This window comes from Erythranthe guttata, chromosome 9 (genome assembly GCF_056151865.1).
Source record: "Erythranthe guttata isolate IM_541 chromosome 9, IM_541, whole genome shotgun sequence".
NCBI lineage: Eukaryota > Viridiplantae > Streptophyta > Magnoliopsida > Lamiales > Phrymaceae > Erythranthe > Erythranthe guttata.
The window spans coordinates 12,809,573-12,881,661 of record NC_142541.1 but is presented as its reverse complement, the minus strand read 5'-3'; the positions used below and the strand labels follow the sequence as shown (position 1 = coordinate 12,881,661).

Below are 72,089 nucleotides of genomic sequence, written 5' to 3'. Positions count from 1 at the left end.
CGAACCCACAGGGAATATTTAATTATCTAAACCTAGACGCTAAATTCTACCAATTATTATCAAGCCCACCCTACACAGTCGAATTTCGAGAGAATTAACTAAATTAAACTAAATTAAAAAGCAAATTAAAAAGACAAGAACACGAAAGCAATAAAAACGAAGGTTTAATCAGAGTAAACAAGCCTAGGATTTTATTCTTCCCCCTATGTGATTATTATTCCCCCAATTTCTTCGATTATGCAAGCAATTAACCCGGATTATTAACCTGAGATGCTAAAATAATCATAACCCGCTTCCGCGTGTATTACAATTCTAATACTCTAGATTCAATTACTATATTCCTATGCAATTAATTCTAGAACATAGCATTAAGCACAAATCTCAATAATGGCTACCTAAGAGATTAACTATATTCCTATGTTAATACCACAAAGACTCTTCTACCACAATTCTAATTATTAATCCGATCTTCCGATTCATGCGATTAACAATAACATAAAAGCACATAAGTTGATCAAGTTCATGCACTTAATAAAACAAGTAGAAGAAATAATCCGGAATTAAAACTTGCATAAAATCACAGAAAAGGGTTCATAAATCCCACATAGGGTTCCAAATAAAATCATAGAAATAAAGACTTAGCTACTCGTAATTCTTATGATAAATAAAATAAAATAAATAAATTAAATAAAAACTATGCTTGAATCTCCGTTGATCTTCTTTGCTCTTGAATTTGCGTAAAAAGATGGCTCCTCAATTGTGTGCTTACCTTGGTCTTATATATGGTGAAGAACTTGGGGAAGAAGGCAGTTTCCTTGTGCAATTAAAATCCCTTTACTGCGCAACTTCGGAGTCTCGGACGGGGGTCCCACAATTTGCACTAAAACTGGGACGGGGTCCGAGCCTTAAATCTTCAGAATTTTAATATTTTCACTTTTGACCCATATTTTCGCCAAAATTGCAGTTTTGACCCCATACTTTTCCAATTCTTCAATTTGTACCTAAAATACAATAAATCAACTTTTTAAGCACCAATTATCGTTAAAACACACCAAAAGCTCAAATAAAAAGATACAATAAAGTGTAAAAATATACACTTAACACTCATGAGCTCGAGCTCGAGTACGAGCTTTTTTCGAGCAAGCTTCGAAAGCTCGCGAGCCGGCTCGTCTCATTTACACCCCTAGGCTTGTTAGGCATTTGTTTAGGGTGTTCATGCGATAATACCGAACCTTATCGGAATTTCGGTACTTACAAAATTTGTACAGTTTATTGAATAGAACTATTCGGTTCGGTACGGTTTTTTCGGTTTGGAACCGATAAAATCGAAAATATATTTTAATACTTTAAAAAATAAAAATAAAAATACATATTAAATTTATTACAAATTTGACAGTCAACTTTCAATAGTCGACCCTAAAGACAAAAAATTGATTATCAATATAGCTCATTCATAAATAATGGAAAACATTATTGATCTAAAAGTATTTTATAATTAGTTATAACCTTACAGAACTTAAAATAAAAGAAGAAAAAAATATTTTATTAAATATTTCGGTGTACGATACGGTACATCAGGCATCAATATCGTATGCCGTACCGAATACCGAACTTGTAAAAATCTTTACCGGCCAGATTTTTTTTTCTTACAGCTCTTCCAAAGAAGCCAAGGAAATCATCATCCTTGCCCTAAATTTCACACCTTCAATCAAGTGCTTCAATTCCATATCTTGACCGGCATGCATATTGTCCGTCATGTTCTTAAGCAACATTTCCACGTACGTATTCTCCGAATGAATATTTTCAAGGCACGAAGCCGAAACAGCTGGCGCACTACTACTCGAACCGCCGCCCTTATTTTTCTGCTGACATGGCATAGTACTCTCTGGATAAGTGTCGGTGGTGTCCTTATATATCGGATCGGAATTGCAATTCCCAATCGACTCTCCACGGTTCATAAGCTTCGCATCGTACGCAGTTCTCTTGCATTTGTCCGACACTACTTCCCATGCTTCTTGCAGAATCTTGAAAGCTCCTTCGGCGCCAACTAACTTGTTTTTGTCCGGGTGGAGAGAGAGGGCCATTCTTTTGTACCGACTTTTCAAGAATTGTTCGTCGACAAAAGGGCCCGCGCCGAAGATTCCGTAGTAGTCGATTTGTCCGTTTATTTTCGTCTCGTATGTGAGATAGATGTAAATGGTCATGAGCAATTGAGACAAGCCGTCTAGGTCGGGGAACAGTTCTCGAGCTAAGAAAGCGTAGTTCTTGGCTTCTGTAATGTTCATTTCCGATAACTTTTTCTCGGCGATTCTTTTTGCCACGATAGCTTGGTTTATGTAAGAGTACTCCATTCTCAGACAATGTACCTAGTAGTCACACAAAAATGAATATGTAAATAAGAATTACAAGAGATAACATAAGATCTTGTTCATTGGAAAAAAATGCAAAATTAGGGCATCCTTCAACAAAAGTAGTTCAAAAAATACATTAAAAAGTACTAAAATAGGGTAAATTACGGCCGGCTCCCTCAGGAAACCCTTCGTTGAAATAATATTGATGCTGCTCAAATGATAATTGGGCAACCCAAGAGTCCTTGAGCCCACAAAGATAGAGAATGCCGTGAGTCACTGCCACGTGTCCGAGGTAGTCGAAGGGAATGCTCCGCTCGTTAACCTACAAAACAATTGAAACACTAGATGACACGCCGGGTTTGGCCCGGCGATTATCCTCCGACGCTCAAGTCAGAAGATGTATTAATATAAGCAAATAATAGTAATTAATTGCCAAATTAGAGTCTACCTTCTTATGTGAAATGACGCATGTATTTATAGGTGGATGAATAGGTAGGACTTTTGTAAAAATCCGATGTGGGACAATGTGTTGTCATTTGTAAAGGTGAAAAGGTAATCTAATTGAGTTTTGGCACACAATTAGATTAATTAGACAATTTGGGCCTAATCTTAATTGGGTTAATGGGCCTAATTATGATTAGACACATCATTAAGCCCCCCACTTCCAAGTTGGGTCATGGGTTTGTGAGCCCTAGTTGGAAGTAATATATAAGGCCTCCCACGCACTTGTAGAGTTTTTTATTTTTTATTCCTGAGGTTTCTTCTTTCTGAATTGTGCTAGCGAGATTTAAGAATAATCGGCGAACTTCCAAAGGTATAAATATTTTTTTTGCAAATCCTCCCTTTTTTATTCGAGTCCTTGTGTCGTTGGTTTTACCCGTATTTTGTTGTTTGGAGCCTCGAAATTGCGTTTCATAAAGGCGTAGGAATTTAATGTCGGGTCTAAGGTTGTTGGACGAGTCTAGCGACGAACTATGTGGAGTTCATTCGGAATCCGATAATTTTGAAGATGGGAATTCGAAAAATCTTGATAGCCGGGTTGAAAGAGGTCGAAATTTGGAGTCCGGGAGTACCAATTTTGTGAAATTCGGAGTTGCGAGCGAGAAGTTATGTGCGAAACAGTGTAATGGTTCGTTGTTCGAGAAAAATTCCAATACTGACGGCTATGGCATCGAATTCCGTGCCAGAAATGAGGGGTGGACGTCAGCCCTGGGAGGCGTGACGTCACCGGGCGTCGAAATCCGTGCAGCTGGGCGGCCGGGCGGGTCAACTCGGGCGGATCGAGCGAGTCGGGTGGGTGAGTTGACTCGGGCAGGCGGGTCGGGCCGGTCGGGCTGGGCAACTCGGTCGGGTGAGTCGACTCAGTTGAGTGTGTCAACTCGGTCAGGGGAATCGGGCGAGTCAACTCGGGTGACTGGGTTAACTCGGGCGGAAGTGGAGTGTGACGTAAGCGTGACATCACACGGGGCGGGACCAGGGACTGCTGCGCGCGTGGCGCGCGTGGAGCGCGTGGGCGGGGACCGCCTGGAGCGCGTGAGGCGCGTGGGGCGCGTGAGGCGCGTGGGAACAGATGCTGGGAGCTGTTCCGCGCGTGGGGGCGCGTTCGTGCCGTTTCCGGCGCGTGTGGAGCGCGTGCAGGGCCGTTCGGAGTCCGTTTTTTCCGCTGAACCCCGTGTTTCAGCTCCCAACTCAGATGTGGGCCCGGAGTTTCGTTCCGTGGAGTTAGAATGTAGCGATCCTGAGACTTGGGCGTGGTCTCGACGGATTAATGTGTTTGGGACGAACTTTTCTCAAAAAAATTCCGTGGTTCGTGGGTCGAAGAGAAGACGTGAATTTGAGGTGGACGAGAGCGTGCTGACCGATGAGGAGGAAGAATTAACCAATTTTTCCGGCGGTAGTGTATCTGAGGAATATTCAGGAATATGTTCCGAATTAAATTTCGACTCCTCCTTTAGAGTTGGTCAACTGCCCGAGATTCTGGACTATCTACGTGTCGAGCATGCTATTGAGATATTGGTTCCGTGTAAAGGGGAGAGATGTTATGCCCCTCCTGATGGCTACTTTACGGTATTCCTTGCATCTTTTTCTGTTGGATTTACTTTGCCACCTCATCCGGTTCTTGTTCAAATTTGTCGAGATGTGAAGGTGAGCCTCAGTCAATTAACGCCGAACGCATTTCTTTACTTCAAAGGGTTTTGTCATCGCGCTGAGTCCGAGGGTTTTCCAATTTCGGTGAATTTATTTCACTCCATGTTTCTTGTGAAGCCGCTGAGGGACAAAGCTCCTAATTTTCATTTTCATCCTCGGTCGAAATGCAAGTTTTTGAAGAAAAATGAGAATAAATGGGGGAGTTGGAATGAGTGGTTCCTATACGTGCGGAATGATTGGGAAGTTCCTTCTGTATGGGGTGAAGTGCGTCCCGTTGAGTGGAGTAATGAACACTCTAGACTCAAAATGGATTGTATCGGGATGGGTTTTTTCGATTATTTCTTCGACCCTTTGACTTTATTTTCTAAGGGTAGAGGAGTTGTGCTGTATTGATTGCTCCGTCCTCTTTCTTTATAGTTTTCTTGAAACTAATATTTTTGTATTTGTTGTTTTCGTGTTCTGCAGGTGAGACGATGAGCTATAATGATTTCAAACGTCGTTGCATGAACAATGGTTCCTCGAAGCCTGTGTCTCGAAACACACCTCCGGTCTCAAAGCCTATGGCGAGGGAGTCGGGAAGAGGCACTGCTGAGGATCGAAGCAGTGGGAAAAAACCAGTCCATGGGGTGGGATCGTCACGTGGTCCGGAGGTGGCTGTGAAGAAGAGCGCTGGAGTCCCAGATCCCAAATCCGCCGACAAAGGTCGTCTTGCTATGGTGAGTGAGTCTCCACTGCCTTTGAGCGAGCTCAAGTCCCCCTCCGCGTCCGGGGATACTCGCGTCGCCCCTATCGTCGTGCGTGAAAAAAGGCCTCGCACCTTAGGAGTTGAGGAGTTGATGTTACCGCCCGTTAATGCATGGAAAGGGAATTTTGTTGCTGGTGTTGATAGGACGCAAAATGGTGGTTCGGTGTTTGACGTTCTTGATAGCGCCTTGGCCATGGAGAAGGTAATGGGTTTCCCGACGGAGTTTGATTCGACTCGTCTTGCCGGGAAACCTCTAGACGAGATGATCGAAGGGTTGGCGTCCTCCTTTGCTCGGGTTAGTATCGGATTTATCATGCACCTCTATATTCGATTTATTAGTACTATTAATAATAATAACTCCTGCCCCTTTTATTTATTTATTTATTTATTTTTTAGACTATGACTTTCGTGCCCTTGATTATCGATCGCGGGAGGGGCTTGGAGGCTGAGCATGCCAAGATGCAAGCAGAGAAGTTGAACGTTAATTCGTTGTATGCGGGTGTTCAGGGTGTCAATGCCTCCCTTCGCTCAGAGATTGAAGGTTTGAAGAAGTCTCTGGATGAAGAAAAAGGCAAGCTGAGTGCCTTGGAGAAGAAATGTCAGAGCTTGGTGACACGTGCGGATGATGAAAAATCGGCTCGTCTGAAGGCCGAAGCTAGGGTTAAGGATCTGAGCCTATCTTTGAAGAATGAGAAGACCGACGCGCTTTCTTTCATGGAAGCCCATAAGGGGTCGAATGACGTCTTGAAAACGCCTTTGGGTTTGATGGTGGTTGACAAGTTCTTAGGGAGCGAATCTTATATCGAGCTGCGGGATAGTTATGCTAGTGGGTTTTTTGCGGAGATCGTGCGGGATATCCGCAGTCAAGTTCGTGCTACAAAGCTTGTCCCAGAGGCTATCCTACGGGAGATAGAGCCGAGCGTTTTGGAACTTGAGTCAGAAATTGGGGCGGAGAAAATTGGCGCCCTGGTTGAGGGCGATGAGTTTGATGAGATGCCCGAGTCTGCTGGAGCTGAGAATGCTAGCGTTAACCCGACTGCCTAGTAGTGTAGTCGTTTATCAGTTTCTACTCGCTTGAGAGTAGTAGTATTTTCCTTTATGACTTATTTCTAAGACTTTAGTCTTTTCTATGTTTTTTTTATTTGCACGTTTTTGCTTTATGAATGGAATTTTACTTTTGTTTTATTTCCATTTCGCAATTTTCGTGCTTTTTTGATACTTAGTGGATGATCAGTCCCCTAAGTTTTTATGTAGGGGCTCCGCATTTTTGCCTTCTTTTCTTAATTTAGGGCTGCGGAGTCCTTGAGAATTTGATTTCTCTATCAACTTGTGCTTTGGGGAGTGAGATAACAAAGTTCGAGTTGGCCAGACCCTTGTGATCCTTGTTATCTTCCCCTTTAGCAAGGACTTGTTTTTTTTTTTTTTTTTTTTTTTTTTTTTTGGGAGTCGGGTGGTCACCCCTTCGATTGAAGCACTTCATAGCAATAATAATAAAAATACTAATGAATTTCAATAGAATAAACAAAAATTAATTGTCATGACACAAAGGAAAACGGTCGCAGATTAGAGTGGGCGGTATGCCTCAAGCGAAAATGTTTTATTTAGCTTCACGTGGCAAACGATATGCTGCCAACTTATTACATAATTTAAAAGCGTTGCGGCGAGCGGTATGCTCCCGACTTATTCCCTAGCTTAAGCGTTACAGCGAGCGATATGCTCCTGATTTATTATTGAGAAAAAAAAAAAGGTTGCACGCCTGAGGTGCTAAACTAAATACTTCTTCAAGTTCCCGATCACTTTTCTTTTGGAGGAAATCTACGAGTTTCGCCTCCGTTTCGGGCTCAAGGCTGGTTTCTGCTCAGAGTAGTTTATCTTGATCGCCCGGAATCAACTCTATGCTTTTCAGTTCTTCTACTGCTGCGAGCCTCGTGCCGCTGGCCTCTTGATTGGTCGAGGGGGTGATGAGGTTGTCTTTAACAACCATCACCCATTTTCTCTTTAGGAAATTGGGAGGGTCATCCCCTTCTCCCACTTGCTTTTTGTTCCGAAGTTGAGGTGCCCTCAAAGTATTCGCATAACACTCTCGAGCTACGCGTTGATCGCCTACGGCTTCTCCAATTCCGTTAGTCGTAGGAAATTTCAACTTCATATGATAGGTTGATGGGATTGCTCTGAAGAGGTTCATACTTGGCCGCCCCAAAATTACGTTATACGTTGATGGTGCCTTGACGACCAAGAAGTTAACCGTGTTTGTTGCCCGACGTGGAAATGAGCCCAAAGACAAGACTAGGGAGATTTCTCCCAAAGCTTCGACGGCGTGTCCTGCAAACCCCACTAGGGGTGTTTTCACAGGCGCGAGTTTCGCATTGGCTATCCCTAGCTTTTCGAAAGCGCCGTAATATATAATATCAGCCGAGCTACCACCGTCTACCAAAATCTTCTTCACCAAGTAATTGGAAATTGATGCTGAAATGACCAACGCATCGTTGTGTTCACCACGTGGTCCCTCGAGATCGTCGTCGCTAAATGTAATCTCTGGGTTTGGGTGATGAACATGGTAAACGTGTCCTGCCGGACGTTCTGTCGTAGAGTACGAGCCTCCTGCAGCCCGCATTGACGCGCGTCGTGCGCTGGGGGTATCACCACTCGAGGGTCCTCCGGAAATGACTGCAATTATTCCTTGAGTCGGAAGATTGTCATCCTCCCGATCTTTCCGAGCGTTGGGATGTTCTCCTTTTTGCTGGAAGTGGGGTTTATTTTTGAATTTCTGGTGTCGCGGGGTATCCACGAATTCTCCCAAGTGTCCTTTCTTAATCAATCTCTCGATTTCCTGCTTAAGTTGAAAGCATTCGTCGGTAGTGTGGCCCCGATCTCGATGGTACTCGCAGTATTTTTCCGATTTTTGCCTTTTCAAATTTTCTTTCATTTGTCTCGGGGGTTGGACTAAACCTTTCTGCTCCGCTACCATCCACACATCCACGAGTTTTGCTTTTAAGGGGGTGAACTTTGGATAGGTAGAAGCGTGGTTCGAGCGTCATTCTTCTTTCATTTTTGTATCATGGCGTTCTTCTTCGCGCCTCCTCTTCACGGGGAGCCCCATCTCTACAGCCTCCTCTATCCGGATAAATTTCTCCGCGCGGTTCAGAAGCTCCTCTAGAGTTTGCGGGGGTCGGCCTGCGATGGATTCTTGGAAGCGAACATGCTTCAAGTTATGTTGCAGTATATCGGCTAGCAGGTCGTGGTTAACATTGGGCACCTCGTGTACAGCTTTGACGAACCGTTGTACATAATCCCTTAACGGTTCTCCTTCGCGTTGTTTGACTTTGAAGAGGTATGATCCGGTTTTGGCGTATCTCTTGTTGATGGAATACTGGCTAAGGAAGCGTTCCGATAGTTGGCCTAGACCATCCAAGGATCCTCCAGGTAGACCGTTGAACCAAGTTTGTGCTTGATCAGTTAAGGTAGTTTGGAAAATTTTGCAGTAGGCGGCGTCGCTGAGGCCGTAAAGGTCGATCTTAGCGAAAAAATTGTTAAGGTGATTCTGGGGATCTCCTGTTCCATCGAATTGGGGCAGATTGGGGATCCTAAATCCGAGCGGCAAAACTTCCTCCATAATGGCCGGAATAAAGGGGCTTATTCGGGCGGGGAGCGTTCCAAAGCGAGCGGCTGTTGATCTCGAAGTTCCTCGCCGTGGGCTTATTGGATTACGACCGTTAGAATTCTCGCGACGCCTTCTCGTCTCTTCAGGTCGAGAGTATCTACTTCCATACTCGTCTCGGGGGGAGTCGCCTTGGCGAAAGGAACGTCAATGTCTATTGTCTCGAGGCTCATGGCGTGGGACACCCGACCGAGAAGATCCACTTCTCTCTCGGCGGTCTCGCGTCGCTTTCTCCCTTGAGGGAGCCCGTTGCCTTAGGGGGCGTGGTGATCGACCACGTGCTTCTCTTCGAGTGGCCCGGTCTGAGGCTGAGCTATGCTGATGCGACTGGGGCTGAGCATACCTTCGAGGAGCCCGTTCTGAAGAAAGGCTTCGGTCGCTGAACGACACCCTTTCCTCAGAGTCGTGGAGTTCTACGATGGGCGGAGTCACATGGACGTGAGCGGGATCCGTGGGATCGCTTTCTGACAGAATCGGCTCTTCGAAATCACTATGGCCCTGAGCGCTGATGTATTGGGCTACTGCGTCCGCTGCTGCCCAAGCTGCTGCCTTGGCCGCGGTCTCGTCCATCATGGCTTGCAATTTTTCCGCCGTCATCTGGATGATCGGCACTGAAGGTCCCGTAGTGCTGGTTCCTCCTGCCGTTCGCTTTCTTCGGGGCGGATCCGGGATCCCGACGCCGGCTCCTTGTTGAGGCGGATTGAGACTACCTTGACCACCTCCTCCCGTGTCACGTGATCGAGTTTGCATTCCCACAGACGGCGCCAAAATGATGCTGCTCAAATGATAATTGGGCAACCCAAGAGTCCTTGAGCCCACAAAGATAGAGAATGCCGTGAGTCACTGCCACGTGTCCGAGGTAGTCGAAGGGAATGCTCCGCTCGTTAACCTACAAAACAATTGAAACACTAGATGACACGCCAGGTTTGGCCCGGCGATTATCCTCCGACGCTCAAGTCAGAAGATGTATTAATATAAGCAAATAATAGTAATTAATTGCCAAATTAGAGTCTACCTTCTTATGTGAAATGACGCATGTATTTATAGGTGGATGAATAGGTAGGACTTTTGTAAAAATCCGATGTGGGACAATGTGTTGTCATTTGTAAAGGTGAAAAGGTAATCTAATTGAGTTTTGGCACACAATTAGATTAATTAGACAATTTGGGCCTAATCTTAATTGGGTTAATGAGCCTAATTATGATTAGACACATCAAATATGAATGCAAAAAAACTCAAGAAACCTCTTAAATCATTTAATACAAAACAAGAATGCAAAGTTGGAGAGAGATACAAAACAAAACAAAACAAACTATTCGTTCATAAACAACATTATTATAAGGCAATATTCCCAATCTAGAATCCCAATTAGAGATCATCTTGTTCCAAAATGTTAACCATTTCAACGTTTCCTTTTCTTAGAACCTGATGCTGCACACCCCTTACTTGCAGTTAATATTGCTGTAATAATCTTCCTTCTCTTGTTTTCCCTCTCTTTGAGCTTTCTTTGCAGAAGATCGGCAAAAAGTGCGTCACATGTAGCTAAAGTTGAGGCTGCTGACCCAATATTTCCAATCTGAGCATACATTTGATACCAACTTGGACAAATTATCGGATTAGTCGCATTCCTCTTGGACTTACTTGCACTAGTGCCTGGAGCATGTGGTCGAGTAGGTATCTTGTTCAGCTTCGAGTTATACGCGTTTCTCTTATCCTTGTCCGAAAGTATGCTCCATGCTCGAGACATTATTTTGAACGCACCTTCAGCCCCAACCGACTTGTTTTTGTCGGGGTGAAGAGAGAGAGCCATCTTTTTGTACTGCTTCTTCAATACTTGTTCATCGGCTAAACGATCTACGCCAAATATTCCGTAATAGTCTAATTGTCCGTTTATTTTATTTTCGTGCGCGACATAAACATCAACAACCACAAGGAACTGCGACAAGCCATCGAGCTTTGGGAACAGTCTTTGAGCCATCAAAGCAAACTTCTTGGCTCCTCTAATGTCGGCCTCCAATAACCTTTTCTCGGCAATTACTTTAGCCTTGAAAGCTTCGTCTTTATTACACGACTCCATGCCTATAAAACAAAAGCATTGTGTATATAACACTTGTATTGTATATATATTATACACATTACATTGAACAAAGGAAAATGACTTACTACGAACTTGTATAAAGCATTTGAAAGATATTTAAAAGAAACGGGTAGTGGGATGTCAAACGTTAAGGAAGCATGCATTCGAATTCACGGTCGTCGAATATATAGCCAAGAAAGAAAACAATCAAGAAACGAAAAATGTAATTGAATCGGGAACTAACGTCTCGGCATAAAGGGTAACTTGATCATCATAGTAAACCGACAAATGATATATATAATTGAATTACAGAAATTTTGAAATCCGAAAACCACATGCATGAATCGTTGTGAAAATTCAACGCTTGTAAGAATTTCGGCTCACCAGTCGAAGGAATCCCCCTAAGAGATACTGGAGTACTATGTATAATAGAAAAGTCTCTAAGACTTTAGTTTATTTTCAACTCACATATGATCTGGAAATATAAATGCAGATCGATTACAACTCATTATTTATAATTAGAGTTGGAACATATATCCCTCCAACTTCAGAATTTTAAGAGACACTTGTTGGAATTTTTCCCCAAGAGGCTTTTAAGATACCACTAATAATAAAGAGTTAAAATAAGACGAAGAATTCGAAAAATAGAAGTTAAATCCGAACTTGGTCTTCTTTGTAGCCAATTTGGGACACCTAACACGGAAATTGTCATAACTTTACGTAGAGATAGCCAAATGATGCACCGATTGAAGTGTCGGAAACTAGACGGATAGAGATTTCCAGCCATATAAGATTCATCTTTTAAATCCTTCGGAGTAGTCAGTACTGAATTAAGTATGAAGTTGACTCAGAAAACTGTTCAGCATCCTCATGATCTTATTTTCTTCAACTTCATTAATTGTACGTCTTCATTAACCTCTTATTTGCTTCGTGCATTGGCTTTGGATTCTACCGTATTACCTCTTCAAGGTTTCTTTTCAGACTACTGATACGTGTGCCTTACACGAAGCAACTTCACATTTTTTTTCTATGTTGTATAATTTGCTAGCACTAAAACAAGTGAATATATATAAAAATAAATAACTAATAATACATTATAAATTTAATAATTAGGGACCCCTGATTAGAGGAAGGGCAAATGGCAAAAAGGCCCATTACATGGGACTTAAATGCATTTTAGTCCACAAAAAAAACAGTCTCTCAATTAAGCTCATCCCCATGTCTTTAGTCTAAAATACCCTCAATAATATAATTCTTAACAATTCCACCCATTATGCTCTAACTTTCTTAATATTACACATTGACCCCGGATTTAAACAAATATATCACATTAACCCCCAAAACTGTTTTTTTTCAGAAAATAATTTTTTTTCTGAAATGTTTTTTTTTTCCGGCCAGATTCCGGCGTTGACCGCCGGAGACCGCCGGTCTCCGACGTTGATTTTTTTTTTTTTTTTTTTTGAATTGTTTTTTCTTAGAAAAAAAATATTTTAATTAATATTACTGTCTTGACTACTAAATTACTGTCTCTGACAGTAATATTACTGTTTGGGACAGTAATATTATGAATATTATTTTTCCGAACAGTAATATTATTAATATTATTGTCTAAGACAGTTAAATTGCTGTTGGAGACAGTAATTTAACATCCAAGACAGTAATATTAATTAAAATAATTTTTTTTGTAAGGAAAAAAATTAAATTAAAAAAAAAAATCAATTAACAGTTAAATTACTGTCTCCGACAGTTAAATAACTGCTGGAGACAGTAATTTAGCAACGAATACAGTAATATTAATTAAAATTATTTTTTTCAAGAATAAAAAAGTCAATTAACAGTTAAATTACTGTCTCCGACAGTTAAATAACTGCTGGAGACAATAATTTAGCAACGAATACAGTAATATTAATTAAAATTATTTTTTTCAAGAATAAAAAAGTCAATTAACAGTTAAATTACTGTCTCCGACAGTTAAATAACTGCTGGAGACAGTAATTTAGCAACGAATACATTAATATTAATTAAAAATATTTTTTTTAAGAATAAAAAAGTCAATTAACAGTTAAATTACTGTCTCCGACAGTTAAATAACTGCTGGAGACAGTAATTTAGCAACGAATACAGTAATATTAATTAAAATATTTTTGAAGAAAAAAAAAAAAAAAACAGTCAATTTATAGTTAAATTACTGTCTCCGACAGTTAAATAGCTGTCGGAGACAGTAATTTAGCAGCCAAGACAGTAAAATTAATTAAAATATTTTTTTTAAGAAAAAACAAAAATTATTAAAAAAAAAAAAAAAAAGTCAACGCCGGAGACCCGGCGGTCAACGGCCGTTGACCGGCCGGAAAAAAATTTCAGGAAAACAAAAATTCAAAAAAAAAATAAAAATAAAAAATAAAATAAGTCAACGCCGGAGACCGGCTGTCAACGCCGGAATCTGGCCGGAAAAAAAATATTTCAGAAAAAAAATTTATTTTCTGAAAAAAAAAAGTTTTGGTGGTTAATGTGATATATTTGTTTAAATCCGGGGTCAATGTGTAATATTTAAGAAGTTAGAGCATAATGGGTGGAATTGATAAGAATTAGGGTTTAAATTGGGGTCAAAATTGAAATTAGGGTTAAAATTGGTTAATTGATGAAATTGGGCTAAATTGGGGTGTAAATCATGAAATTGGAGTTGAATTGAGTTTCAATGAATTGGGGGTAATTTTGGTATATATAAAGGAATTTTCCTTATTTGCAAATAAGTTTGAATGGGGTGGATTTATTTGAAAGATAAAAAAGTTGAATGTCCCTCTTTTAATTAAGTGCTCTTGTCATGGGCTTTTTTGTGATTACCCCTTAGAAGAATTATAGAAACAAGTAATAATTATTGATTTAATAATTATTAGTTAACTAAATATTTTTAGACGTGATTAGTTAACTAGATTTGTTTATTCCAAATTGACTAGAAATTATATTGTTTCTAGCAAGTAAACTTTTAAGGTCACGAAAATTCACATTAATTAAATAAATAAAAAAATTAATTTTTTTGTTCATAAATTAATTAAAAGAATAAATTTAATAAATTATTAAGTATGGGGGCGATTTGCTACACACACCTTTTAAGTTTAATTATATTTGAGTAAATTGCAAAAAGTACCCATAGCGAAAACCCCCATATGATAAATAACTAGCAAAAACCCCCCTGTGAAATTATTTAAATAGCACACTCGGCCCATTTCTCATTTGAGTGTTGACTTCATATAAAAAGACACAAATACCCGGGATTTTGCAATTAATAAAGTCTTATGTTTTTTTAAATATTTTAATTATTTTATTTTTGTTATATCTTAATTATAAACGTACAATGGGGTCTTTAATTTATTTTTATTTTTATTATCACATAATTTTTGTATATATTTTAAGTTATCGCTACATCAAAATAAAACTTTAATTCCATTATTATGTATTTAAAAAAATCTATACTTAATTTGATTAACAAATATTTAATTATTTTTTAATTTAATTATTTACTGTTTTTTAATAATATTTTAATTTCTAAACAATCAAATTAAAAGAAAATATATATACATATAAATACAATATTAGGGTCAATTTTGTCATTTCACGTCCAAAAACAAACTACCAGTCGCGCAACTCGTGAGTGAGCCACACATAAGTCAACCTGGGGGGGTTTTGCCTTTGACTAAATTTCACAGGGGGTTTTTGCTAGTTTATTTATCAAAGGGGGGTTTTTGCTATTTGTAAATTACACAAGGGTACTTTTTGCAGTTTACTCAATTATATTTCATAATGTATTTTCATTTTTCAGTCTAACTAGCTGCCAAAGGGTCTTTAAGCAAATTTAAAATATCCAAGTACACTATTAGATGTACAAAATAGTTTTGAGTGAGTTTTAGACATTCATAGGCTTGTTAGGCATTTGTTCTGGGTGTTCATGCGATAATACCAAACCTTATCGGAATTTCGGTACTTAGAAAAATGGAAAACATTATTGATCTAACAGTATTTTATAATTAGTTATAACCTTACAGAACTTAAAATAAAAGAAGAAAAAAAATATTTTATTAAATATTTCGGTGTACGATACGGTACATCAGGCATCAATATCGTATACCGTACCGAATACCGAACTTGTAAAAATCTTTACCGGCCATATTTTTTTTGTTTTACAGCTCTTCCAAAGAAGCCAAAGAAATCATCATCCTTGCCCTAAATTTCACACCTTCAATCAAGTGCTTCAATTCCATATCTTGACCTGCATGCGTATTGTCCGCCATATTCTTAAGCAACATTTCCACGTACGTATTCTCCGAATGAATATTTTCAAGGCACGAAGCCGAAACAGCTGGCGCACTACTACTCGAACCGCCGCCCTTATTTTTCTGCTGACATGGCATAGTACTCTCTGGATAAGTTTCGGTGGTGACCTTATATATCGGATCGGAGTTGCAATTCCCATTAATCGACTCTCTACGGTTCATAAGCTTCGCATCGTACGCAGTTCTCTTGCATTTGTCCGACACTACTTCCCATGCTTCTTGCAGAATCTTGAAAGCTCCTTCGGCGCCAACTAGCTTGTTTTTGTCCGGGTGGAGAGAGAGGGCCATTCTTTTGTACCGACTTTTCAAGAACTGTTCGTCGACAAAAGGGCCCGCGCCAAAGATTCCGTAGTAGTCGATTTGTCTGTTTATTTTCGTCTCGTATGTAAGATGGATGTGAATGGTCATGAGCAATTGAGACAAGCCGTCTAGGTCGGGGAACAGTTCTCGAGCCAAGAAAAGCGTAGTTTTTGGCTTCTGTAATGTTCATTTCCGATAACTTTTTCTCGGCAATTCTTTTTGCCACGATAGCTTGGTTTATGTAAGAGTTCTCCATTCTCAGACAATGTACCTAGTAGTCACACAAAAATGAATATGTAAATAAGAATTACAAGAGATAACATAAGATCTTGTTCATTGGAAAAAAAATGCAAAATTAGGGCATCCTTCAACAAAAGTAGTTCAAAAAATACATTAAAAAATAAAAAGTACTAAAATAGGGTAAATTACGGCCGGCTCCCTCAGGTAAGGTCATATTACGAAAAAATCCCTCATACTTGGGTAATTACAATTACCCCTCAACTATGAATCTTCTTACACGTCCACCCTTATGGTGTCAAATTTAGTGGAATATTCTCCAGTTTGTACCCGTTTTACCACATTCAAACTCCACATTTTGAAATAAGATGATTAAGATGTGTCTTTTGGCTTGTAAATATCAGATTGTGGTGCATTAGAAACTGCATTTTTGCACAAAACGAGTACAAACTAGAGACCATTCCACGGAATCTAAAATATTCTGTTGAATTTGCAATTGGCACCGTAAGAGTGAACGTGTAAGAAGATTCATAGTTGAGGGTGGTTGTAATTACTCAAACATGATGGGTTTTTTTCGTAATTTGACCTTACTTAGGGGACGGCCGTAATTTATCCTACTGAAATATAATTATGATATCCAAAATGCAGATTTCAGAGATGCAGTAAATCGATTTTGTGTTCATGAACACCATAAATACAATATTTCATACAATTCTGGAACAAGTAGAGATAAAATCATGCCATATGAAGTGACTAGCTACGATACTGTTAAGCAGAAATATGCATTCGAACTAGAAACCCTACGAGTAATTAGAAGTGCATACGAACACGATAAATAAGTATTTACATACACGAAAATGCCAAGTTGAAATGTGTATCGAGACAAAGAAAAGGGCCGGCGTGCAATTTATAATTTCTAGAAAACATTTGACCAAGTTAAAAACCCGACGATTAATACCATCGAATTAATAATGACCGGTGCAAAACGACAAATGATATAACCGTAGTAACGAGATTTTTAAAATCCAATAAAAACCATCGAATTAATAATTAATTATAAATGATTTTCAAAGGATTTTTTTAAAAATTATTCATCATCATTTAATCCGAAACAAAAATCTAATGAATTTTTCATCATTAACTGGAACCAGCTTTAATTAAAAAAAAAAAAAAAAAAAAAAGTCGATGCAAACAATTATGAACCAAAAAAAAAAAACGTGATCAATTATTATACAGAATAGAAAATGAAAAATTTATGAATCAAAGTTACGTAAACACAGATAAATAAGAATTTTCACGCAGAGAAGTGTAAAAGATGTGCACATACATATATAAAACCTCCGCTTTACCTTATGAGAGATGACGCCGCCGTTTTGATGAATTATTTGACAGGGTTTAATTTCGGGGGTGTTTGACTACTTAAATCAACATTGCTTGTGTCGGAAAAAAATAAGGATATGGAAGAGAAAATTCAAGAACCCTGAAAAAGAAAAAAAAATGGTTTTGACTGGAAAAGGTGTAGAAAATAGAGAGAGTTGTGCAAGAAATGTGACTGGGATTATGATTTGTTCGACCCTAATATTCCCTGCATTTATTTAAGGTGACCAGCTTTTTTTTTTTTTTTTTTTTTTTTTTTGTGTTCTTTTGTTTGCGGGCGTACTTGGGTTAAAATACTGATTAATTAGGGGCGAAAGTTGTATGGATCGAATTGGAATTAACATTTTTGTAAATTTTTCAAAAAATTTTGAAAGTACAAAATCAATTCCAATTGCAATTCCAATTTTTTGGAATTTAAAAACTCATTTTAATTCAAAATAGCCCTGAAATTTCAGGATTTCGGAAATCACATAAGTTTCAAAATTTCAAATCTTAGCGGAAATTTTCTGAAAATTTCATAATTTTCCAAAAAAATGAACATCCACGTCCATAAAAGTAAAATTAATAACTACTAAATTTCAGTTCAAAAAAATAAATTGCATCATAATATCCAATAAAACTTGTAATAACAGTTCAATATGTCAAAATCCTAAAATAAAACTTAAATCAAACCACTATTTCAAAAAGACAAAATAAAGACTTAAAATAAGTATTATATAATATATATTATTTATAGGTGCATTTTTCGGAAACAAAATGGAATTTTTCGGAATTGATTTTGAAAATTAAATCGAATCGAAAATCGGAAATTTCAATTTTTTTTATATATAATTCCAATTTCAATTAAAAAAAGTTGAAAAAAATCGAAAATCGGAATTTTAGAAGTTGGAATGAAAAAAGTTGTTAAAAATTCGGAACTTTTCGGATTGGAACCATCAAAAATTGATTTTTCGTTCCATTTTACACCCCTAATCCCGATAATAATTAAAAAGGGCAAATTACGGCCACCCCTGAAGTAAGGTCAAATTACGAAAAAACTCTCTAATGCCTGGGTAATTACAAATAGGCATAAACTATGAATTTTCTTACACATTTACCCTTGCGATGTCAAATGCGGATCCGGATTGATCGTTTCCTTGCTAACGATCGCTCGATCGAGCTTGTCACACATAGTTAGCATATTGTGGTTTACGTACGTCTCTCGTATGGTTTACAAACTATTATATAAGAGCGTATATTATATTTATCAAATCCATCTACATGGTTGGCTACTTGTTCCTTCATTAGAAAAAAGAAAAAAGGTGATGAATTTGTCTCATTTTGCTTAGTGAGGGAAACCCCTTATTTGTTTAATTTATTAAATATTTACAAACTTACTACCCGTTATACCTAATTTGCCCTTACTTGTTTATTATCCAAATTGTGAAACCCTAATATCTCATTTTGCTTAATGAGTGGAATCGCACTGGCTAGGGTTCTCGCACTGGAATTATAGGAGGAGATTTGAATGGTTGTAAATAGAAATTATGACCATGGGGTTTCTTGGTTTCTAGTTTTTTTTGAAAATTGTAGTTGTGTTTGTTATTCTGCTATTTTGTTTAGGTTTTTTTTTTCTTTTTTTTTTTAGTTTTAGTTGTTTTTGACGTTTTATTAATTTTTTATTTTTTGGTAGATGATTTTAATTACTTATAATTTCTTTGAATAATATGACTTATTGGCAAAAAAAAAATGAATTAAGAAAATGAAATAAGAAAAAAAAAACAAAAAAACAAAATTGTAGTTGACTTCGACTTTTTTATAATTGCTTTTAATAATATGTAGTAATTTGCAAAATGGATTTTATATGAGTAAATTAACCCTGAAAGATCATTTAGGGTCCATTTGGATTGAAGGATTTGGAGAGGGGTCTGATTTGGGGAAGTGATTTGAACCGACTCCAATTTGGAGCCATTTGAAATCCACCACTATTGCTCCAAAATTAAAACAACTAAAAAGGAGTGGTGGGGATTTGAAATCTATCTCCATTCCCCCAATCCAAACAAGTCCAAGAGATTTGTTATTATTAATTTGAAATCTCTCCCCCAAATCCTTCCATCCAAATGTACTCTTAACATTATTGTAGTATCCTAAGTTTGTTTTGAAATCTGAATATGCTCGTGTTCGTGCAGCACACAAAAACTTCAATAATTTCATAATGTTTCCGTGTTTCGGACACGAACCGTGTTCGACACTTGAGAACACCTGTCGCACATCTTATATATGGACTATTTTGTAATTTATAAAAAATTAAAACATGTTTGGATAACAAATTTTTAATACTTTTTGTTCCTTAATTCCTTAATCATTTAGATGATTAATTAATGATCAATTATAAATTGATAGCTTGATAGTAAAATTTATTTTAAATATGTTTGTATGAAACTAATATGAAAATTTTTTATAAGTAAATAAAAACTTATATATAATATTTATAAATACCGTATCACCGTTTCTGTTAGACCAATAAATAAGCATCTAACAGTAGTCGCAAATAACATAAAAATTTCCATGTAATTTTGAGAAATAATTAACTAGAAGATCAGAAATTTAATTGAACAACGTAACTAGGAAAGAACTCGTCTAATAAAACATGGTAATAACCTAATTATTTATTGAACACATAGATCAACTCATTAATTTCAAAACTTCAAACTGAAAATAGCATAGAGAAAATAAAGTAAAAATTTGCAACAGATGTTTTTTGAATGTCAAAATCGAAATAGTCCAAAAATTCTTATAATACAAACAATATTCAAATAGTAATTAAGAAACCCTAATAATAACGATCGATTACTGCTTGAACCAAGTGTGATTAAGAGCCTCTTTTGCAGTAATTCTGTCCTTTGGATTGTAAGCCAACATCTTCAAAACCAAATCAATTCCACATTCCGTAATTTTCGGAGCTCCCCTAAAAATATACGCAACATCAAACCTTATTCCCAGTTCGTAACTTGCCGGCCGGCCCGGTGTATGAAGCAACTCGTTAATTTTCCAGAGCTGATCGATTTCGCTAACCCCTTTGAAAAGAGCGTCCTTGATAATAAGCTCCGCCATAATACATCCGACCGACCACATATCGACCGCAGACGAATAATTACCCGAACCGATAAGCAATTCCGGTGCTTTGTACCATCGACTTCCCACACCTCCACTAGTATACAATCCTTCTCTACTTCTTCTTCGCGACGTACCGAAATCGCAGATCTTCACTTGCAATCTTTCTTTAATTAGAATATTCGACGGCTTCAAATCCCGATGCATCAGCCCGTTCTCATGCAGAAACCGAACCCCCTCCAATATCCGCTTCATCAAGAATTGAACTTGCCATACGCACGTGATCCTGTAATTATCCTCGATGTATGTTTTGAGATCTTTCTGCACGTACTCCATCACGACGAAGACGCAGTTGTTTCGATCGACAAAGACGCCTTTGAACTCGACTACGGATGGGTGCGGTGGGAGCGATTTGAGGATGTCGATCTCTCTCATCGTTGAGTTACACAACCCTAGAAACTCGTGCTTCATCGCCACGACTTCTTGCGTTTTCTTGTCGAGAGCCTCGTAAACCCTGCCGTAAGAGCCTTTGCTGATCACGCTGAGTAACTCGTACCGGTCGAAATCCGTGTCATCGTTCGAACCGCCGAAGTAAGTGCTGACCGCTTGTCGAACGGAGTGATTGTTCCCGGCTGCTTGGAGAACCGCCATTGATGATATAATTGCATGCAGATCGATTTCTTGTAATTCTTTAATTCTTTTTTAATTTCTGATTTAATTTTGGTAAATTGTTAATTAAAAGGGGGTTAGTTATGAGGGAGCTTAGGCTTCTTAAATATAATGCCGTAAAGAGATCTAATTCATCAGGACTCAAGCTGATTGGTCATCCGAGAATCTTTTATTTATTTATTTATTTATTTTATTAATATTATTAGAAAATAGGTCTCCACATATAAAAGGAAAGGGGCCTTTAGCAATAAACCCCTTGGATGAATAATAAATGGTGATACATCCAACCCCCAAATCTTTCTTTGTGATAAACCCCTAAAAATATTAATTCCAATATTACCCTTCTAAAATTATAAAATCTTATACCCAATAATTAATAATTCCACGTATCTCGCATTCCTTAAATAATGCCAAAATACTAGCGATTTTTTTCCAACTCAATATCCGAGTTCCTTAAAATCAGCAAACTAATTAAAGAAAAAAAAAAATTCAATTCAATATTCGAGCTCCATAAAATTAGCCAACAGATCCAAAAAAAAAACAAAATATGCTTCATCACATACAAAATCAAAACCCACTAATCAAAGCTTATCAGACCTAAAGTTTTTATTTTTTATTTTATATTTTATATTTTTTTTATTATTTATTTGTTTTAATATTTTTTTTAATATTTTCTAAAATTCTTTTTAAACGAAAAATTGAAATTTCCCCGACAAAGTTTACTACGCTGAATATGACTATTGCCTAATATGACTGTATGTGACTATATCAACTGTAGTCATATTCTTTCTTTATTTTGCCTGTTTTTGCATTTTCAACTTTAAATATCTGATTATATAGTGTAGTACAGTCATGTTTACCGAATTACATTAAAAAAAAACAAAGATCGCCTATTATTTACGAAAAAAATTCAATCAACATCCACACAAAAAAATCATAATTTTGAATTTTGTTATTACAAGTCAACTTGTAGCCACACAAATACATCGAAAAAATCACGTGTATCAATTTTTCAACTAAGAACAACCAACAACATCATTGTAAAGTAGAATAAAAACCTACAAATCTTATATATGACTATGTATGGCTATATATGACTATATATGACTACATAGTTGATTCTCTCCAATTAATTAGTCTGTTGTTCGACAATTAATTCGAGAAAAAAAATATATCAATTAACCTTGACTGTAGTCATATTAAGTCTATATTTATTCAATAACAGTGAGTTCAATGTGACTCCAATGTGACTCCAATGTGACTACACTCCTAGTTTGTATATATATATTGTTCCAGCCAAACACTCGAGAAATTCAATCTTCTTCTCAATTTCAATTCCTCGATATTTCACATTTGCATCTATGGATTGTCGAAGAGGGATGTGTACGAAGATCTTGCTCCATCTGCAAATTTTCAGGGGTCGCCATAGTTGCCAGTAATTAATTGGCTCAAGTTTTCTACAGATTGAGTTCTCATAAGAGATGTTGAAAACTTTCTAGGTGCTAGCATTCCAAGACATACTACCTCTGCTCTTTTACATATTCTAACATTCGCATCAGCCGAATTCTCGCAACTGTATGATTTGCTGGAATCAACAAAACATGTTTATAAACAAAATCAAATTACAAAGAATAACCTTTTTCACACACACACACGCTCACTCAGAGAGAAAAACACACACATCACACAATTTGATGCATATATCTACCTATTATCAAATTCAATTCAACAAACATTTACAATTAGCAAGTGAATGTAGATATCTACGCCTCGTTACACACACACACACACATACACACTAGGAGAGAAAAACACACACGTATCAGACAATTTGATGTAGATAACAACCAATTTCATATTGTTCAAAACGAAACTATTATCACATTCAATTTCAGCAAACATTTAACAATTAACAAAGTGGTGAATCCCGCACATAATAACATGACGACGAAACGAAATTTGTAAAAGACAGGAACACCAAGTTGTGTGAGATTGAATTGAATCTCAGACATTGAGAGATCAATGTTTCGTAAGCGCAAAAAAAAAAAAAAATATCGACCAATAATTATATAAATCTGCATTAGTTGATCAGAGAAAAGAATCGAGAGGTGTCTGTAATAATATATGATGTTACCCCAATTTTGAGAGAACGAGAGGAGAGAGAACGAGAGAGATATGGAGGTATAAAGAGAGAATTAATGTAATCCTACAATCACGTGAGAAGTTATGGAAATTAAATATTGCAATTATTTAAAAAACCTACTTATAAGGGTAGTTTCGACTTATCATGTTTAGTTGAGGGGGTTTCACTAATTAAGATTGGATTTTGGGTTTAGGCAAAAGTCTTAAAAGTCAAATGGGTTTTACTCATAATATTTTCCATTTGAGGGGGGTATTGCATATTTCCCCAAAAGGAAAACCGTAAATAAAAGGAAAACAATGTCTACGGTAATCTTTTTTTTCTTATTTACAATTAATGAAATAGCTCTTTTCTATTGAAATAACAAGATTATTTTAGGCAAATTTTTCTATGTTCCCACACAGAAGTCTTTTTTCGTTAAGGTACTAATTACTATACATGTGTATGTTGATGTGTATATGAATGATACAGGTCTATTCGGTGTATTTCATCCGATGTAGAATAGAATAAATCTCAATAGTGGTCTTGCGCCATTGAAATATTGACGCAGAACGGAAGCACAAAAAGGAATTAATCTCTATGAATTAATCCTATAGAACACGATAACTCTGAAATCCACCAGATAATTGAGAGAAAACTCAGAAATTTTATTGATAATTAAAGAAATCCACCAGATAATTGAGAGAAAACTCAGAAATTTTATTGATAATTAAAGATGCTTGGTATGCATAATTGGGCCAACCAAATGGGCCTACAATTTCTTTACCTAATAGGCCACAAACCCAATATTTACGACCACTATCACCGAGGCCCAATCACCTTCAAGTAAGTTTTGGGCCCGACAATCTCAACTATGCTATAAATAAATGTTTGAACTCATTCCTTAAGGTACGTCCTATTAACTGAGCAATACTATAATATGTATTCTCTGGACCATTTATACTATCCGCACGTCTGACTTGAGTGTCGGAGGGGTTTCCGCCGAATCAACCCCAGGCCTAGTTCACGTGTTCTATGATCGCAGGTATCTCAAGGTCATCAAGCTCGTGAGCCAGTGATCCACTCTGCTCTTCCAGCTCATCCTACTTCAACTATCTAAGGTGATCCATCTCTAGCATCATCAATGCTGAAAATAAACCCTAGAACAACTATTTATAATAAAAAAACGAAAAACCCTAATCAAACTAGTAAAACGAGAAAATTACCAAAAAAGGCAAAAAAAAAAAAAAAAAAACGAAATAACTGCTAAACCTAGTAGAGTACCGAAAATTGAAAACATCCCAACTTGCGGATTTTAAATCTGATTTTTCTAGAATTAATTATGAATTATTTAAAACTTTTCTAAAATAGCAAAAACGTCGTTTTGAGGGCCTAAACGACCTCGAAACGCCAAAATCCATCGCACGTGACGGCGTAGCTCCCCTCGTCGTTCCGGTTCGCAAAAACTTGGCCCCACACAATTTCACCTCCACCACCTCTTCATCAAATATTATTTATTATTTTGCAAAGCTCTCGTTTCTTTTCAAATTTAATTGATTATCCATTTCTTTGTAGGCGCACATGTGATAATAGTTGTAAATATATAATGAAGAAGATGAGACAATAATATCGGTTGAAAATTATTCTCAATAAGTTGTCCATAATTTAAAGGTATTATTCTTCTAATAACTTGATATGATTCGGCTAAAGCTACAATATAAGTAAAATGGGTGCGCATATACATGATATGCCTAATTGGGCCAATCCAATAGGCCCACAATTTCTTTGTCTACTCGGTCACGAGCTCAATCACCTTGAAATAAGATTTTGGGCCCGACAATCTCAACTAATTAAACTTCAGCCCAATCAATAAGGTATAAATAAATGTTTGAACTCATTCCTTAAGTACGTCCTATTAACTGAGCAATACTACAACATGTATTCTCTGGACTATTTTCACTATCCGCAGGTCTGACTTGAGCGTCGGAGGGGTTTCCGCCGGATCAACCCCCGGCCTAGTTCACGTGTTCTATGATCGCAGGTATCTCAAGGTCATCAAGCTCGTGAGTCAGTGATCCACTATGCTTTTCCAGCTCATCATACTTCAACTCTCTAAGGTAATCTATCTCTAGCATCATCAATACATATTTTCGTTCATGAGAAACATGTAATTATCAATCTCACTTCTCAGAATTGTAATATTTGGAGGATATCCTATTATACCAAGTGTCTGTATAATGAATTACATCCCTAAGAAAAAAAAATTATTTCGGGGATTAAATCCCTTTATTTAATACATGTATGATTGTACTAGTAATTTCAAGTTTGTCAAAAACATGAAAATTCATTGAAATATTTTTAGATTTTCAACTAAATTTTCACTTTATGCCTTGGTAATTTCTATTTTTTTTTTTTAATTTAGTCATTTTTTGTCAATGTTCCATGAAAAGATCTTCAGTTTGAAACTAATGTCGAACTGAAATATGATTTGGTTATTGAGGTAATTTAGTTGTTTTGATCAACACTCCATTTTGTTGTCTCTTACTTGGTAAAATTCACCGAGCATATATTATTTAGTTATCAATACTCCATTTTGTAGTCTCTGAGAGACACCTAGTGGTGTTTGAGAAATGTTTAATTAAAATTGCTCTTATTTCGTAATTTTTTTGTATAAGGAATGTAAGAAAGATACACTCGACTTCAAGAAAGTGAAGAGCAAAATAATGGTGTGTTTAAGGGGGAATGTGCGAGAGTGATGAAATTGCAGGAGGCTCTTCGTGCGGGTGCAATGGCAATCCCCATAGTAAGAAAGATATTTTTATTCTTAATTTTCGTTTGAAGACCAAAGCATGTGATGGACGGAGCTTTTTTTCTTTTATTTTTTACCCTTTACTATTGATGTAATTTAAATTGAAACAATTATAATTTTAAAAACTCAATATTATAATTTAAATTAATTTATATTTTGCAATAATTTTATGGGTAAATAGCATTAAACCACCTAAACTTTTTCAGTTTTTGCGGATCACCACCTGAACAATTTTTTTTTGCACGAGTTCACCTGTACTTAATAAATTGTGCCACTTTGCCATTTTTTGCCCGTTTTCAGGTCAAAATGACCGGTTCTCAACCCATGTGCGTTGCACATGACAAATTCAAGGGTATTGATGTCTTTTCCATTTTTAAAATGGAATAAATTCTTTTTTTTTTTTTTGAAAATGGAATAAATATAAAATAGAATAATTAAAAGAAAAAAAAACATGTCAGTTTTATTTTATTTAATTAATTAATTTTATATATACATACATTATACATAGATATGCAGGGGATAAAACCCACTTAGAGTTGCAGAAGCAAAACAGAGGTTTTGAAGAAAGATTCTCTCACACACACACACACACACAACACATTCTTTCCCGTTTTTCACTAATTTAATCGGTATGAATTAACTTTGTACGTTTGTATTTCACTTTTTTTCATCGAATATTTGATTCTTTGATTGAATCCCACTTCAGATCTGTTGATTTTAATAAAAAAAAATTAATTTTATTTTGCATTTGAATTGAAGTGGGATGATCTTGGTGAAAATGGGGGGACGAATTTTTGTGCAACTGGTGGTGGTTTTATCATTTCGGAGTGGTGTGTTTGTTGCAAACGCAGAGGATTTCACACCCGATCTCACCACCAAGCGTCGCACACTTCCGCCGCGGCCTCAATTGTGAGAAGATCATCTAATCCTCCATTCTTTGGAAGATGATCTAGTTGATTCGGAGGAAGAAATCGAGAGAAAATTGTGTTCATATAACCTGAATTGGGGAAAGGGAAAATTAAATGGGCATTTTTGACGTAATTTTAGGACCAATTTCATTCAATTAAAATGGGTTGGGATTAAATGTATTCAAAATACAAACTTTAGAATGTATTGTGTTGATTGTCGAAAAATCTCGTTTGGGGTTGTGGGCGGCGGATCTGAAGATGTGGTGGTGGTGGTGAGTATGGTGGTTGTGCAAGAGGGCGGAGCTGGGTTGTGGGCGGCGGATGTGAAGAAGATGTGGTGATGGTGGTGAGCTTGGTAGTTGTGCAAGAGAGCGGAGCTGGTTCCTAGTGGTAAGCGGCGGACGACTGAAAATTGTGAATTGGGTGAGTAGAGTGGAGTGGTGTGCGTGAGATGGGTAGTTCCTGGGATTGGGAAGAAGATGAAGGCCTTTTTTTATTTATTTTATTTAATATTTATTCCATTTATCCTAAAAAACATTTATTCCATTTTAAAAACGGAAAAGACGTCAATAACCTTAGATTTGTCATGTGCAACGCACATGGGTTGAGAACCGGTCATTTTGACCTGAAAACGGGCAAAAAAAGGCAAAGTGACACAATTTATTAAGTACAGGTGAACTCATGCAAAAAAAAATTGTTCAGGTGGTGATCTGCAAAAACTGAAAAAGTTTAGGTGGTTTAATGCTATTTACCCTAATTTTATTCCACTCTCGTGCATCTCAAGGCTTAAGTTACTAGTTTTGGTTTAAAAAAGGAAAATTTCTCTACTATGTTTTTAATTATTTATTTTTTTATTCATTTATTTCTTATATCTCAATGGAATTGTAATTTTCTTCTTCTATCAATTGCATATTTTGTAGATAGGATGTTGTAGAAAATATGTAGTTCTAAAGTTGTCACCTATGTAGCACGGACACAGAAACACGGATACGGCGAAACAAGGTAACAAGCACGGAAAAACTCTATTTTCTAAAGAGTTAGATGTGAGAATGTAGGAGTAATGTGTAAATATTAAAAATAAATATATAATGTATAAACTTTTGGCAACTCTAGGGTAAATTCAATGTCATTTTGTTATAATTATTATTTTTTCTCATCTAATTTTCTACTTATTATTTTTGTTTTCATTCTGATCTCAATGGAATGGTTTGCCGCTTTCTAATTATATTCTTACTTTCTTTGTTAATTGCATTTTTGTAACAAAAATTCTGTTTATTTTTTTTCCTCTATGGTTTCTAATTTTTTTTTTGTTCTTTCTTGTCTCAATGAAACAGTTTTCAGTTTATTTGTTATTCCGCTTTATTCGTTAAGGGAAAATTAGCAAGACCTCCTTTATTTGGTAAAAATCATTTGAGATAGAACCTCTTCAAATAAATAGTTTGAGAAAACCCATTTCTCTTTAAATTTAAAACAACTCTCCACACAAATTTAAATTGTCCATTATATCCTTTCAGAAACCTAATTTCATTTTTCATTTCTCTTTTTTTCTGTTGCTTTCTTCTCGATCTCTCCTCTGTTTTTTTTCTTTCTCCGGTAACACATATTTCGGTCGAATTCCGATGGGTTGCCCCACCTCCAAGATCGACGACTTACCCGTCGTCGCTTTATGCCGCGACCGTTTCTCTTTTCTCGACGAAGCCCTACGATAGCGTTTCACCTTCGTCGCAACCCATGTTGCTTATCTTATCTCTCTCAAGGTCTGGACCACTTTTTTAACCAAGATCTCGAAGCTTCTTTGCTTAGGCCCCATTTCCCACGGCGGACATCGTTGATGGTGTGGGGGGTGGTGATTGTGTGGTGTGACGACGATATGATGATGATTGTGAGCAGATCTAGGACTTTTTTAGGTAGAACGCGCAGAGAACGGCGCGTACGGAGGAAATTAGCGCATGTTAATCGTCTACGTTCAATAGTCGATTAAGGAATTTCCTCAACTATGTATTCAAGAGAGAGGAAGAAAGAGTGGTATTTGCCGATTCTACCCCTACTAAAACATGTGTGAATTGCCGCGCACAATTCCGGCGAGGATTTGGCCAAAAATGGCCAATTTAGTGATTGGTGCTTCAAATAACAGAGTCTAGGGGGCATCGTGCAGTTTGTTTTAGTTTAGGGGGTAACGTGTAAAACACATCAAAGTTTTGGGGCAAAATGTCATAATACTTTAATTATTATTATTATTAATCATCAAATGATAATAATACTTTAATTATATTAATTTTTAATATATATAAAAGTCTAAAGAAATTTTAATACACTTTAAAGTTGTTTGGGCTATTTGAATTTTTATTAACAATATGTGATATATAGTTTACTTGTAAATGTAAGCTGTTTAATTAGTGGCGCAAGTGAATTAGTTAAGTCTGCCCAGTTTCGTCCCACATTGAAGAAATACGAAATAAAGAACATATATTTATAGAGCTAACGCAGCACTTATAGACACGACCTTACTTGAACAGGATCTGTTCTATAGGCTCGTACCTCTGTATCCTTGACTTCTAAGGAGACAGGAAACTAAGTCTGGTGGATGAACCATCCTTGATTTCTAAGGAGACAGGAATGGCTCGGGCCAGCTGACTCAGTAGAGGATCGTTCTTGGTTAGCTTTGGCTGGCTGGGGAGTCATTTTGCATAATTTATTATGTTCAAAGGTACAAAGTGCTATTAATTTTTTTGAAGGATGCAAAGTGTCAAAAACCTATATTTCAAGAATGTAAAATGGAATTTAAATCGAATGTTATTATCCTCTATAAGGTGACTAATTTAGTTTTATAAAGTGCTGACAATAGGTGTTCTTCAATATTAGGGTGTCACTCTTCCATTTAATTTAATTTGAGGACGAAAAATATAATTTTCCCTATCTTTTATATTTTGAGTGATAAATGTCATCATCGATTTTGAGTGTATCTTGTATCCGTATCATGAAAACTTAAATATATAAAACATTTAATTTTTAACTTACTTGGACGGGCTTAGGTTGGGTTGATCCATAATAAGCTTAAACTGGACTCATAAATTAATCGAATTTAATAAAATAAATCAAACTGAGCTCGACTCACTAAATTAATGACATTTTTGGAACAAAATTCTGTTTACTTTTTTTCTCTATGATTTTCTATTTTTTTTTTCTTTCTTATCTCAATGAAACGGGTTTCTGCTTTATTTGTTAATGACATCTTTGAAATTGTTACTATCATTAGCTATATGGTCAAAACTCTGCAACGTGGAGAATTGCTGAGCTGACAGACTAGAGAACAAGGAAGGCGAATGTCTAACCGAATATCTAATAGAAAGAATCCAAGTGAAAAGAATTGATATGGTCGATCTTTTAATTAAGTACCGTTTTTATTGGGTTTTTTTTTTTTTTTTTTTTTAACTCCACCTATTAAATTATCGAGTTTATTGTGTATCTCAATCTAGCTAGTTATCTCACTTATTTATGAACAAACAATAATTTTAATTGTGTAAGCATGATATTTCATCGATTAAATGAAATCAATTGGGCCTTTTGGGGTTTTTTAATTTTTATTGGATACCCCTCCTTATTTCCAAATAAGATTGTATAAATAATAAATAATAAATAAGAAATAATAAATAGTAGTCGTTGGTTATGAGAAATTTCCATGTATAAAAATATTTTGATCCGCCGTGTTTTAAATTAACCCTACCTTGTGCACAAAGTAACTTAACTAAATAAATACCACCCCTCATTGCTTCACAAACTAAATAAATCATACAGTAAAAAAAATATCGACAGAGAGAAAACAAAAATAAAAAGAATTCATAGACAACCTGCCATGGGCGCCGCCACAGAGGATTCCTGCAGCAAGAAGAATGGTTATTTTCATCTATACGGGTCGTCTTTTTACGGGGCGGTTATGAGAAAACGGGTTTCCAAGAATTCCTTCAAGAAGATTAATAATAATAATGGTATTCGTTCTCTGATCAACGGTGGTGTTCGGAGAAAACGTGGTTGCATACATAGACGCATTATTAGTACTACTATCAAGAAACGTGATGACGTCATCAGTTTTCAGACAGGCGAATTCAAAAAGAAGACATGGGAAGAAGAAGATGATATGATGATGATGAATGTTATCAAAGAATCAAGTAGTGGTCAATATAATGTTGTACCTGCAGTTGACCAAGTCAACCATCTAAGGTTTTGGACAAAGCCGCGTTGCAGAGTATTATTACCCACGGAGAAGTTGAGATTCACCATTGATATGGATCAAGATTTGTCTGACTCTGACCTCTACTTTGGAGATGATGAGGATCAAGATTTGTCTAATTGGTAGTTGAGTTTTTTTTTAATTCGATTTTATGATTTATGATGCAAATATTGTAGTATATAGATCGGCAATTGTTGTGTGGAACTCCCAAATATATAAATGAGTATTTTCTTTTAGCAAATTGAATTCATCTTTTTTTATATTGTCAATATTTATGTTTATGTTCTATCGATTTTTACTCTGCCTTTTCTTCTTCTGAGTTGTAAGTACAATAGCTTACGAACATTAATTAAAGTGTAAATTACACTTCTTCGGTAAGGTCAAATTACAAAAACAAAAAGAAATACTCATATTTGGGTTAGTGGAATTTTCTAAATTGTGTGAATATATGCAATAAGATGTGTTTATTCGTTTGTAAATATACATAATCTAGGGACGTGTAAGAATATTCATAATTGAAGGATTATTGCAATTATCCAAACATAAGAGAATAAGAGAATTTTCGTAATTTGATATTAGATCAAGGGTGGCCGTAATTTATTGCGGAATTAAATTGTAGTTCGTAAGAATAAAATACAATATAAAATAGTCATTGAAATATATGTTATTACAATACCTAGACAAAAGCATCATTTTGGTACACAAAAAATCTGTACTTTTTTGTTAAATCAAATTTGAACACATGATTAGATTAGGAAGAACAAAGAAAAAAAAAAAATAGTATTGACAACTGATAGTTCAAGTTTGCATATCTTTAGTGAGGGGTTGGTTCATGTAATTCCTTTATTTGTAAGTCAATAAATTATTAATTATTTTAAAACCTTAAATATTCATCACAAAAAATTTTTTTTTTTTTTTTTGAGAAAATTCATCACAAAAAATTGACAGTAATAAATTAAGGTTCTGCATTAACGGATGCAAGATAAGGGGCTATTAACGTTTTTCGAGGATGCAATATGTCAAAAAGTTGTATTTCAAGGATGTAAAATGGAATGAAGTCATTTTGTAAAAATATGTTTAAATTGAATGTTATTTGGGGTTGTCTAGAGTTCGAGAGAGGTTGTACTACTCGAACCTAAACGATTTAATCTGATGCGTAGAAAATATTTAGTAAAAAATTATAGTCGTTGATTTAAAGTACGAATTAGTACGATTCAGTACGAAACTATGAATTTATAAATTAAAGTACATACCCAGTAAAAATAGATCGTACACAGGTCGTACTCCATCGTACTTCATGTAAAATTACTTTATTAACCTGACATAATTAAACCAGAGAATTAAAAGTAGGGTTAACTGCACTTTGCCCCTAACTTTGGTCGTTTTTGCTCTTTGCCCCCCAAATAAAAAAAATTCCACAATCATACCTGGACTTACTAATTTGTCGCACCGACAACTAAAAAGTCTATTTTGACAAAAAAAAAAAAAGAACCAATTCAACCTCCAATTTCATAATTTAAACCCCAATTTAGCCTAATTTCATCAATTAACTAATTTTTTTTATCATAATTTCAATTTTGACCCTCCACCACCGGAGACCTGGGTTTCCGACATTGACTCTTTTTTTTTTCTGAAAACTTTTTGTCTTAATTTTTTTTTCCGGAATATCAACCGCATGGTCTCCCGCGTTAACTTTTTTTTTTTTTTTTTTTTGAATTTTATGTTTGCTTACAAAAAATATTTTATTAATATTACTGTATTGGTTGCTAAATTACTGTCTCCAACAGTTATTTAATTGTCGGAGAGAGTAATTTAACTTTTAATTAACCTTTTTTTCTTAAAAAAACTATATTAATTAATATTACTGTATTGGCTGCTAAATTACTGTCTCCAGCAGTTATTTAACTGTCGGAGACAGTAATTTAACTGTTAATTGACTTTTTTTTTCTTAAAAAAATTATTTTAATTAATATTACTGTCTTGACTGCTAAATTACTGTCTCTAGCAGTAATTTAACTGTTAATTGACTTTTTTTCTTAAATTTTGTTTTTTCTTAAAAAGAATATTACTGTCTTGGCCCAAAATTATTGTCTCCAACAACAATTTAACTGTCTGAGACTGTAATATTACTGTATTAATTAATTTTATCGTCTTGGCATATATAATTATTGCCTTCGACTGTAATATTACTGTATTCCACCGTAATATTACTGTCTCATGCAATAGTATCACTGCTTGGGACAGTAATATTAGTAATATTACTGTTCGAAAAAATAATATTCATAATATTACTGTTTGAGATAGTAATATTACTGTCTGAGAGAGTAATTTAACAGCTAAGATAATAATATTAATTAAAATAATTTTTTCTAGGAAAAAAAATTTCAAAAAATATTCAAAAAAAATCAACGCCAGAGAGCGGCGGTCAATTGCGGTTGACCGGCCGGAAAAAAATTTCAGAAAAAAAAGTTTTCAAAAAAAAAAAGTCAAAGCCGGAATCTGGCAGGAAAAAAATTTCAGAAAAAAAATGATTTTCTAAAAAAAAATAGTTTTTTAAAAAATTATTAAAATGGGGGTTAATGTGATATATTTATTTAGATTCGGGGTCAATGTGTAATATTAAGGAAGATAGAGTATAATGGATGGAATTGATAAAAAATATATTATGGAGGGTATTTTAGAGTAAGGACATGTGGATGAGTTTATTTGAAAGATTGTTGTTTTTGTGGACCAATGTGCATTTAAGTCCCTTGTCATGTCCCTTTTTGCATTTGCCCTAATTATTAATTATTACTTAAGTTTTAGTTATAGGGGTTTTTATGTAATTTCACTTATAAGGTAGGTATCGTACTTTTTCATGGGGTTCGTACAAATCATACGTGTCACATTTTTATTGGTTGATTTTCAATTGTTTGGGTTCGAGTAGTACAACCCCTCTCGGACCCTAGACAACCCCAAGTTACATTGAAATGGTTTATAGAGAGATATGACCCAAAATGTAGTTGCTTTAGTATTGAATCTCAGCGCTATGTTATCAGTGATGTAGATGTTAGAAATGCATTAGGGTTACCTGCAACAGATCAAAATATTACACTAGACACTACAAGCACAAAGTGGCCGGAAAAGTATAGACATATTTTTAAAATCGTTGACGGACGAATAGACATAGTAGCTTTGTTGGAGAAACTTAAAAGTTGCACGAGTACTGATACAGACTTTAAGTTATGTATTTTGTGTTACTGTTTGGCACGATTTTGTTTCCGAGTTACAGTCAAAAATCGCCGGTACACTATTTGACTCTTTTGGTGGCCGTAGATAATATTGTAGACCTTAATTGGGCGGGCCTCATCCGAAATACTCTAAATGATGGGATCGGAAAGTGGAAGAATAAAGAAGGCACTTACATATGTGAATGTTTATTATTTTTCCAGGTATAAATTTTATCAATCATTCAAATTCAATATCTAATTTTGATAAAGCATTTTCACTGAAGTACGTTTTTTTGTCATTTATAGGTTTTCTATCTTGCAATTGTACACCCACAAAATTCACCGTTTGTACTCAATTTAACCACTGAAAGGCCTTTCTTGGCCTTTCTAACGAAGCAAATGATCGATTTCTTAACAGCTGATGTACAAAGAGATACTAGATATTTGAGGGAGTACGTACCTTATTCATTATGTTTGGTTTGCCATCAATTATAAAATTTCAAATAAAGTTTGTATTCATTCATTTAAAAAAAATTCCTCAGGCAAACTTTTTCGGTTTCGATGACATGTCTATGTCTACGAATTCCATGGACAACACAACAGCTAGGACAGTAGTTCCTGATGTACTGATTGACAAACATGATGACAAGGTCATAAATTCAAATGGGATCCTTGATGATTTTGTAAATGGAGATTCGTCAAGTGAGCAACGGAGGTCTGTGAGCGGTCATTGTAGAGAGAATGTACCTTATTCTTTATGTTTGGTTTACCATTAGTTATAAATTTCAAATAAATTTTGTATTCATTCATTTAAAAAAAATTCCTAGGCAAACTTTTTCGGTTTCGATGACATGTCTATACCTTCCATGGATAAAACAACAGCGAGGAGAGTAGTTCCTGATGTACTGATTAACGAACATGATGCCGAGGTCAAATATCAAATGTGATCCTTTATGATTTTGTAAATGGAGATTCGCCAAGTGAGCAACGGAGGTCTGTGAGCGGTCATTGTATAGAGAAAGTACCTTATTCTTTATGTTTGGTTTACCATTAGTTATAAATTTCAATTAAATTTTGTATTCATTCATTTAAAAAATTTCCTAGGCAAACTTTTTCGGTTTCGATGAAATGACTATGTCTTCCATGGATAAAACAACAGCGAGGAGAGTAGTTCCTGATGTACTGATTAACGAACATGACGACAATGTCAAATAAATATTCAAATGGGATCCTTGATGATTTTGTAAATGGAGATTTACAAAGTGAGCAACGGAGGTCTGTGAGCGGTCATTGTAGAGAGAAGGTACCTTATTCTTTATGTTTGGTTTACCATTAGTTATAAATTTCAAATAAATTTTGTATTCATTCATTTAAAAAAAAATTCCTAGGCAAACGTTTTCGGTTTCGATGACATGTCCATGCCTACGAATTCCATGGATAAAACAACAGCGAGGAGAGTAGTTCCTGATGTACTGATTAACGAACATGATGGCAAGGTAAAATATTCAAATGGAATCCTTGATGATTTTGTAAATGGAGATTCACCAAGTGAGCAATGGAGGTCTGCGAGCGCTCATTGTAGAGAGAAGGTACCTTATTCTTTATGTTTGGCTAACCATTAGTTATAAATTTCAAATAAATTTTGTATTCATTCATTTAAAAAAATTTCCTAGGCAAACTATTTCGGTTCCGATGACATGTCCATGTCTTTCATAGATAAAACAACAGCGAGTAGAGTAGTTCTTGATGTACTGATTAACGAACATGATGACAAGGTCAAATATTCAAATTTGATCCTTCATAATTTTGTAAATGGAGATTTGCCAAGTGAGAAATGAAGATCTTTGAGTAGTCATTGTAGAGAGAAGGTACCTTATTATTTATGTTTGGTTTACCATTAGTTATAAATTTCAAATAAATTTTGTATTCATTCATTTAAAAAAAATTCGTAGGCAAACATTTTCGGTTTCGATGACATGTCTATGTCTTCCATGGAGAAAACAACAGCGAGGAGAGTAGTTCCTGATGTACTAATTAACGAACATGATGACAAGGTCAAATATTCAAATGGGATCCTTGATGATTTTGTCAATAGAGATTCGCCAAGTGTGCAATGGAGATCTGTGAGCGGTTATTGTAGAGAGAAGGTACCTTATTCTTTATGTTTGGTTTACCATTAGTTATAAATTTCAAATAAATTTTGTATTCATTTATTTAAAATAATTTCCTAGGCAAAATTTTTCGGTTTCAATGACATGTCCATGTCTTTCATGGATAAAACAACCGCGAGGAGAGTAGTTTCTGATGTACAGATTAACGAACATGATGACAAGGTGAAATATTCAAATGGGATCCTTGATGATTTTGTAAATGGAGATTTGCTGAGTTAGCAACGTAGGTCTGTGAGCGGTCATTGTAGTGAGAAGGTACCTTATTCTTTATGTTTGGTTTACCATTAGTTATAAATTTCAACTAAATTTTGTATTCATTTATTTAAAACAGTTTCCTAGCAATATTTTTCGGTTTCGATGACATGTCTATGTCTTCCATGGATAAAACAACAGCGAGGAGAGTAGTTCCTCATGTATTGATTAACGAACATGTTGACAAGGTCAAATATTCAAATGGGATCTTTGATGATTTTGTAAATGGAGATTCGCCAAGTGAGCAACGGAGGTCATTGATCTGTCATTGTAGAGATAAGGTACCTTATTCTTTATGTTTAGTTTGCCATTATTTATAAATTACAAATCAATTTTGTATTCATTCATTTAAAAAAATTTCCTCGGTAAACTTTTTCGGTTTCGATGACATGTCTATGTTTTCCATGGATAAAACAACAGCGAGGAGAGTAGTACCTGATGTACTGATTAACGAACATGATGACAAGGTCAAATATTCAAACGGGATCCTTGATGATTTTGTAAATGGAGATTCGTCAAGTGAGCAACGGTGGTCTGTGAGCGGTCATTGTAGAGAGAAGGTACATTATTCTTTATCTTTATTTTACCATTAGTTATAAATTTCAAATAAAATTTTGTATTCATTCATTTAAAAAAATTTCCTAAGCAAACGTTTTCGGTTTCGATGACATATCTATGTCTTCCATGAATAAAACAACAGCGAAGAGAGTACTTCCTGATGTACTGATTAACGAACATGATGAAAAGGTCAAATATTCAAATTGGATCCTTGATGATTTTGTAAATGGAGATTCGCCAAGCGACCAACAGGGGTCTGTGAGCGGTCATTGTAGAGAGAAGGTACCTTATTCTTTATGTTTGGTTTACCATTAGTTATAAATTTCAAATAAATTTTGTATTCATTAATTTAAAAAAAATTCCTAGTCAAACATTTTCGGTTTCGATGACATGTCTATGTCTTCCATGGATAAAACAACAACGAGGAGAGTAGTTCTAGATGTACTGATTAACGAACGTGATGACAAGGTCAAATATTCAAATGGGATCCTTGATGATTTTGTAATAGGAGATTCGCCAAGTGAGCAACGGAGGTCTGTGAGCGGTCCCTTTAGAGAGAATGTACCTTATTCTTTATGTTTGGTTTACCATTAGTTATAAATTTCAAACTTTGTATTCATTTATTTAAAAAAAATCTTAGGCAAACTTTTTCGGTTTCGATGACATGTCTTTATCTTCCATGGATAAAACAACAACGAGGAGAGTAGTTCCTGATGTATTGATTAACGAACATGAGGACAAGGTCAAATATTCAAATGGGATCCTTGATGATTTTGTAAATGGAGATTCGCCAAGTGAGCAACTGAGGTCTGTGAGCGGTCATTGCAGAAAGAAGATACCTTATTCTTTATGTTTGGTTTACCATTAGTTATAAATTTCAAATAAATTTTGTATTCATTCATTTAAAAAAAATTCCAAGACAAACTTTTTTGGTTTCGATGACATATCTATGTCTTCGATGGATAAAACAACAGTGAGGAGAGAAATTCCTGATGTACTGATTAACGAACATGATGACAAGGTCAATTATTCAAATGAGATCCTTGATGATTTTGTAAATGGAGATTCGACAAGTGAGCAACGGAGGTCTGTGAACGGTCTTTGTAGAGATATGGTACTTTATTCTTTATGTTTGGTTTACCATTAGTTACAAATTTCTAATAAATATTGTATTCATTCATTTAAAAAAATAACCTAGGCGAACTTTTTCGGTTTCAATGACATGTCTATGTCTTCCATGGATAAAACAACAGCGAGGAGAATAGTTCCTGATGTTCTGATTGACGAACATGATGACAACGTCAAATATTCAAATAGGATCCTTGATGATTTTTTAAAAGGAGATTCGCCAAGTGAGCAACGGAGGTCTGTGAGCGGTCATTGTAGAGAGAAGGTACCTTATTCTTTATGTTTGGTTTACCATTAGTTATAAATTATAAATAAACTTTGTATTCATTCATTTAAATAAAATTCCTAGGCAAACTTTTTCGGTTTCGATGACATGTCTATGTCTTCCATGGATAAAACAACAACGATGAGAGTAGTTCTTGATGTACTGATTAACGAACATGATAACAAGGTCAAATATTCAAATGGTATCCTTGATGATTTTGTAACAGGAGATTCGCCAAGTGAGCAACGGAGGTCTGTGAGCGGTCCTTGTAGAGAGAATGTACCTTATTCTTTATGTTTGGTTTACCATTAGTTATAAATTTCAAACTTTGTATTCATTTATTTAAAAAAAAATCTTAGGCAAACTTTTTCGGTTTCGATGACATGTCTTTATCTTCCATGGATAAAACAACAACGAGGAGAGTACTTCCTGATGTATTGATTAACGAACATGATGACAAGGTGAGATATTCTAATGGGATCCTTGATGATTTTGTAAATGGAGATTCGCCAAGTGAGAAACAGAGGTCTGTGAGCGGTCATTGTAGAGAGAAGATACCTTATTCTTTATGTTTAGTTTACCATTAGTTATAACTTTCAAATAAATTTTGTATTCATTCATTTAAAAAAAATTCCAAGACAAACTGTTTTGGTTTCGATGACATATCTATGTCTTCGATGGATAAAACAACAGTGAGGAGAGAAATTCCTGATGTACTGATTAACGAACATGATGACAAGGTCAATTATTCAAATGGGATCCTTGATGATTTTGTAAATGGAGATTCGACAAGTGAGCAACGGAGGTCTGTGAGCGGTCTTTGTAGAGATATGGTACCTTATTCTTTATGTTTGGTTTGCCATTAGTTACAAATTTCTAATAAATGTTGTATTCATTCATTTAAAAAAATAACCTAGGCGAACTTTTTCGGTTTCAATGACATGTCTATGTCTTCCATGGATAAACAACAGCGAGGAGAATAGTTCCTGATGTTCTGATTGACGAACATGATGACAAGGTCAAATATTCAAATAGGATCCTTGATGATTTTTTAAAAGGAGATTCGCCAAGTGAGCAACGGAGGTCTGTGAGCGGTCATTGTAGAGAGAAGGTACCTTATTCTTTATGTTTGGTTTACCATTAGTTATAAATTATAAATAAACTTTGTATTCATTCATTTAAATAAAATTCCTAGGCAAACTTTTTCGGTTTCGATGACATGTCTATGTCTTCCATGGATAAAACAACAACGAGGAGAGTAGTTCTTGCTGTACTGATTAACGAACATGATAACAAGGTCAAATATTCAAATAGTATCCTTGATGATTTTGTAACAGGAGATTCGCCAAGTGAGCAACGGTGGTCTGTGAGCGGTCCTTGTAGAGAGAATGTACCTTATTCTTTATGTTTGGTTTACCATTAGTTATAAATTTCAAATCATTGTTGTATTCATTCATTTAAAAAAATTTCCAAGGCAAACTTTTTCGGTTTCGATGACATGTCTATGTCTTCCATGGATACAACAACAGCGAGGAGAGTAGTTCCTGATGTACTGATTAACGAAGATGATGACAAGGTGAGATATTCTAATGGGATCCTTGATGATTTTGTTAATGGAGATTCGCCTAGAGAGCAACGGAGGTCTGTGAGCGGTCATTGTAGAGAAAAGGTACCTTATTCTTTATGTTTAGTTTACCATTAGTTATAAATTTCAAATAAATTTTGTATTCATTCATTTAAAAAAAAATTCTAGGCCAAATTTTTAGGTTTCGATGACATGTCCATGTCTTCCATGGATAAAACAACAGCGAAGAGAGTAGTTCCTTATGTACTGATTAACGAACGTGATGACAAGGTCAAATATTCAAACGGAATTCTTGATGATTTTGTAAATGGAGATTCGTCAAGTGAGCAACGGTGGTCTGTGAGCAATCATTGTAGCGAGAAGGTACATTATTCTTTATCTTTATTTTACCATTGGTTATAAATTTTGAATAAAATTTTGTATTCATTCATTTAAAAAAATTTCCTAGGCAAACGTTTTCGGTTTCGATGACATGTCTATGTCTTCCATGGATAATACAACAGCGAGGAGAGTAGTTCCCGATGTACTGATTAACGAACATGATGGCAAGGTCAAATATTCAAATGGGATGCTTGTTGATTTTGTAAAAGGAGATTCGCCAAGTGAGCAACGGAGGTTTGTGAGCGGTCATTGTATAGAGAATGTACCTTATTCTTTATGTTTTGTTTAACATTAGTTATAAATTTCAAATAAACATTGTATTCATTCTTTTAAAAAAAAAATTCCTAGGCAAACTTTTTCGGTTTCGATGACATGTCTATGTCTTCCATGGATAAAACAACAGCGAGGAGAGTAGTTCCTGATGTACTGATTAACGAACATGATGACAATGTCAAATATTCAAATGTGATCTTTCATGAGTTTGTAGATGGAGATTCGCCATGTGAGCAACGGAGGTCTGTGAGCGGTCTTTGTAGATAGAAGGTACCTTATTCGTTATGTTTGGTTTACCATTAGTGATAAATTTCAAATAAATTTTGTATTCATTCATTTAAAAAAAATTCCTAGGCAAATGTTTTCGGTTTCGATGACATGTCCATGCCTACAAATTCCATAGATAAAACAACTGCGAGGAAAGTAATTCCTGATGCACTGCTTAACGAACATGATGACAATGTCAAATATTCAAATGGGATCCTTCATGATTTTGTAAATGGAGATTCGCCAAGTGACCAACGGAGGTCTGTGAACAAACAAGGTGGTGATTGTAGAGTGTCAGGGCTATTCAAAAGTGATGAGGTCAGGGATCCACATGTGCTAAAAGAGAATGTTCAGGAAGACTCATACGTAAGAACTCAACTGGTAGTGTTAAGTGCAAGATTAAGTCGCATCGAAAAACAAAAAGATTATGTGTGCGAGGCAGTCGGGAATCAACACGTGACACAACAAATCGAGAATGTGCGTAATGACTTACACACAAGAGAACAATTGGCATTGTTAAGTGTACGGGTAAGTAGCATTGAAAAACAAAAATATTGCGTACGTGATGACTTTGGTAGTAGAACTCAGTTTTCATTGTTAAGTGCACGAGTAAGTAGTAGCGTGAAAAAAGTTGCCCAGTTAATGAGCACAATGGATGAGCTGGTGAACTGACATTTCAATGGAGACCGATTTGGATACCAAACAAGCATTCAATAATCTTTTGACAAAATCGACAGTGTACTTCAAGAATTGCACAATTAGAAGTCCAAAATTCCATTAATAATCCGGAATACATTGCTTGGAATCAGTCAGAACACGGGTAACACACCTATTTCATCAAACATTAATGTCCCAAGTCACGACACCGATGATTCTATGTTGAAAAAAAAAAGAGACTAGTTAAAATAAAATGTTGGAAATATAGGTGATAGCTAATGTTACATAAAATGTTGCAAATTTAGGTGGTAGCTAATTTAACATAACATTTGAAATTATAGGTGATAGACTGTGTAGCGTATATGTGCACACGAAGTAGAACAGAGGATCCAAGGTATCACGATCGATGGTGCTTCCCTACGATGTTTGTTGTATGATGCGATACCTATTCTAATTTTAATAATCTAAAGTTTTGAGTTTTAGATAACTTTGTATATATTATTAATTACTAATACAAATATTTTTTATTTGCAGCAAGTTATTTCGATAAAACACTATGCTGATGAGCATATCATAAATATGCTTCATTATTGTAAAAGTCGAATAGAGAAATGTGCTCAAATATATTTACCAATATATATTTGCCAATATATTTGTCATTGTTATAGAAATGTGTTATTATTGACTTGGATTCGGGGACAGTCTCTATTTGTGATTCAGCCCCTGTCAGTGCGATGCGTGAATATAGAAAAAAGATAGTCAATAACGCGGTTGGAAAAAAACATAATAACGAACATGTTGTTTGAATAAATTTCGACCATTCTATTAATATTATTTTATAATTGCAGATCGTTCGAATGGAGCATGTGCTTCAAAAATGGCAGCCAGAGAAGTACAAGATAAAAAATATAACGAAGAAGTTCTATTATATGGATCCAGATTGGGTTCCTTTAGAACCAATTGGGTATTTCTATTCATATTTATAAATATATTTAGATAGTTTTTAATTTATTTATCACCATTAACCAGTATGCATAATGTGACAGGTTCGATTGTGGAGTATATGTTTGCATGATGATGATGTTTGAGATGGGGGCATTTGAGCTGTTAGAAGTAATTACAATATGTTCGCTTCGCCGAGATAGGAACTTTTATGCTTGATATAGACTCTCGAAAATTGTAAGTATTATTACAGTGCATTTGTTATCTATGTATTTCGTTTTGTATTGCAGTGTAGTTGTTCTTTCGAGGTATATTTTTTGGCCTAATTCATTTTTTTTTTTGTGCTTTGATAGGTGTTATTGAGTTTTAGATTTTCATCTTCGTGCGTAGTTACTCTTGGAGCTCGTTTGTCTTACGAGCAGTTACTCTTGTTAGCTTTTAGCATTTTTTGTGGTCTTTCCGTATTTTTCTTTCTCTTTCGTTTATGATTTTTGTTTATCATTAATTGCAGATGATTTTAGAGACTGATTTTTTCTTTTATTGAATTTGGGTTTTGTTCAGGATAAATTTGAATCCGGCGGACTTTGCCCAAATCCATATACTTTAAAGGCTGGAGTCTAAATAATTTTTTTTTGGTTAATTTGTAAATATGCATTTGATTTCTTATACTAATTATGATTTTGCATGTCATTTAACTTTACAACAAGATTTAATAAAAAGTTTTTTTCGGTTTTATATTGAATTTGATTGTTGGTTCAATTTTATTGTAATCACTAAGTATAGATTTGTAAAAAATGAAATATTTAGATGAATATTAATTTAATTACTATTTTTATTAAATAAAAACTAAGAAATATTAATTAAACATTAATTAGTCTTATTTCCTTCATAAAAATATTTTTGTAGATTTTATTCAATGGTTTATTGTGGTTTTTTATTATAAATATAACAAAAAATTAAATATATGAATTAATATTTAATATGTTAAAATTTCCTCATTATTTTGGTGAATTTGTCATTGAGGATCAAATTTTTCTCCAAACCCATCCAACTCATTAGCCATATCACCTAATTTATTTTTAATCTATTTATTTTTATATTTTAAATGCCAACTCATTCAACCAACCATCACATTACCTGTTATAGCAGGTCATAGGACCAAAATTCTCAACTTCTGTAATTTATAGGACTAAAAATCTGATTTTGAAACATGGTGGACTAAAACTCTCAACTAGCAAATTTACAGGACTAAAAAACTCATTTTGCCTATGCTAAAACTTTCAGAAGTTGGTGGTGATGGGGCTTGAAACAAGTGGCCTTGAAAGGGCGGCGCGGCCGAGATAACCAGATGGCCACCGCCCGTAATTTAATATTTCACCCTCGTTTCAACTACATAATCATTGATTAGATTAATTTTCAGCCAAATTATTTTGTGCGAATTTTTTTACCACAAAATAGATACATACAAAATTTAGCAAAATAAACAATAATCCAAGGATAAATGCCAAAATCACCAGCAAATTTAACCACAAAATCTTCAACAAAATATATGCCAAAACCGCCGGGAAAATAAAAAATCCAAGGATAATCATAATCAAAATTATTCCATGGTCACCATAACCATCCATCTATAGACACGATCCTATTGAATTCTGACTACAGTCATATTGAGTACTACTAGTTTCCACTCTATTTCTTGATTTCTTGGCACAAGCATTTATACGTCGATCAATGTTGACGGGATTTCTAATACACGTAGTAGTTTTATGACCAGGCTCCCTTGCAAAAAAAAAAAAACCATAAATAAAATCATAAGTACTAATTGAAATATATAATTAAATTTAAGTCAGAAATTTGTCTTTACAAAATAGAATGAGCACGTACCGACAAAAACCACAATTCTGTTGCTTAGCACGTTTTGCACCTCAAGTCTTTATTCGTCCAGGATCATTCACATTAGAACCTAAAGGAGGGTCTCCAACATGTTCAGAAAATTTCTTCGAATCATCAGCAACACCGTTTCCAACTGTATGAGCCCCAATGTCATTATGCATTAAGAATTCCTTTGTTGCCTCATCTAAAATTTCCTTACCCGTTTTAAGGTTTCATTAAATCCCAACTTTGTCTGTGATGATGTGTATGATAAATTTAACAATTCTTTGTTTAATAGTGCAAATCGTGTCTGTTGTGCTCCGACTACTGAGATAGTCTCTGGATATTTATTTTTCAGTATCCTACCTATGTCAATAAGCCAACAATGGTGTATGTTGTTATATGGAAACTCCGCAATCCGCATTAACTTGAAGGCTGCTATGATATGTCGGCATGATACACCCTCAGACTCAAGCATCAGACAATCACACTTGAAATTGTGATTTAACTTGTCAATAATCACAGAATGTTGCGCACCATCAAGTTTTTCGTAATTTTCAAACAAGAATGCATATGGTTCTCTACCTATCTTACTTTTACTTTCCATTAAAAGGCCTTGCTCTGCTCTAATTTCATCACGTATAACATGAAAGATTTTTTTCGTGCATATACTGGCTGCATGCTCCTCGAGCCTTTTAAGAGGACTTTCTCTAATTGCATGTTTCGTATTCTCTGAATCATCTTGTTCAGTAAGAAAATTACTCCTTAGATTATGTAGCGTTCAATTGTAGTGCTTCACAAACTCTGTAATAGTCATCTTCTGATCGACGGCAAGCTTAATTAATGAGTTCATTGACTCAGCCCTTTGTGTTGTCCATGTCATTGCCATAAAATGTCCGCGAAAATATGCCTCGGTCCACTTTTCTTTCTTTTCAAATGTATCCAAAACCCATTGTTTATCTGCTACTTCATGCATCTCAACTATATTTGCCCACCGTGCCTCAAACTCATCAACTGAGCATGATTTCTTCAACAATCTCAAAAAATCTGAATAAAAACCCGACACTTTGATATTTTGCCGAACATTTCTTCGAAGATGTCAACCACATAACCGCTGCTTCGTTCTAGGAAACTTTTAAAGAATAGCAGTTACTATAGACGAATCTTGATCTGTTAAACAGACCTAGGAACTTTACCGTTCATCGCTTCAAGAAGTGTTTCCAACAACCCTTGATATGAATAAATTGTCCATTCCTCAAAAGATGCTCCAAAAATGCATGTTGAACCATGATTGTTGACTCCAGAAAAAATAACGAGAGGATACAAATATTTATTTGTCTTGTACGTGTTGTCAAAAATTAAAACATCCCCAAAAAGTCCATATTCAGCTTTTGAAGCTCCATCACACCAAAAAAATCCTTGAAAGCGCACCTTCTTCATCCACCTCGTATTTATAGAAAAAACCGTCGTCTTTTACTTTCATACTCTCAAATAAGGCTAGTAATGTGTTGATATCGCCTCCTTGTATTCTTTCTTGTCGTACCTTGTTCAACCAATTATAACCATCTTTCTTTGTAAAAGATATTTTGCCAGCGCCTCTGGCAAGCTGCTTCAACAAATCCATAACCAGACATGGCCTAATCCGAAATATGTCATCAAACTCAACATGGATTTATCGGGCATTAATATACATGTACACAAAATTACCTAATAAATTTGAGTTCATAATTGCATGAATTTGAGACAAAAAATTGATAACCAAAGGAATCAATTAAATTATGTACCTCTTCTTGAAATCTTGGAAATCATGATTATGATAAGATTCAAAATCCGTCACAATATAATGTCCAGAAAAACGATCATGTGCTACACGTAAGCCAGCTTTGCAACCACATCTAGTAAGAGCTTTTGCCTCTCGTTTTCTATTATTATCATCCTTTGGCCGTCTGCGAAACCCCTCACGTGTACAAACCCACTCCCTATACTTTATAAGGTCGGCGAAGCTACGTTTCACACTCTGTTTTCGAATTCTAGAACCAGCTAAGTTGGCGTATGATGAGTAAAAAAATTCAGCATCATCAATACTCTCGAATATGAGTCGCCGGACCACATCTTCATTAATACTTTTCATATCAAAACCAACTGAATTGCCTCCCCCATCCAAACCATGATTGAGTGGATCTTCACAATTGCTACTGTGTCTGGAATAGCTTTCATCATAAGAGGAATGTGGGATTGCTTCTTCAATTCCAATATTGAAATCCATTGTGCCTATTTTATTTCAAAAAAACCTCAAAATCACATTGTTGATATTTATTTGAGCTTAGAAAATAATTTATAATACAAGACATGGATAAATAAATTGAATTTAATTAAGAAAAATATATAGACGAGTATATAGATCTGATGCGACTAAGTCACTAGATGCAACTAAGTCGAATGAGACAAAATTTTGGTAAAAAAGATAACACCGAGAAACACTTTCGTGTAGTTATATAAGTCCATGTCAAATACACGGTGATTTACTGATATAAATTAGTACCGACAATGGCTAAACACGGAAAATATGCTAATACACCATCAATTATCAATATTAATTCCATGCTACTCATAAGGCAAATCCATTAAGTAACAGCAGATAAAAAATAACTAAATGAATACACAAGTAAAAATTGGTCTTGTCTATCCGGTCATTTTGTATGTTCAACATTGCAAATTTATCTATCTGTTCAAATGCGAACTGTATTGAATTTGAAATATTACCCAAGTCAAATTGAGAAGAATCACTACGTGGTTTATTATTGCAACCTTATTTCTAGTGAACTACATATGAGATTTACTGTTCATGCAGATCATTAACAAAATTATCACCATAATTCAAAATAATAAAACCGTGAACTATGTCTGTGACAAAATCAAGGAAGATAGGGCTTACTTTTTGCCAAAACAATTATGTAAAAAAGTATCTACAAGATTAGAAACATATTTAATTACTGTTTGTCCAGCAAATAGGACCGAAAAAAAAAAAGCAAAAAGAAGAACATAACCAATCGGAAGATATAAAATTATTCATGGTCTTTAAAGCTTTAATTCATAAGAAAGAAGAATAATTAAAATTTGTCGGACCTAAAATTAAATAACTTACAATCGGCTGGAGAGGAGAAATCTGAGCGTAGTGCTTGACGACTATGGCGGGATCGTCAGAAGATGAAAAAGAAAAACGTTTTGTCTGTCGATAATTAGGGTTCAAAAAACATAGAAGAATTAAGGAAGAAGAAGAAGAATTAAATTATGTTACGTCTTTCCTGTTGTAATTACATCTTAATTATTAATTATTATTAATTATTACTTAAGTTTTAATTATAGGGATTTTTATGTAATTTCACGTATAAGGTAGGTATCGTACTTTTTTTATGGGGTTCGTACAAATTATACGTGTCACAATTTTATTGGTTGATTTTATTGGTTGATTTTCAATCGTTTGGGTCCGAGTAGTATAGACCCTCTCGGACCCTAGACAACCTCAAATATTTAATTTTTAACTTAATAGGATTGGGCTTAGTTTGGGTTGATCCATAATAAGCTCAAACTCAATTTATAATTTAATTGGATTTAATAAAGTTATTCAAACTCGGACCGGCTCACTGTAAATTATGCTTAGTTCAAATATAATCGAGCCAAACCATCAGGCTTCGGTTGTCGAAAGCTATCCCGAAGATCAGCGATCTACCGCGGGGTTTTGTGTTCTTATTTGAGGAAATTTGATATAGTGAAAAAGTAAAAAATAAGATGTTGTAGCGAGATCGCAGAATATCGGACCATAGCTTTAGTATGTGGACTTGTTGGTTAAAACAACTACTTCAAGAATTAAGACTAAAAATTATTAGCCCAATGCAATTAATCTGTGACAATCAAGCAGTACTACACATTGATTTAAATCCGGTCTTTTATGAAAGGACAAAACATATAGAGATAAATTGTCATTTTGTAAGATAGAAGATTGAATCAGGTTGTATTGTTACTGAATTTGTCATCTCAAACGGGGGTATGATTATGAACGAGTCGAGCTCGTGCCCAAACTCATTTTTTTTTAATTATTATTTTAATATATATTATTAAAAACTATTTAAATAATTACATAATAAACAATACATTGTAATTATATATATTTTTAATATATATATATATATATATATATATATATATATATATATATATATATATATATATATATATATATATATATATATTTACTCTTTTTTTTTGCAAATTAATAAGTTTAGTATACTGAAAATAACTAAATCGAATTATATATAATTGTAGTAAACTATAGTAATTCATAGTTATGTTCTGTTTTTTTACCCCATATTTTTAATCGATCAATTGTATACACACACGAATACTATATATATATATATATATATTTAATTTTTTTTAATATATTTTAACTTTTTTTTTTCAAATCAGTAAGTTAACTTTACTGAAAATAACTAAATGTAGTTACATGTAACTGTAGTAAACTATAGTAACTCGTACATGTACATGTTTTTAACTCTCTTATTTTCTAACTAAATGTATTTTATTTTTATTTATTTCTATAATACTTATTATTATTATACATTATTTAAAATAATATATATAAAATAATAATAATAATAATAATAATAATAATAATAATAATAATAATAATAATAATAATAATAATAATAATAATAATAATAATAATAATAATAATAATAATAATAATAATAATAATAATAATAATAATAATAATAATAATAAAAATAAGGCTCGCGAGCCGTCTCGTGAGCTCACGAACAACTAAAAACTGACTCGAGCTCGGCTCGTCAAAAAAACTTGAACTCGCGAACTCGAGCTTGAAAAACTCGAGTCTGAGTTCGAGCATTTTTCGAGCCGGCTCATCGAGCTCACGAATCGGTTCGCCTCATTTACCACCCCTAATCTCAAATGATCAATTGACTAATTTTCGAACTAAAGTTCTATGGGACGTGTATTGAATGCAATGTAATAAGCTAGGAGGATATGATATATACACTCCAGCTTGAGGAAGAGTGTTATGAATGAGGCTTTAAATTAGGTATTATGTTATCTCTATGCCGAACACCATTTCCATCAGAATATGCCGAACACCATTTCCATCTTTTTATTTCACATATATTTGGATAATAGTTAGGACAAAGTGCACTTTGCTCCTAGAAAATTCTAGTTTTCGCACTTTGCCCCCTTCAAATTAAAAAATGAGCATATCCCCCTTACAAATTTTGTTATAGTTGCACTTTGCCCTAAATAGGACTTTCCGGCGTATTTTTCACCCATTTTTTGTCTTCATATTTTCGCAATAATGGCGGCAACACCCCCTCACCCTCTGGCCCGTTCAAGGCGGCCCAGATGTGGCCATTCGCAAACCCCCACGGCCGCGGCGGCAGAGGGAACACTGTGCAGGCTCCAATGCAATTTATGCAAGGTTCAACTACTCCGACAACCTCGATTTCCAAGGCGGAAGATCCAGCCCGTTGCAGCTTGGATCGATATTGATGCAGCATCAAAATCAGAACTCATCTCAGCATTTGAGTTTTTCAACAATATTAATATTTAGGAGGGATTGGTGAAATGACGAAAATGCCCTTAAAATTGATGAAGATATGAAAAACCGGTGAGAAGTAGGCCGGAAAGTCCCATTTGGGGCAACATGCAACTATAACAAAATTTGGAAGGGAGAGAATCTCATTTTTAGATTTATAGGGGTGAAAGTGCGAAAACTAGAAATTTCTCGGGGGCAAAGTGCACTTTGTCCTAACATTTATAAGTATGAAGTAAGTAATGTTATCTAACATATGAGATAAATAATGTTACCTAAAATATATAAGTAAAATATGAAATATGTAAAAATCTTGTGGCCCCTCATATATATCATTGTTGCCGTCGTTGGAGCATCTATTGCTGATTTGCCGGCCTCATTGCTACCAATGTATGTGCTATCGTTGATTTTGATCTTGATTTTGATATTGATATGTTTGTACCCGCTATCGCCGATTTGCATTCTGATCTGATGCCCGAATCAGACTTCAAGTTAACTCTTCAAACGATTCCAAATTGGGATTGAGTCCGATTGTTAGTGCTATCTAATGGAATATTTATCTTTGTAACAATTATATAATAACAATGTACGTTTTATTACTCTTTGATTACTTTCACATATGGATTTTTTATACTTTAAAGTTGTTTGGCCTATTTGAGTTTTTATTAACAAACTATATGTATGTGTATATACTGGTAATATATAGTTTACTTGTAATAGTAGTTGATTTGTCAATATTGTAGAATGTAAGTTATTAATAAATAAAACATAAATGAATAAAATTAATTCCTTGAGAAATTGTTCAAATAACCTTGGAGAATAACATCTGTTTAATTAGTGGAAAAAGTGAATTAATTAAGTTTGCCCAGAGTTAAATCCCACATTGGAAAAATACTAAATAATGAAGACGTATTTATACAGCTAACGCAGCACTCATGGACACGACCTTACTTGAACAGGATCTGTTCTATAGGCTCGTACCTCTGTATCCTTGACTTCTAATGAGACAGGAAACTAAGTCTGGTGGATGAACCAGGTCTGCTCGACCAGAGCGTGATTAATAGACTCACTGGCTCGGCCCAGTTGACTCAGTAGAGGATCGTTCTCGGCTAGCTTTGGCTGGCCGGGGTGGTCGAGCAGCTGTCTGACAGACTTCTTAACTTTTTAATTACTTTTTTTTATTAACAAATGACACAAAGAATTATTACTTTCGCCAAAAGCGAACACTCGTCCACACATAAACTCCGCTTGAATGCCAACTTGAAGAGCTTTAATGACACCTAAGCTATGCTGCACGGACACGGATATGCGGATACGGACTGGGTGATACGGTAAAAAAACTAGGATACGGATACGAGGGGATACATGTAAATAAAAAAAATATAGGGGTATATTTATAAATTATAGAAATACAGTGGTATATTTATGAATTGTAAAAAATATTTATAAGTCGCCAAATCGTATAAGAGAACCCGAACGTGTGCCAACTTGAAGAGCTTTAATGACACCTAAGCTAGCACGGACACGGATACGCGGACACGGCGATACTTGGATACGAACACGATGATAAGGCATTTTAAAAAAACTAGGATACGGACACGCGGTGATACATCTAAATATAAAAAATATAGGGGTATATTTATAAATTATAGAAATATAAGGATACATTTATAAATTGTAAAAGATATTTATAAGTCACCAAATCGCATAAGAGAACCGCTCACCCTTGTTGCTCGTGTTATTGGTCACCGTCGTTGCTACAATTTTGGAATTTTGGGTGGACTCTCAAAGAAAACAAAGAAAAAAAATAGATTTTTTTTTATTAGGCTCTCTCTTTAAACATAAGAGCCGTGTCTCAACTTAATAAAAATTGCGGACAATGCCCGACAGGGGTGTCCTACTTTAGTGATATTACAACATGGATGTCCGAGCCTTGTCTGGGCGTGTCCGAGTGTCCAGGAATCGAATACGGGGACTCTTCACCTTCTAGAAGTGTCCGTACTGCATAACACCTAAGCAATCTCCCTCCGAAACAATGTAGTCCCATCCCTTTCGATGTGCACACTGCGACGCAAACAAGGCAGCATGTGCCTCACATTTTCCTCCACCAAAAGATAACCAGGGTAGAGTCTCGTCGCCCACCAAATGCAAGAACCGTGAGGGTCACGCACTACCATCGAGATAGTGTAACAGAGCTGACCAAAGGGAAGCACATCATCGACATTCACTTCTAGATATCCCATCGGAGGGGGTGACCAAAAGGACGAATCCTGGTTCCGGGCCATAGTGGGCTTCGCGACCTGGTGTGAGCAGAATTCATCGAGGTACCACTTCTCCCAGGCCTCAATATCTTCCTGCTGAGCGTCGACGTCCTCATGCAAGGCACTATTACGGTTGCTCCAAGCCTTTCCACGTGATAATAATATCAAGACGGAGATTATAATCTGACAAGTTCCGAGCAATTAAAGAGATTCAAGCCAGTTCCAATTAAAGGAGGTGTTCGATAGTGTTGTCGTAGCACTAACCTTGGGTGGATTAAAGGGGAACACGATGGTAGCTCAATGTGCGCGAGTAGGTGACCTTGGTCGGAGTCTCTGCCAAAGGAGGAGCCGCAGAACGACTGAGTGTTGCACCTGCAAGGATAAGAACACGTAAACTAAGGCAGGATTGATCCGGCAGAAATCCTCCGCACTCAAGTCAGGCGTGTGGATTACAAAAGTTGTAGAGATAATACGAGGAGTTTGTCTTGTTTGAATAACGAACGTACCTTAACAAATGAATCATAACATTTATTTATACCGAGTTTGTCGGGTTGAAATTAATTGATTGTAATTGTCGGACCCAAACATTATTTGAAGGTGATTGGGCCTCATTTGTAGTGCCTCTAAGATTGAACTCGTCACCTAGTAAATTAAGAAATTGTAGGCCCATTCAACTGACCCGATTAGGCATATCAATTAACTAATTCCACCAGGACATTTAACAATCATACCTAAATCTTACTACTAAATTGAAATTACTTCTCGAGATCAGATTCTTTTTGGAAAACGAGCCAAAAATAAAAGGTTAGTTATAAAAAGGAAGTTAATGGGTACCTAACCAAGCATCTTTATTATTTTAGGTTTATGGACTATATCTCTTTCACCAATAAACTCATTCCTTTAATATCTTATATATAAAAGAAAGAAACGCTAGGGCAACCCTAAGAAACCCTAATGTCATATTTGTAATTTTTTTTCAATTTTTATCAAATTTTTATCTCCTTAATATTATTTTCGAATTTTATCATATTTGTATCCCCTAAATATTATTTTTTATTTTTATCAGATTTTTGTCTCCTAAATATTATTTTTTATTTTTATCAAATTTTTATCTCCTAAATATTATTATAAATAATATTTTTTTAATTTTATCAATTTTATATCTCCTAACTATAATTTTAAATATAATTTTCAACTTTTAGCAGATTTTTATCTCCTAAATATAATTTTCGAATTTTATCAAAGTTATATCTCCTAAATAATATTTTAAATATTTTTTTCGAGTTTTATCATGTTTTTATTAGTTTTTTATCTCCTAAATATTAATTTTGTTTTTTTATCAGATTATTGTCTCCTAAACATTATTTTCGATTTTTATCAAATTTAATCTCCTAAATATTATTTTAAATAATAATTTTGATTTTAATCATATTTTATCTCCTAAATATTATTCTAATTATTATTTTCGTATTTTATCAACTTTTACCTCATTAACATTATTTGAAATATTATTTTCGATTTTTATCAAATTTTTATCTTCTAACTATTACTTTAAATTTTATTTTCGATTTTTATCAGATTTTTATCTTTTAAATATTATTTTTTGATTTTTTTATCAAATTTTTATCTCCTAAATATTATTTTAAATATTATTATCGATTTTCATCAAATTCTCCTAGATATTATTTATAATAATCTGATTTTCGATTTTTACAGAAAATGGTAAATAAATCTGATTTTTATCCCTAGCGAATTTTGTGACATCGTTTTACATAATGTCTGCAACATTTGAATTTTATTTCTTCCCTACCTAAGGCTTCTTCTTTTGGTAACCCGACTTTAGATTTTGTTTTTTATCTTCTTCATCCTATTGACCGTGTGGCAATTAGTTTACATCTTTTTCCATCATGGCTTATCGGTAATTTCATTTTGTTAAATTATGTGTTTCATTAATTTATACCAAAGTTTTCAAAATTTATGTATAACAATTATTTCATTTTATATGTTATTGGACATGTTATTGAAATGGATGATTTGAGAGAATTAACCAAAAATGGGCGGAGCCATAAGCTATTGGAAGTCGACCTTCAAGACTTATTGTTTGTATGCGATATTTAATTTATTGTTTATATTTATTTTTGTTTCTTAATTTTCCAATTGTTAATTCCAGTGGCAAAACAACCTGAAAATGAGGCAGTGGAGAAGGGCTTAGTTCCGATGCAAGATGTATAGATGGCCTTTTATGTTGTCGATAGTTTAGTTTTGATTATGTTAACTAAGTTATTAAATCTAATTACTTTTAAGCTCAACATAAAAGACATAGTTGATGATTTTTTTCCTGGTTCAAATTTTCAATCTACTGGTATTAGCTGATTCAATTCATTTGGAAAATTATTCAATAGTAAAGTTATTTCCTTTTTTTTGTGTGTAGTATACTTAATGATGTTCCAGTATAATAGAATTTTGATCATACGATACATCAAACGTTTGTTTATATTATTACAACATCAAAACAATGCAATTTGTTGTCCCGTGCATCGCACGGGTACAATTACTAGTTTGTTATAAATAAAGAAAACATTCAAGTATATGACAATATTACCCCCAACCCTTTATACTCAATTCTTAATTGTAACCTCAATTTAATTAATTTTGTCCACAAAAATCCAATTTTGACCACAAAAGTTCAATTTTGACTTTTTTTTTCCAAAACATTTTTTTTTGCCGCCGGATTCCGACATTGACTTTTCGATTTTTTTTTTCCTCCGGATTTTTTCGCCGGTCTCCGGCGTTGACTTTTCTTTTTCTTTTTTCTGGTTTTCTTTTTCCGCCACCGGATTCCGGCGTTGACCGTCGGTCTCTGGCGTTGATTCTTTTTAGTGTTTTTTTTGTTTATTGTTTTTTACGTCCGCCGCTAAAGGTTGACCGTAATTGTGCTATCAATGGCAGTAAATTAACGTAATTATACTGTCAATGACAATATATTAACGTAATTGTACTGCCATTGACAATACATTTATGTAATTGTTCTGCCGTTGACAGTAAATTAACGTAATATTATTATTATTATTATTATTATTATTATTATTATTATTATTATTATTATTATTATTATTATTTGTTTTTTTTTGTTATTTATTTTTAATTTTGTTTGATTTGTTGACAAGTCAACGTAATTATATTACTGTCGTTGACAGTAAAATAACTGTAAACACAATAATATTACTGCCAACCACATCATTATTATTATTATTTTGGGTTTTTGTTTTGTTTGAGCTATTCACAGAGTAACGTAATAATATTACTGTCTATTATTGTAATATTACAGTAAACATAATAAGTCAATAATATTAGTGTGGTTGACGGTAATATTACTGTTGTTACAGTAATATTGTTGTCAACCACATCAATATTATTATTTTGTTTGGGTTATTTTGTTTGTTTGAGTTATTCACGGAGTAACGTGATAATATTACTGTTTATTATTGTAATATTAATGTGGTTGACGTTAATATTACTATTGTCGGTAATATAACTGTTGTTATAGTAATGTTAATGTCACTCACAGTAATATTAATTCTTTTGGCTTTTTATTATGTTTTACATTTGTTGAACGGTCAACATTGTAATATTACTCTATTACACAATAATAATGAATTTTGTTGTATTAATATTACTGTGCTAGAGATTAATATAGCAATATTACTTTGTTAAACTGTAGTTTAGTTAATTTTACTGTGTTTAACAGTAATATAGTTAATATTACTGCCAGTCACAGCAATATTGCTGTTTAAACGAAAAAAAAAAGTTACAGAAGGAAAGAAAATCGAAAAAGTTTTACGCCGGAATCCGGCGGGAAAAAAAAAATTTGAAAAAAAAAAGTTTTGTGTCAAAATTGAATAATTTGTGAAATTTGGGGTCAAATGAAGTTAAATTAAGTTAATGATGAAATTGGAGCATATTAAAGTATGAGGTGTTATTTTAGTCATTTACAAAAATCTGGACCATGTGTGGACTTATTGATAAAGGAGTTTATTGTCTGGATCTCTTTATGAATAAGTACCCATTGATGAACTTATTTGCAATGACCCCTTATGAAAATTGAAACTAAACCGTAAAGAATCTTACCCTAGTGATTAAATTTTAATTTATATATTTGGATTATAAATCTCAATCTATAAAATTTAAAAAAAACTAATATTATATAAAATATGAATAATACTACATTATTAAATTTTACCATGTAGTACTATATTTTCTTATTTTGTATTAAATTTATTATTTTTTTTCACTTTTGAAATAATATCCCGTGCATCGTGCATCGCACACGGGAAAAAATGCTAGTATTTATAAATATAAAAAATCCAAAATAATTGTGCGAGAGTAGGGATCGGATAAAGCTTATCATGAAGTCAACAAACTCACTACCGAAGAATAGGGTGCACCGAAACAAAGAAAAATCCCACATAAATCCTACAATGCAGTGAGTGCCACTTTGACCACGTTTCACCCCATTCACCCACTCATTCACTATTGTAATCGCTACATTCGCTAAAATACACTGGATGATTTTGCACCTGATTCTGCACCGTTGATCTACACATAATAATATAAATTCATGTATATGATGAGCATGTACAATATAATGTCCTTTTAACAAACACGAAGTAACTAAACCCCTCTCCTCTTTAACCACACGCAAGATATAAAATAGCGTTTTTATAAACAAATCATTTGTAACGAACTCGACCTAAAAAAATGCCGACGGAGTAATGTATTTATCTAAATAAAAAAAATCAAATTATCCAATTTCACCAAAGGCATTCATATCAAGATTCATGTAATCTATGTCCTTATTGTAACCCGTGAATGCTACGTTGTAACACAGCAAGCCACTGATACATTATATCATATTATATCATATATATTTATATATATATAGAGTTGTTCCACTTTCGTCCAAACAAAAAGACAAAAACATTTTTCTTATTTATTTCATTCCACCCATTACTCACATTCCTTCTGCTACAGACTCTACACCAAAAATTAAAAAAAAAAAAAAAAAAAAATAGAATCAAGAAACAATGAGGCCAATTTTCTTGATTTTGCTGATAATTTGCAGTGTTTTCCGACCAACCTTGCAGCAAAAACAGCCCATCAAGAACGTCGTCGTTTTGGTGCTGGAGAACAGATCATTCGACCACATGCTCGGCTGGATGAAGAAATCCGTCAACCCATCAATTAACGGCGTCACCGGCAAAGAATGCAACTCCGTCGCATCACCGAAATCCGACACCAAACCCGAAACAACAATCTGCTTCTCCGACGACGCCGAGTACGTGGATCCGGACCCGGGCCACTCGTTCGAGGCAGTCGAGCAGCAAGTATTCGGATCCGCGTTATCCGCATCCGCATCCGAACCCAAATCCATCCCATCAATGTCGGGCTTCGTGGAGCAAGCACTCAGCATGTCGGAAAACCTCTCCGCCACCGTAATGAAAGGGTTCCGGCCCGAAAACGTGCCCATATTCGCTTCCCTGGTAACCGAATTCGCCGTGTTCGACAGATGGTTCTGCTCGATACCGGGCCCCACACAACCCAACCGCCTCTTCGTCTACTCGGCCACTTCCCACGGGTCGACGAGCCACGTCAAGATCCAGCTAGCCAAAGGGTACCCGCAGAAAACCATATTCGACTCCCTCCACGAAAACAACCTCGACTTCGGAATATACTTCCAGAATATTCCAACCACCCTCTTCTACCGAAACCTCCGGAAACTGAAATACGTGTTCAAGTTCCACGACTACGATCTCAAGTTCAAGAGAGACGCTAGGAACGGGAAGCTGCCGAGCCTCAGCGTGATCGAGCCGAGGTATTTCGATGTGGTCGGGTTTCCGGCGAACGACGACCACCCGTCGCACGACGTGGCGAACGGGCAGAAGCTGGTGAAGGAGGTCTACGAGGCGGTTAGGGCGGGCCCGCAGTGGAACGAGACGCTATTGGTTGTTACGTACGATGAGCATGGTGGGTTTTACGACCATGTGCCGACGCCGTACGTTGATGTACCGAGCCCGGATGGGAATACGGGTCCCGAACCGTATTTCTTTAAGTTCGACCGGCTTGGTGTTCGTGTGCCTACTATTATGGTCTCTCCTTGGATCAAAAAAGGAACTGGTATGTGGTAAAAAATATTCATTTCATTTTTTTTATTATTGTTTTTGGATATATGTATTTAGTGGTGGAAATCAGACGGATTCGGATTAATTAGTAGTTTTCTAAAAAATCCTTTTTTATTTTGAAAAGGAAAAGAAAGATTACAATTTTGTTCCTGAAAATTTTAGAAAAATTGAAAATCAAAATTTCGGCAATTGGAAATGAAAAACTTTATTGTAAAATAAGAAATTTTGGATCGGAATATAATCTCCAATTGAAATTTTATTTTTTGTATTCACCTATAGTATCGGAAATCAAATTGCAAACCGGAATCTGATATGTATTCCAATTTTGTCACAAATTATCTGAAATTGGAATTTTCGGAATTCGGAATGAATGTTATTGTTCTAAAATCGGAAATGTTTTAGAAAGTTGAACATTATCTGCCTCTATATTTCGGAAATGCCATTCCAATTTCCACTCCTATATACAATAAAGTTGACTATGATCTGCCTCTTTTATGGCTGTATAAATTCGAAAATGCGGAGTTTTTTTTTTTAATTTAAAATATAATATCACAATCTCTTATATAAATGTCATACTTTTGATCTTGTTTTGATTTCGTATGCAGTAATAACAAAGCCGAAAGGGCCGTTTCCGAATTCCGAGTACGAACACTCGTCAATTCCGGCAACCATAAAGAAAATATTCAACCTCTCATCCAATTTCCTCACTCACCGGGACGCTTGGGCCGGAACATTTGAGCAAGTTTTCGATCAATTAACCTCCCCAAGAACCGATTGCCCAGGTAGTAATAATAATAATAATCATCATTATCCAATTAACTCAATTCATAAAGACAATAACATATATTAAAAAACTTTATAAATAAATAAAACAACTTAATTGTGTTGCAGAGGTTTTACCTGATGTGACTCCTTTAAGGAAGACCGAGATCGATGAGAATAGAGACGTGTCAGAGTTTCAGAATGAGGTGGTTCAATTGGCCGCAGTTTTAAACGGCGATCATTTTTTGACCGGATTTCGTGATGATGATGTGGCGAAGAAGATGAATGTGAAGGAAGCACATGAATATGTAAGAGGTGCCGTTTCGAGATTTGTAAGAGCGAGTAAAGAGGCTATCAAATTGGGTGCAGATGAGTCCGCCATTGTGGATATGCGGTCTTCTTTAACCACTCGATCCTCCTCGATTCATCACTAGACTCTAATCCATCTATACATCTCTTCTTTTTTAATTGTTTTTTTTTTTTTATTCATGTCCATATAGTAGTAATTCTTTGGTAGTCCTATCTTGAAGTGATGGTTTTGTTTACATTGTTACATAAGAAGCTTGAAATGTTGCGAATTTTACGCCAACCATGGAATATCAACTCAATGTCTCACCATGGTGTTGCAAACGATGGAAATTTGATGAAAATTTTGAATTCATCAATTTAGATCGATCCATATAGTTTCGATTTCGGAGTAATGTTAAGCATTCCAACTTTTTATTGTTTTCATCTTTTTTCGGTTAACATTTGGATCGGAATTGGAAGCACATACAAATTCATCGAAAACTATGAATGTTTCCAAAAGTATATTCATAATAGGGGTAAGTTCCACCTATAGTTCCGCGAGGTTAGGTATTATTACAGGTAGACCCCCTCTAGTTCGAACATATACTTCCCCAAGGTTAGGTATTATTTTCGTTAATTTACGGAAATCGAAAATTCCACTCCAATTTTCACCATCATGTAATATAAAAAGATACTAGGGAATTCAAACTTTAAACTGTGAATTAAGTTTTATTTATATGATTGATTGAATGTCCGACCGTTGGTCCTTCACTAAAATAAGTATGAAAACTTGTAATTTATGAGATGTTATATCTGATGAAGTGCACCGGGTGGTTTGCATCATAAATCAACATAAACCACCCAATAATATGTGTTTTTATCGCAAAGATATGATGCAAAACCAAAAAGGATAAATTACAACCACCTCCCTAAGGTAAAGTTTAATTACGACCACGCTCCTTATTTTTGAGAATTTACATCCAGCCTTTAGTGGTGGATGTAATTATGGGGGAAAAAAAAAAGAGGTTTTTTCATAAATAAACCTTACCTTAGGGTGATTTTAATTTGGGGAAATGTGGGATAACCCCCTAGTTTTGAAAATATATATGGATAGGTCCTATGTATTTTTCTTGTCTAGTCAAAAACCCAAATTCTAAACTTAATTTGATAGACCCCCTAGACAAATTAAAATACCCGTTTTACCCTTTTAGTTATAATTTAAAACCCTAACTCCTAATCTTTTTCTCCCACTCCCTTCCCCTTTTTTTGTGCAGTCATTTTCCCTCACCCACTTTCTCTCTCTTCATATCTCTCTCTCTAACTCTCTCTCTCTCTCTTCTCTTTCTTTCTCTCTCTTCATTTCTCTCTCTCTTCTCTTTCTTTCTCACTCTTCATCTCTCTATCTTTGTGGCTGCCCACAACCCCCGTCGTCGCGGCTAGCTCCCCCACCATCTTACGTCGCCGCCGTCGCTGCTCCCCTCACCTCCTTGCGTTGTCGCCGTCGCTGCTCCACCACCGCCTTGCGCCGCTGCTCCGCCGCCGCCTTGCGTCGCTGCTCCGCCACGGCCTTGTGCCGACCGTCGTTGCTCCTCCCATCGCCTTGAACTCGGTACTAAACCTCACTTCACTTTTTAAGTTATTTTTTTGATTTATGAATGTCCATCCATTTTTAATTTATTTTTTAAGATCTGAATTTTTTTCACTATTTCACCTTATTTTATTGTTTTTTTTTTATGAAAATCAACTAAATTCAAAAATTTTAAATTGTGGTCCGACGATGTGTAGTCAGATCTAGAATTTCAGATCTGAAATTGGTGGTGTTCGATTTGTATATATTTACTGCATTTATATAAAAAAAAAACACAGATCTACTATGTTTTTGGAAATCTGTGAACAATTAATATTAAAATATTTTTCTTTGGGTTAATTTGATTTTTTTATTATAAATCATATGTAATTTATTTTTTTTGTTTATTTGAAGATGATTCGAAATGCCTAAAGTGTGAGAGCTTTGTTTGTCTGTAATGAAAATTTAACCAGTAGTGGTTATTTACATGGGTGATTTGAGGCAGGTGAATATATATACAGTTATATATAGTCAGTCACATGTAGTCATGTATAGTCATGACTACATGTAACTATACATGACTATATATAGGACTTGTAGTATAATATAGTCATTTGTAGTCGACTTTAGTTCAGTAAATTTATCAACAAAAACAATCATGTTTTTTTGTATTTTTCATACAATTTGATTTTTTATTATAAATCATATGTAATTTTTTTTTTTTTTGTATTTATTTGAAGATGATTTGAAATGCCTAATGTGTGAGAGATTTGTTTATCTGTAATAGAAATTTAACCAGTAGTGGTTACTTACATGGGTGATCTCAGTCAGATGAATATACAGTTATATTTAGTCATATACAGTCATATATAGTCAGTCACATGTAGTCATGTATAGTCATGACTACATGTAACTATACATGACTGTATAAAGGACTTGTAGTATACTATAGTCATTTGTAGTCGATTTTAGTTCAGTAAATTTATCAACAAAAAAATCATGTTTTTTTTGTATTTCTCATGTAATCTAACTCGCATGTTCCATTTTGCTATTTAACTCGTATATTTTTGTTGCAGGTTTTGTTTTTATTATAGTTTTATGACATGCAGAGAATAAAATTCGATGAAGTGCCTTTGTGAAGTTGGATTCATGCTACAGTACTCCAGACTTATGCCACTTATATAACTATAGATAATTGTATATAACTATAGTCACGTGTAGTAACATATATTTATATGTATGTTATGTGTTTTTTAATGTATGGTAGTGGGTGTTAATGTTTTGAAGATTATATGCACGTGATTGTGTTTTTTCATTTTTTTTTTTTTGGTTAGTTGATTTATAATATCAAGATTAAGTTGTGAATTTTGTTGTTGGTTTAGATTAATTTTGGGGTAAAAAGACAGTATATGATTACATATAACTATACATATGACTGTGGTATACTGTAGTCATATATAGTCAATTCGGTACAGTAAATTTATCAAAAAAAAAATAAAAAAATTAAATATTAAAAATTAAAAAATTAAAAAAAAAAATTAAAAATTACAAAAATTAAAAAATTTAAAAAAAGTTTAAAAATTAAAAAAAACAAAAAAAAGTAAAAATTAAAAAAATTAAAAAATTAAAACAATACAAAATACCATATATATATATAAAAAATAATAATAAAATAAGAATTTATATTTTTTATTAAAATAATCTATAAAAATGATAAATGCAGGCCCAAAATGCTAAATGCAGTTCAGCATTATGCTGAATGTGGGGGCGGAAGTATTGAATGCAGTTGGGTGAAAATTGCACTTAAGGGCACAATAGTACTTTTGCATCTCCAGGGGGCTATCTCAAAGGAAGAATTTTAGTGGTGGACCTATCCCTATATATTTTTCATTCTAGGGGTGTATATCAAATGGACCCTTTTAATTTACCCAAAAGAAATTGAAACCCAAAAGGCCCGGCCCGGCCCATCACAATGCTTCAACTATCACGACTCTTTATTCAAGCCGAAAAAACGCTTCTCAAATAACTGAAAGAAACTACCAAGACTCTTTTTTTTTTTTTTTTTTTTCTCTACTCTCTCTCAATCTCATCTTCCAAACATGATACTGGGTGGTAACCTTCTCCATCATATTTCACCTGCACTCCCCATTCCCAAACCCTACTCCACTAAATCAACCTCTAAATCCGCCATCACTTGTAAGAACTATGATTCTCCGAAGAAAAATTCTTACAGTTTTGGCGCGAATTCAGGAAGACCCATTGCCATTTGGTCCAACAATAACATAATCTCTCTCGCAATTGCTGTGGCCCTTATTTCACCGCTGCCTTGTTCGGCAATCCCTTCTCTCAGCTCCAAACCCTTTTCGCTTCCTTCGACAACTACTCCATTTTCGCAGGCGAAGAATTTGCCTACTGGATTGGAGAATGGGTTATTTCTATGCTCACTTTTTTTTTTCTTTTATTCTTTCTTGTGGGTTTATTGGAAAGAGTTTATTCCAACTAGTACCCTTGTGTTATATCGAATTGTTAAAAAGTATTCCATTTTATTTTAATGGTAAAAAAAAAAACCCTATGATTTAGTTTCTTTTAGCAATTAGTACCCCTGGTTAGGGGTTGTGTGCTAAAAAAAATGAACCATAGGGAATATTTTGCTAATAAACTAACATAGGGGTTGTGGGCAAAGGGGTGTTTCGGGAAAATGTTAGGAAGAATCGAATTTGTTTGATTGTTTATCCTTGGAGATTAAATTTAGATTTGAGTGATGTCTTGTTATGTAATCACCTTATATAATGCCCCAATAGGAGTGACGACGTATAGCGAGGTTTATCAAAATCGATTGAACTTGAAAATGAATAAATTTGCCGATTTTGAAACTCCCATTTTGAATATGCCGAGAGCGATTGATTTAGATAGCTTGTGAAAATTATGTTGTTTGATTGCAGAAAAATCAGACCTTGCCCTTCAATAAACCCCAGCTGTGTTTCGAGCAATCCCAAGTCGTCGAATTTTGCATTTCCATGGAGTATACTAGGAGGTTCTTCTTCAAATACCGCTGCCATTAAGGTTCGTCATGCTCGTTCTTTTAATTAGTGCCTCCTGTTCTTCTGTTGAATTTTACGGGCCGACTAATTAAACATTTGAATCGTTTCGTTCAATGCTACAAGCAATTGCAAGATGCACTTGAAAAAACACAGAAAGACGTCAAGATTCAGCTCGTCGAAGATACACCAAACGGTAAAAATGCATGGCGTTTATATTATATTATTTTCACATCATAGTTAAACGTTACCCTGCGAAAAAAGTTTTTTTTCTTCGTATTATGTATATATAAAACGGGATAAAATAAATGCAGGGCAATATCTGGAAGCTGAGGTGGATGGAGGAGGATTTGGTAGAAGGGATGTTCTAGAATTCTTGGTGAAGGGAGATGTGGTTACGTTTAGAGCAATGGCGACGAAAGTTACGTATGTGTACCCTTTCACAACGGCATTAGGTGACTCGAAAGGTCAGGAAGAAAGAATGAAGCTCATCGTTAACGAGTTAGGCTGGTTTGCTCCGAGTTTTGATTCCATGGACTAATTATTTATAAGCTCATCTGTATACTGTTGGTATATATCTTAATTATTCTTCGGCTTTTATGTTTTGTAAATTTAATATACATTTCTCAATTTGATTTACATTGGACACAACTCACATATGATAAGTACTTCATCTTTTATTTACAAACAATTTATCAGCTACCATAGCCTAATTTACCACCGAAACAAAAAACATATATAGCTAGGATAAAGACTAATTTACAAACTACAAGAATTAGCATAACTAATAAAGCAACTTAGATAACAAATTGGAATCATATTTGGACCAATCATTAACATCAATGGCAGCGACATTGGCGTCAATGAAGGCGGCAACAACGAGGGACACGTTGGCGGCAAGCAACTCAAATAACAAATCGAAGTCCTCTTCGAACGAATCATTTTATTCCGGTGGATGATCTTGTTCAGAGGTAGCAGCAACCATGGCGGCAACGGAGGCGACATTGGCGGTAAATGAGGGAGAATTACACTTTTGGTCCCTCATGTTTGACCCAATTCCACTTTTGGTCCCCGCTGTTCCAAGGTGAACAAAGTTCACCCCCAATGTTCAATTTTAAACACTTTTGGTCCCTGCTGTTACATGCCCGTTAGCAAGTAACGGAAAACACTATTTTAAGGCCAAAATTCAAATTTATAATTTTTTTGGGATGAAAAATATTAGAAATTTAAAATATACTACTTATAATTAAATTTTTAATAATAAAAAAAGAAATTAAATAAACAGATTATTTTTAAGTACTTAATATTATTTTTAATTATACTACTTAAAATTTAATATTTTTATAATGAAAAAATAAATATACTAAAAAAAATATTTTTTTATTATATGTAATATTATTATAATTGTACTACTTATAATTTTTTTAGTAATAAAAAATTAAATCAACTAAACAAATATTTTTAATTATACCTAATATTATTTTTAATTATACTACTTATAGTAAAAAAAAATTAATAATAAAAAAAATTAATAATAAAAAAGAAATTAACTAAACAAATTATGTTTAATTATACTTCAAATTATTTTAATTATACTACTTATAGTTAAATTTTTAATAGTAAAAAAAAGTTACTAAACAAATTATTTTTAACTACATTTTATTTTGTTTTTAATTATACTACTTATAAATAAATTTTTAATAATTAAAAAATAAATTAACTGAACTAATTTAATTTATACTCAATATTATTAAAAATTTAATTATAAGTAGTATATTTTAAATTTCTAATTTTTTACCAATCCCAAAAAAGTTTTAAATTTCAATTTGGCCCCAAACTAGTGTTTACCGTTACTTTCTGACGGGCATGTAATGGTAGGGCACCGAAAGTGTTTAAAATTAAACCTTGGAAGTGAACTTTGTTCACTTTGGAACACCAGAGACCAAAAGTGGAATCATGCCAAACATAAGGGACCAAAAATATAATTCTCCCCGATAAATGATGTAAAATTTGAGGCAACGGGGCTAAATTGTTTGCAAAAGGGGTGAAAATTGGTTGCAAACAGGACGAAATTCGCAGCAGGGGTTCGGTTGTATCAGAGCCAATAGGGGCGACTACTGTCAAGATGCATGTTGTATGGATGAGAGAGCACTCCATAATTTGTATAGTGAATGTTGCATGAGTCACACGTGAATTTGTCCTTCTTCAGACACTATGAATTATTTCTTCAACACCTAATTTTCTCGAGTCTTTACGCTTTTATTATCTTTATTATCTAAATGTCTACATTTTTCCTTCATTGGCATATAAATGAAATCATATATGTATTTATACTAGATGCTTTTATTATCTAAGTGTCTACATTTTTGCTTAACTGGCATATAAATGAAATCCTATTTGTATTTATACTAGATGCTCTCCTATAGATGATGATGATTGATTTAATCATACATTTTCAGTGGCTTTTTAGAGCACTATATAAAATTTGTAGGTACATTTTAGAAGCTAACTACAATGGCTAGGTTTTTGTGGAATTCTTAAAATTTATCACACACCCATCCATTTATTTAAATATTATTTTCTAGTATAATATAAAATAAATGTATGATAACTACAAATAAGCCCATCAATAGGTACTTATTCATATAAGGGTTCAGATAAAAAAGTACAAAAGAAATCATACATTGTTCAGAAGTTTGTAAAAGACTAAAATAGCCTCTCACATTTTAATATGCTCCAATTTCATTCTTTAATTTAATCTAACCTCAATTTGACCCCAAATTTCACAAATTATTCAATTTTGTCCTAAAACACAATTTTATGGACATTTCGTTCGTCGTCGTCGTGATTTTTTTCTTTCTTCCTGATTTTACCGCCACCGGTGTTGATTTTTTTGATTTCTTTTTTCATTTTTTTCTTTAACATCTTTTTGACCCCATTTAAACAGCAATATTGCTGTAGTTAACACTAATATTAACTATATTACTGTTAAGCACATTAATATTAACTATACTACAATTTAACACAATAATAGAGTAATATTAATATGTTGACCGTTCAATAAAGACAAACATAATAAAAACCAAAAGAAGTAATATTGATGTAGTTAACAATAATATTACTATCATCCACAGTAATATTACTGTCATCCACAATAATATTACTGTAACAACAATAATATTACCGTCAACCACAGTAATATTATTTTGTTTACAGTAATATTACAATAGTAGACTGTCTACATTATTATGTTAACCGGTCAACAAATCAAACAAAATAAAAAAGCTAAAAAAAATAATATGATGTGGTTGACAGTAATATTATTGTGTTTACAATAATTTTACCATAAACGACAGTAGTATAATTACGATGACTTATCAACAAATCAAACAAAAATATAAAGCGAAAAAAATAATAATATTGTTGTGGTTGACAGTAATAGTACTGTCAACAATGTACTCTCATCGACACTATAATTACTGTGAATAACAGTACAATTACGGTTAACGTTCTATAAAAAATTTAGGGCAAAATAAATAAACACTAAAAGAAAAATCAACACCGGAAACCGGCAGCCGAAAAAACAGGAAAAAAAAATAGTCAACGCCGGAAACCGGCGGCAAGAAAATATTTCAAGAATTAAAAAAAAAAATCAAAATTAGATATTTTTTGGGAGGTCAAAATTGATTAAATTGAAGTTAAATTGAGGTTACAATTAGGAATCGAGTTTAAAAGGTTGGGGGTAATTTTGTCATATACATTAACTTTTCCTTTATTTATAATACATCTTGAAGGGGTGAGGTGGTTGGGAGACTTATGCACAAAAACACATATATTATATCTCAAAATCATGGAACCTTCAAATTAAATGGGTAAATAGCACTTAACCCCCTTGTGGTTTGGACATTTTGCACATGACCCCCTTATGGTATGAATTTACGCACATAACCCCCTTGTGGTTTTGACATTTTGCACATGACCCCCTTATAGTATAAAATTAGGCACATAACCCCCTTGTGGTTTTGAAATTTTGCACATAACCCCCTTATGGTATGAAATTAGCACATAACCCCCTTGAATAGAAAACTGAAAAGACTAAATTACCCCTATCAAGTCAAAAAAATTGTTTTAATTTAAAAATAATTATTCTAAAATAAAAGGCTTAATGTACTTTTTTGTAAAATGAGAAATATAATATATTATTGCGCTTTTTTCTTTAATTTTACTAATTATTGTACGATTGACAATTTATTCGATTTTAAAAATCAATTTGAAATTTTTTAACATTATATTGTCATTAATTATGATTATAATATTACTATTTGCTATATAATATATTATATTATAGCTATTATCAAACTTTAATTTTTTTTAAGAAACAAAGTCTTTATTCTTTTGATTCTTTTGGAAAAATCTAAAAAAAAATATTTCTCTAAAGTTGGAATGAAAATTAAATTTAAAAAAAAAAATATGTGCGGTAAAATAGAAAAAACACAATAATATATTATATTTCTCATTTTACAAAAAAATACATTAAACTTTTCATTTTATAGAATAATTATTTTTAAATTAAAACAAGAATTTTTGACTTGATAGGCGTAATTTAGTCTTTTCCAATTTTCTATCAAGGGGGTTATGTGCTAATTTCATACCATAAGGGGGTCATGTGCAAAATTTCAAAACCACAAGGGGGTTATGTGCCTAATTTCATACCATAAGGGGGTCATGTGCAAAATGTCAAAACCACAAAGGGGTTATGTGCCTAAATTCATACCATAAGGGGGTCATGTGCAAAATGCCCAAACCGGCGGCAAGAAAATATTTCAAGAATTAAAAAAAAAAATCAAAATTAGATATTTTTTGGGAGGTCAAAATTGATTAAATTGAAGTTAAATTGGGGTTACAATTAGGAATCGAGTTTAAAAGGTTGGGGGTAATTTTGTCATATACATTAACTTTTCCTTTATTTATAATACATCTTGAAGGGGTGAGGTGGTTGGGAGACTTATGCACAAAAACACATATATTATATCTCAAAATCATGGAACCTTCAAATTAAATCCTAAATTGAGTTGCCTAATATGTTAGGGCATCTTCCACCCATCTCCATATCCCATTTTTTTCACCTAATTTAGGTGTTTTTAACCTCCCAACTTAAATCACTAAATCGGCATTACATCTAAAATTATGATGATTTGGTTTTAGTCTCCCATTGTGGTCAAACCACATATCACCATATTACCAAGTCCTATATTTTCCCCAAATATTTTGGTGAAGAAATTTGCAACTCCTACCCTACCACCATTTTACCATTTTTTCACCAAATCCTATTTTTCTATCAAATATAAAAATTAAAATACGATGTGGTGTGATTAACACCATTTTATAATTAGCATATAAAATTATTATATTAACTAATTTCATGTGATTACCAATTTATAAATATATTTATAGAAAATATATTAGTGTTAATTAATGAATTAGTGTTCATAGATAAATACATTTATTATTATTATTATTATTATTATTATTATTATTATTATTATTATTATTATTATTATTATTATTATTATTATTATTATTATTATTATTATTATTATTATTATTATTATTATTATTATTATTATTATTATTATTATTATTATTATTATTATTATTATTACTAAATAAATATAAATATGTTAGGCCAAACAAGGTTGTAATGAGGCCCCTTTGACCTTCAAAATTATCAATGCAATAATTTGTTTTCGTCAAAAAAATGTTGTAATGTTTTTTTTAAATCGCGTTGTAATATATTTATGCATTTAGTTATGAAATTATTGTTTATGTGTGGTTTTATTATTTGCATAATAATTTACGTTGATTTTCATTCATGTTTCAATAATTTTTGAAAATTTAATATAATTTTAAGATTATATAATCAATAAAATTATTACTTATAATCGGATCTATAATCGATATTTTTAAAATTAAAATAGACTAAAATTATGATTAATATTAAATTGACAATTTTGTGCTATATTTTGTGAAATATCATAGGAGACCAAACCAAATGCTATTATCTATAAACAGAAAAATGGTGAAATATTATTATTTTGGGAATGGCTTAATTTCACTTTGCACCCTCGAAATATAACATTTTGGCACTTTGCACCCTCGAAAAATAATAATAGCACTTTGCACCCTCAAAACACAATAAATCATTCACAATGCACCCCCAATTGAATAATAAAGGTAATTTCATTTTTCATTGGTGTTTTTTTTTTTCGGGGTACAAAATAAAAACAAAATGTTTTTTTCTTCAACCTCAAACCTAATTTCGAGCGGACAAAGTGCGAAAAATAAAAATTACACGTGATTATTTAAAAAAAATTCATTTTCTTACAAAAGAAAAATAAAAAAAAAATAAACTTTTATCACTAAATTATTCGATTGATGGATCTTTTATGTAACTGTTTGAAAATATTAAGTGAAAATATTTGGAAGAAAATATGATTTTTAGATAACTTGATAACGGAGTAGCTGAATGATTTTTTTCGTAAAATATTTTATGTTGATAAAAAAAATATATTTTTTAAATATGTTGATGAAATGTATTTTTATTTTTGAACTTCATAGTTTCAAAATGATTGATGAAGAGAAAAATATTTGACATTTGGTGTCCTAAAAAATATCACTAGAAATATTATATTTATATTTTTTAGCTTTAAAAATTCATTTGGTGTGCATTATGCATGATTTATTGTATTTCAAGGGTGCAAAGTGCTATTAATTTATTTCGAGGGTGCAAAGTGCCAAAATGGTATATTTCAAGGGTGCAAAGTGGAATTAAGCCAGAGGAATTATGTCTACACACACGGTAAAAATAAACAATCACGAAATCAACCTCATATGTGTCAATTTCAATATTGAACAAGATATAAACTGCATTAATAGTTAAAATAACATAGAATATAGTTCACACTTCACATATTACAGTAAAATCGTGACAACTAGAAGCAATCAAAACACACAAAAATAAAATCACTAAAAGGATCTCTAATTCTGTTTCAACTTCAAACTCCAGCTTTCACTCGATTTTAGTTTTTCTTGAACTTTCTATCCTCTTTCAGCTATATCACCTGTCAAAGCAACCAAATAAAAAATAAAAAAATTCAATAATATGTCAAACCTGAGAAAATTAATAAAGTGCAAAAAACTCAAGATAAATAAAAAATGATAATTCTAAACATAATACATTGGCAATCCAAATAAGACTGTGATACGATATACTAAATCGTTTAATTATTAATTAGTTAGTATTTTATTATTAATTAATTATCATAGTATATTTATATTAGATATAGCCGTATGTTAGTTTAGGGTTAGGATGATTAGGAGGATTATTTAGTATTTAATTAGTATAGGTAATTATGTTTTCTAGTTAGATTAGGATTCTAGGGTTTTATTCTCTATAAATAGTCGTATTGTGCTAGGGTTTTATAATGAAGAGAAATAATAAAGAAGAGTTTTCTTACGTTTCGTAAAGAATTCTAATGATACTCAAGAGATCGCATCAGACTGACGCTACAGTTAAAATCTTGTGTGAATCAAAACTTCGGATGAATACTAGCACTTAAAGTATTTCTCCAATAATCGAGAGGAAAAAAATGTGAATTCCGGAAACACTCAAGCAAAAAAATTATTTTGTCACAACAAGTCTTCATAGAGAGAGTGTTGACTTATGTGGTGTAATTCATAAACCTGAGAAGTGGTGTGGAGAGATGAACATCAATTCTTACTACACGT

General features: G+C 33.9%; 6 protein-coding genes, 2 long non-coding RNA genes, 1 other non-coding gene and 2 pseudogenes across 9 annotated transcripts; 5 read left to right on the top strand and 6 right to left on the bottom strand.

Annotated features, from left to right (window-relative positions):
* Nucleotides 1–1,646: 1,646 nt before the first annotated feature.
* Nucleotides 1,647–2,475, bottom strand: LOC148768136 (uncharacterized). Its single transcript, XM_088822780.1, has one exon. It carries the CDS (start codon nucleotides 2,349–2,351, stop codon nucleotides 1,647–1,649), a length of 705 nt encoding a protein of 234 aa, XP_088678906.1. The 5' UTR covers nucleotides 2,352–2,475.
* Nucleotides 2,476–7,102: 4,627 nt separating this feature from the next.
* On the bottom strand, nucleotides 7,103–8,212 carry LOC105967281 (uncharacterized). Its single transcript, XM_088822779.1, has one exon. It carries the CDS (start codon nucleotides 8,210–8,212, stop codon nucleotides 7,103–7,105), a length of 1,110 nt encoding a protein of 369 aa, XP_088678905.1.
* Nucleotides 8,213–8,278: 66 nt separating this feature from the next.
* On the bottom strand, nucleotides 8,279–8,857 carry LOC148768135 (uncharacterized). Its single transcript, XM_088822778.1, has one exon. It carries the CDS (start codon nucleotides 8,855–8,857, stop codon nucleotides 8,279–8,281), a length of 579 nt encoding a protein of 192 aa, XP_088678904.1.
* An 11,193-nt stretch (nucleotides 8,858–20,050) lies between these two features.
* Nucleotides 20,051–20,965, bottom strand: LOC148768134 (cyclin-dependent kinase G-1 pseudogene; annotated as a pseudogene).
* Nucleotides 20,966–29,317: 8,352 nt separating this feature from the next.
* Nucleotides 29,318–29,511, top strand: LOC148768133 (small nucleolar RNA U3; annotated as a pseudogene).
* A 14,809-nt stretch (nucleotides 29,512–44,320) lies between these two features.
* On the bottom strand, nucleotides 44,321–44,755 carry LOC148768132 (uncharacterized). The gene is made up of 2 exons (XR_016033651.1): nucleotides 44,620–44,755; nucleotides 44,321–44,514 (listed from the first exon to the last, which is right to left on the bottom strand). It is a non-coding gene; the product is annotated as an uncharacterized LOC148768132 (long non-coding RNA).
* Nucleotides 44,756–45,388: 633 nt separating this feature from the next.
* On the bottom strand, nucleotides 45,389–46,873 carry LOC105973990 (protein FAR1-RELATED SEQUENCE 1-like). The gene is made up of 3 exons (XM_012999033.1): nucleotides 46,392–46,873; nucleotides 46,039–46,244; nucleotides 45,389–45,654 (listed from the first exon to the last, which is right to left on the bottom strand). The coding sequence occupies exons 1-3, from the start codon at nucleotides 46,871–46,873 to the stop codon at nucleotides 45,389–45,391; spliced, it is 954 nt and encodes a 317-aa protein (XP_012854487.1).
* A 4,274-nt stretch (nucleotides 46,874–51,147) lies between these two features.
* On the top strand, nucleotides 51,148–51,360 carry LOC148768131 (small nucleolar RNA U3). The gene has a single exon (XR_016033699.1). It is a non-coding gene; the product is annotated as a small nucleolar RNA U3 (small nucleolar RNA).
* A 6,064-nt stretch (nucleotides 51,361–57,424) lies between these two features.
* LOC105974132 (non-specific phospholipase C6) lies at nucleotides 57,425–60,079 on the top strand. The gene is made up of 3 exons (XM_012999199.2): nucleotides 57,425–58,641; nucleotides 59,252–59,428; nucleotides 59,538–60,079. Exons 1-3 carry the CDS (start codon nucleotides 57,552–57,554, stop codon nucleotides 59,840–59,842), a joined length of 1,572 nt encoding a protein of 523 aa, XP_012854653.1. The 5' UTR covers nucleotides 57,425–57,551; the 3' UTR covers nucleotides 59,843–60,079.
* Nucleotides 60,080–60,945: 866 nt separating this feature from the next.
* LOC148768130 (uncharacterized) lies at nucleotides 60,946–62,628 on the top strand. The gene is made up of 2 exons (XR_016033650.1): nucleotides 60,946–61,305; nucleotides 62,340–62,628. It is a non-coding gene; the product is annotated as an uncharacterized LOC148768130 (long non-coding RNA).
* A 648-nt stretch (nucleotides 62,629–63,276) lies between these two features.
* On the top strand, nucleotides 63,277–64,956 carry LOC105974133 (thylakoid lumenal 17.9 kDa protein, chloroplast). Its single transcript, XM_012999200.2, has 4 exons — nucleotides 63,277–63,691; nucleotides 64,206–64,326; nucleotides 64,428–64,497; nucleotides 64,616–64,956. Exons 1-4 carry the CDS (start codon nucleotides 63,363–63,365, stop codon nucleotides 64,840–64,842), a joined length of 747 nt encoding a protein of 248 aa, XP_012854654.2. The 5' UTR covers nucleotides 63,277–63,362; the 3' UTR covers nucleotides 64,843–64,956.
* Nucleotides 64,957–72,089: the final 7,133 nt, after the last annotated feature.

Bases quoted from the DNA above. Each gene is read 5' to 3' on its own strand.
- LOC148768136 (XM_088822780.1), bottom strand. From the start codon at position 2,351: ATGGAGTACTCTTACATAAACCAAGCTATCGTGGCAAAAAGAATCGCC.
- LOC105967281 (XM_088822779.1), bottom strand. From the start codon at position 8,212: ATGGTAGCGGAGCAGAAAGGTTTAGTCCAACCCCCGAGACAAATGAAA.
- LOC148768135 (XM_088822778.1), bottom strand. From the start codon at position 8,857: ATGGAGGAAGTTTTGCCGCTCGGATTTAGGATCCCCAATCTGCCCCAA.
- LOC105973990 (XM_012999033.1), bottom strand. From the start codon at position 46,873: ATGGATTTCAATATTGGAATTGAAGAAGCAATCCCACATTCCTCTTAT. The intron at 46,245-46,391 runs GTACATAATTTA...ATTTCGGATTAG, and splicing joins TTCCAAGATTTCAAGAAGAG to GCCATGTCTGGTTATGGATT. The intron at 45,655-46,038 runs GTGCGCTTTCAA...GTTTTTATTCAG, and splicing joins ATACGAGGTGGATGAAGAAG to ATTTTTTGAGATTGTTGAAG.
- LOC105974132 (XM_012999199.2), top strand. From the start codon at position 57,552: ATGAGGCCAATTTTCTTGATTTTGCTGATAATTTGCAGTGTTTTCCGA. The intron at 58,642-59,251 runs GTATGTGGTAAA...TTTCGTATGCAG, and splicing joins TTGGATCAAAAAAGGAACTG to TAATAACAAAGCCGAAAGGG. The intron at 59,429-59,537 runs GTAGTAATAATA...ATTGTGTTGCAG, and splicing joins CCCAAGAACCGATTGCCCAG to AGGTTTTACCTGATGTGACT.
- LOC105974133 (XM_012999200.2), top strand. From the start codon at position 63,363: ATGATACTGGGTGGTAACCTTCTCCATCATATTTCACCTGCACTCCCC. The intron at 64,327-64,427 runs GTTCGTCATGCT...CAATGCTACAAG, and splicing joins CAAATACCGCTGCCATTAAG to CAATTGCAAGATGCACTTGA. The intron at 64,498-64,615 runs GTAAAAATGCAT...AAATAAATGCAG, and splicing joins CGTCGAAGATACACCAAACG to GGCAATATCTGGAAGCTGAG.